Source organism: Phyllostomus hastatus, unplaced genomic scaffold (genome assembly GCF_019186645.2).
Source record: "Phyllostomus hastatus isolate PE091 unplaced genomic scaffold, TTU_PhHast_1.1 phas_scaffold_21, whole genome shotgun sequence".
Classification (NCBI taxonomy): domain Eukaryota; kingdom Metazoa; phylum Chordata; class Mammalia; order Chiroptera; family Phyllostomidae; genus Phyllostomus; species Phyllostomus hastatus.
This window is the reverse complement of record NW_025334017.1, coordinates 40,679,703-40,751,791: the sequence shown is the minus strand read 5'-3', so window position 1 is coordinate 40,751,791 and position 72,089 is coordinate 40,679,703.

Here is a 72,089-nt window from a genome sequence, read left to right as displayed (position 1 = left end):
TTGTTGTTCCAGAACTGTCTGGAGCCACTGCTGTGATAGACAGGTAGTGGAGGGAAAGGAGAGGCATGGGAAGTAAGAGTCCAGTGGGAGTGGACTTCTACATTTTCTTCAGAGAGGGGAAAACCCAGAGTCAATGAATAAGTGGGATGGTTTGGGAAAATTACTATACTCCTGTCTTTACTGCTAAATGACAGAGAAAGCTCTCACAGTACAATGACCTCCTGAAGCCTCAGACATAACATCTCGTTAGTACATGAGCTAGGAGCTTAGGTTTCTCATCCATAGTATAGGGATGGTAAAAACTGCCCCATAGAATTATGAGGTTTAAGTAGATTGTTCAGACAAAGAATTTAGCAGAGTTACTTGCTCTTGTGAATGCTTCCAGTGATCAATTCAATTTTTACAACAGCCCTGGGAGATATTGCAATGACTGGCCTCATTTTTCAGGTCTGGATATGGAGGCTTGCAGGTTAACTAACGTGGTCAAGATTACATGGTGTCTACAGAGCGGTTCCAGGATTCCTTCCAGACCACCCACCTCTAGCACCCATGTCTGTAATCATTATGATAAATGTCTCTTCATAAAGGTTGTGCTCTTCTTCCCCTATCACCCGAAGACAATTCACCTTTTGTCTTCATGGAAGGGATGTCTTGCCTTATCTGTGACGATAGGATTTTGTCTCGACCACTGCATCAAGACACCGAGACCACCAGGACTGGGGGCCAGTTCCCCTCCATAGGTCTGTTCACGACTATTGGCTGCTGCATAACTAAACCTGATATCCAATCTGGAATCAGTGTAGCTCCCGCTAAGATCATTTCAACACTTCATCTTTCTCTTTCCAGAACAACTTCTGTGCTTATCAGCTTTGTTTCCCTCTTTGGATCACAATGGTAGTTTCTATTTTGGAATTTTATTGTTTTTTTGCAGCTTGGAGAAATTATTATTCTTGTTCTGATCTGGCCTTGGCTTGGTTTCAAAGGCTCGAAAACCTCCAGTCAAGCTGGCTTCGTTCACCTTCTGGCGCTGGCACGTGTCCTTCCCAGAGAGGAAAACAGACTCTCTACACCCCTTAAAAAAAAAAGCAGATAAGAAGTGGGAAAGGGCTCCCCAGGCTACACAAGGAGTAAAGTTGGCTAGGAATAAAACAAATTTAAGATCTAATTCTTGTCTGGTAAAATTAGCTCAAGTGATTACCTTCAGGTTTCTTTTCATCTCCAAAATTAGAAGTGTTAATCATCGATGTTATTTTGTAAAACCGCTTTAGAGTTTACAATTAAGACAATACTTTTTGCTTCCACGGCACAGTTCATCAGGGAGTCTCGATGGCCCCTCCTCACTGCATCACTGCACAGCAGCCCCCCTCCACCCCAGCCAGCTGCCTGTGCAGGACCCAGGGAGAGTCCCCAGACTCCAGTACTTGTCCTAATAATAATATTTTCTAGGATGGCATAGATTAGTTTTAAAGACCTCATTTAATCCCCATCGTAACTTTGTGGCACAGTTATTCTCATTATGCAAAAATATCAAACTGAGGCTCAGAAAATCAAAGTCTGCTAGCTCAAGGGCCAAGCTAGTCGACAGCATGTCAGGTCCCTCTGGGAATGAAATTCTGATATTCCTCGTGCTGCCCCATGCTGCTGTTTTCCTGGCACTCTCGTGTGAAGGTTCTAATTAAAGTGAAATGCTAGAAAATATTTATCAAACATTTACTATGTGCCAGGCAGTCTGCTAAGAGCTGTAATTGATTTTAATCGCTAACTCTTGACAATAATGTATGAAATGTTTACTACGATTATTGCTGCTTTACAGATGAGGAAACAAGTTTTAAATAATTTCTGAAGATCTTGCAAGCACAATGTGGCCAATATTTTAGCATTTTCAGGAAATTTTTAAGTACCAGACATTCCTGTAGGCAGTGAGGATACTCCAATGAAGAAAACAAACCAAATACTTTCTGCCCTCGAAGAGTTTGTGAACGAGTAAACAGAAGCAAGCAAACAAAGTATAATACTTAGGACACCGTGGTTTTAAGGACTGTGGAGAAAAACCAAAGAGGGGAGAGGGGTCAGGGGTCAGTGAGCTACTTCTGAATTTTCCAATAACTGTGCATGCTACTTCTCCCTTCTGGAAGGTCAAGGCACTTAAGAGATGCTGAGAATGTTGTCCCTCTAATGTAAGAAGAATCGTGTTCAAGATGGAGTGAATGGCACGTTAGTAAGTTTTGCTTAGGAAAAGTCCAAATCTCTAGACAAGAGTGAAATTGTAGGAGATCTCACTGGGAATATGAGTTGGGACTAAGTCATGCATGGCTTGTAAAATCAGGCAAAAGGTTTTAGACTTTATCTGGCGAACAAGAGGTTTTCCATTGGAAACAATGAACTTGGAATTATTTTTCTGAATGACAAGGAGAAGGCCAAGGCCATGAGTGGAAGTTCAGAGCTTTGCAATGGTTCCTAAGTGATAATGCCTTTAAAATCCTGGTGGAACAAAAGCAGAGATCCACCCAGAAGAAAGTGTGGAAAGTACTTTGGCCACATTGTGTTTGCAAGATCTTCAGGGAAAAGAGAGTGAGAGCTAACACCGGTGAACAAGGGTAGATGCACCATGAAGTTAATGAACTCCAACTTCAGGGCCCCTCGCTGGCACAGCCCCCCTTCTGCAGCCCCCCACCCCAGTAGGGACCCTGCTGGTATCAGCAAGTGCTGCTAACTCAAAGGGCATTGAAGAGGAACCACTTCAAAAGAAAGTAGAAAATGCCATGAAAGAACTTTGATAGCTTTTCAAATTCAACAAAAATTCTGAAAGTTTACATGACTTTATCAATGAGTTGAGAAGCCAAAAAGACTTCAATAAACTATTGATAATCAAAATAAATTACTGTCAATAATGGTAAAAATAATAGGATAATAGAAATAAGATTAATTTTTTTTTCCTTTACATGGCTAAAAAATATAAGAAAAGTACCACAGGTATGTGTAGGAAAGTTAAAAACATAAAATTATATTTTCCTGCATTATGTGGTTATACCATTTACTGTGATTCTTTAAATTTGCTTTAATTGCTTTACTCATTCTAAATATTTACTCTTAAATCTAATTTGTATTCTTAATGTTTTATTTTAAAGAGTTATTAAAGCTTCAGACCCCATTAAACCTATATCTACTGTTACAGATAAATCACAACTCAAAAACCTAAGTAACTAGGAAGGTGGTCACAAAGACAGATTTGAGAGGGAAAACAATTAATGTTCCACATGTTGGTCATAGAAAGATGTGGGGTCCTGAGGAGGTGACCAGCAGGCCATTGAATATCAGCCTATCAGCTCAGAGGAGACAGTGAAAGAGATGATGAGAATATGCATTGTGGGTAAACCACATGGGACTTGGAGCTGAAACATCAGAAGTAGTTAAATTCTCAAAGATGAGGTCACAGAGAGAGACGGAAAAATGAACACAGACAGGAACCTTCCCAAAGATTTTATATGTACATAAAATCATACATACACACACACACACACACACACGTGTGTGTGTGTGTATATAATCACATATGGCTAGACCAAATATTTCCAAGAAACTCTTAGATAATATCTGAGCTAGACATAAATGAGATCTGGAAAATTTCGCCAAATTTATGCCCATATAATAAAAAATGAGGCATTTTAGGAGCATCTGGGTGATTTTTTAGCCTCAAGAACTGGTGTGTACCTTTGCCTATAATTTGGGTCAGAAAGCATTCAGAAGATGAATCCCACAACTTGACATAATGGAAATAACATAGAATTAGGAGCTACAGGGAAGGGGTCCCTGTTCTTTTTAATAATTCTGCTGCCAAGTGACAAAGACAATATATTGTGTTCGTCAAACTCATTTCTTTTTCCTCCTGGGCACATAGGGAAACTGCATTTCCCAGGTTCCCCTGTGGTGAGATGAGAGTTTGTGTCCAATTTTGGAATGTGGGTAGAAGTGATCTGGGCCAACCACTTCTAGCCTGGTCCTACCCAGAATTTTCCAAGTGACCTCTAAAGCTCTCTCTTTCCTGTCTGCAGACCTAATACAAAGGATCCTCTGCAGGACTCAGAGTCTATCTAATGGTTTCAACCATTAGATAGAAGTAACCTGGGTCCCTCAGTCTCCACTTGGAAGGAGACTGCCCAACATCCAATCAGACTATTGTGTGAGAAATAGACACAACTGTGTTGAAATAACTGAGTTTCTGAGATTGTTTATCACAGACATTAGACCATCCTGCCTAGTAGAACAAGTAGCTTACTTTTCTGAGTCTCAGCTTCCTCATCTGTATTGTATTTCAGAGAGTTGTCATAAGGATTGGAATATACACTATATACTTTGTTGACTCTCACTGTTTTTTTATCCCATGTTTCTATTCAGATTTAGTCAGGGCTGGCCCACTGAACACCGCCAGAGGGTACTATCCCATTCTATTCAATGAATATACATGTAGAGTCCAACAGTAACCATGCCTGCTGGAGGTGTAGCTTAGTGCAACCACTCGAGTTGGAATAAAAGTACATTTCCTTCCAAAGTGTCCATAACAAAATAACTCAGTATCCTCTTTTAAAAAAAGATTAAAGCAACAATGCTATTAAAAATAGAATAATTTATAGTTTTTCTATCATGGCTTTATAAACTCCTTGTACCATAAAAAGATGTAATCTTTCCTTTATATGGTTTGCATCTTTTCTTCTTCTCCTCTAACAGAAATGACATCCTTTAAGTATCCCAGCTGATATAAAGTAGGCAAAAAAAAAAAAAAACAACCACGCTACTGATCAATATTCAGCTTTGGCACTTACGTACATTTTATGTTGATTGGGACTTAAACCCCTACTAGCAACTCTTGCGGCCAAAATCACATTTTCTCTTCAGATGCCTGAGGTTGGAATTGAATGTGTACCAACTGGAACTGATTGCTTGAAACTTGAACAGTTCAGAGTTTAATTTCTCTAATTTGGGTAAATACTATCTCCCACCAGGCTGTCTGGGTTTTCAAGTGCTCAGAGTCACATGGGAGCCAGTATTTCAGGCGATGCATCAGGGGGCCATCGCTGTGATACTCCGGGAGACTGCAGTGAGCCCTCGGAGGGAATGCAAACCCCCAGGAACAAATTGGTAGAAGCAAGTGGAAAAGAATGTCTGTTGGGAGATGGTTCCTGCAGCCATTTACTTTCCATTTGTACGAACATCTGAACAGGAAAAAAAAAAAGGAAGAAAGAAAGAAAAATGGCAACATTACGAGATTCTGACATCTGGAAATTGTGAGCTGCACAGCTTTTACACTAATTTAATGCATATCCTCACATTACAGTTGTGTTTAACAGTTATCCGTGTGTCACTCAAAGAGATGCATTGTATGAAAAGAATGTTGGCAATGCAGGACCTCCTAGCTGGAGTGTGAGGTAATAATAAATGAAACATTTGTGCACAGTATCCACTTAGCATTTACTTATAGCCAGCTTCATGGAATGGTAGAATGGGGAAAGAGTCTGAAACCCAGCAAGTTCCAATTCTTTCACTTAAAAGAGGAAGACACTGCAATTCTGAGGTGGGAAGTGAGTGGGCAAGGTCGGGGAGAAGTAAGTAGAAATGGCAAAATCTGACCAGTCCAAGATGCATCCCCTGATACCACCCCATCTCTTCCTACAACGGCAAATCCTCCCCTCATTGGTGCATTTCCCTTTGTACCTGGACCGGGCAGAGGGTCATCTCAGGTCATCAGGCTCATTCATATTTCTTATCTGACCAGGTAAATGCCTGGCAGAAGGTGGTTTTTACTTCCCGGCACTCGATGCTGAAAAACGTATAGCACAGGATCATAGTTTTACATTTTTAAGACAATATTTACAATCCATGTGCTGTGAATTTTTTTTCTTCTAAATGTTTGTTTAACTAATGGGTGAATGGGGCCGGGGTGTAGGGGGCCGGTTGCTGTACTGGAAGCCAAGAGAACTGGTTCAGAGAATCAGCTACAGACTCACCAGGTGTCTGTGGGCAAGTTCCAACCACTCTGGGCCATCCTGTAAAATGAGAAGTTGATGTGAGCATTCTAAGGCCCTGCAAGTTTTAAAACTTCAAGTTAAAAAGATTACTTCCTACACTAATTCCATGGCACACTTTTCTAGAGTAAATGCAATAATTAAGGTGTCTCAGCGCTATGCTAAGAGTAGTAGAAAGGATGAAAGAAGCAAGACTTAGTTGTTGGAGTAAGTCGCAGCCCAATAGGACGAGACAGCACAAACTTGTAAAGAGAAGTGATACATGATTACATGCCTAGGAAAATGCCTTTGGAGCAATTTCCTTGGGTCTGGACTAACAGCCTAGCTAGACAGATTCCAATAAGAATTAAAAAGGAGAAATTAACTTCAATGAGTATTTATTACCTGTAAGGCACTATTTTAAGTGTAACACATGGAAGAACTCATTTAATCCTCATAATTGTATGAAATACATACAATTATCCTCATTGTGCATACAAAGAAACAATGGAAGACACAGGATAAAGAACTAGCTCCATGGAACCATAAACGACCCTGAATAACTGTTGCAATTTTGAGAAAGAAAAGCAAATTAGGAGGGATCACAATACCTGATACCAAACTGTATTACAAGGCCAAAACAGCCTCGTACTGGCATAAAAACCAGCACATGGACCAATGGAACAGAACAGAGAGCCCAGAAATAAACCCAAGCCTCTATAGTCAATTAATATTTGACAAAGGGGGCAGCAACATAAAATGGGGTAACAACAGCCTCTTCAACAAATGATGTTGGGAGAACTGGACAGCTAGGTGCAAAAAAATGAAACTCGAGCACCAACTTACACCACACACAAAAATAAATTCAAGGTGGATAAAAGATTTAAATATAAACTGTGACACCATTAAAGTCCTAGAGGAGAACATAGGCAGGAAAATCTCAGATATTTCATGCAGCAACATTTTTACTGATATGTCCCCCAGAGCAAGGGACATAAAAGAAAGAATAAACAAATGGGATCTCATCAAAATAAAAATCTTCTGCACAGCTAAAGAAAGCAGTATTAAAATAAAAAGGGAACCAACTTTATGGGAAAACATATTTGCCAATGATACCTTAGAGAAGGGTTTAATCTCCAAAATATATAAAGAACTTACACGACTCCACTCTAAGAAGACAAGCAGCCCAATTAAAAAATGGGCAAAGGACTTAAACAGACACTTCTCCAAGGAGGGCAGAGGATCCAGAGACACATCAAAAGATGTTCAATATCGCTAGCCATCAGAGAGATGCAAATTAAAACCACAATGAGATACCACTTCACACCAGTCAGAATGGCCATCCTAAACAAAGCAGCAAACAACAAGTGTTGGAGAGGTTGTGGAGAAAAGGGAACCCTGGTGCACTGCTGCTGGGACTGCAGACTGGTACAACCACTATGGAAAGCAGTATGGAACTTCCTCAGAAAACTGTAAATGGATCTGCCTTTTGAACCAGCAATCCCACTGCTGGGATTATATCCTAAGAATACTAAAACACCAATCCAAAAGAACCTATGCATCCCAATGTTCATAGCAGCACAATTTACAATAGCTAGATGCTGGAAGCAACCAAGATGCCCATAAGTAAATGAATGGATCAAAAAACTATGTACATTTACACAATGGAATTCTATGCAGCAGAAAGAAAGAAGGAGCTCCTACCCTTTGCAACAGCATGGATGGAGCTGGAAAGCATTATGCTAAGTGAAACAAGCCAGGCAGTGAAAGACAAATACCATATGATCTCACCTTTAACAGGAACCTAAATAACAAAACAAAGGAACAAGCAAAATATAACCAAAGACACCGAAATTGAGAACAGACTGACAGTGACCAGAGGGGAGAGGAGAGGGAATTTCAGGGGAAAAGGTGAAGGGTTTACAGGAACAAGAATAAAGGACACATGGACAAAAACTAGGGGTGGGTGGAAATGGGAGGAAGGTGGGGAGGGCTGGGTGGGTGGGCTGGGATGGGAGTAAAAGATAGAAAATTGTACTTGAACACCAATTAAAATAAAATTTTTTTAAAAAAAGAACAAACTCAGCCCTGGCTGGCGTAGCTCAGTGGATTGAGTGCAGGCTGCAAACCAAAGCATCGCAGGTTCCATTCCCAGTCAGGGCCCATGCCTGGGTTGCAGGCCATGACCTCCAACAACCGCACATTGATGTTTCTCTCTCTCTCTTTCTCCCTCCCTTCCCTCTCTGCAAATAAATAAATAAAATCTTTAAAAAATAAAAAGAACAGACTCCAGGTCACACAGCTGACTGAGCCAGGATTCAAATCCAGAGAACCTAGCTTAGGAGTCTAAGATTTTAATTTCTCTGCAAAGTTATGATGACAAGGAAGAGACAAGGAAGCGGGAGCAAGAGGCCTGGACAGCCGCCTGGACTGAAGCAGCACTGCAGGTAACAGCAGTAGTCATTGGGCCCTGGGCAGCTATTTTGTACCATGCACTGTGTCAACGGGTTTTACCTGAGCTACCTCATTTAATCCTCCCCTGATGATTCATTCAACAAACATTTGTTAGGCCGCACAATTCAGCAGCCACTTATGCAAGGAACTGTGAGGAAAGCGCTGAAATGATTCACATTTTATTGATGAGGGACCTTCAGACTTACGTAATTCATCCAAGGCCAAGGTCTGACCCCAAGGCCTGGGCCTCTGCTACAGGGTAAAGGCTTGTTGTCGTCATTCGGACTCTAGGAAATGACTTAAAGTATGGGCTACCTTTTAAATTAATTTGATACAAATGCCTCCTCTAATCAAACATTAAAAACAGCTTCTAACAGCTTCTAGTTTTGGTCTGTATGTGCGTGAAGAGATAAAGCCACTCAGATGGCAAAATTGCTGGAGATAGTGACAGAAGAGAAATGAGCCCGATCCTGCATCCCCTGGTGATCCAACTGCTGTGTTCTGGCCTTGTCGCACTGTCACTGCTGAGGTGAGGGACAGGAGAGGTGAGGGACAGGAAAGGTGAGGAGACGGGTGAATGGCAGCGCAAACAGGGGGAGCCACTCTGGGGTCAAGTGCAGAGAGTGCGTTGAAGGCCATGCGGTGAGTCATCAATGAGGAGTGACAGGCCAGGTGTCAGGCCTCAAGGAAATAAAGACCCTTGGGTCTTGATGAGGAGCTCAGCAGGAGTCAATCATTCCCCTTGATTTGTGACAGTCTGGAAAGTTCTACAGTTTGAGATCCAGCTCAGGCTCAGCTTCTGGAAGAAAAAGCCTTTTTTTTTTTTTTTTTGTACAATAGCAAGTCAGTGGGAAAAGCTGATCATTGGAACTGAGTTTAATTAATAAGGCCTTTGGAAGAAACGGCCATTCCTTTTATTGATCCGTATAGTTTTGCACTATTTTCATACACAGGATCTTAGACAACCCTATGGGGAAAAGTGGGCATATTTTTCTCTTGACCTACAAATGAGAGAACGGACACTCAGAAAGTTGTGGTGATTTACACAGGCTCACAGCATCAGGTCTGAAGCCAAACATAAAACTGTATCTTAGCAATTTCACTTCTTTATTATCTCTCCAAGGTGAGGCCTCCTGTCAGAGTAGAAGAGTTTCTAGTTAGTAATATTTGTATATGAAACCTCAGATGATGTTGAAATCTAAAATGCTTATCACCCCTGTGAACATCTGCTGGGTGTGGCCTCATGAGAGTGAGCCTCTCTCATTGGCTGTTGTTCAACTAGCCTTGAAGTGTAAGTTACCCTTCAGTTACTTACTGAAAAGTTATCAGATTTGTCTTAGAGAAAGGTCCCTTCACTGGCATGCTGGTAAATGACCAACGACTGGATCTTCAGGATTTAAAGAGAAAAAAAAAGAGGGAGCAATGTCCTGATCGGTGTGTGGTATTTTCTTCCCTTCATGGTGCACATACTCCCACGATGGCTGACCTCTAGCTCCAGATATGACCATCACTGTATGTGTGTGCCCACAGTCAGCGCTTGGAGACTGAGGCAAGCCAGTACCAGCACATGCCTGAATCCATCTGGCTTCTCACTGGAGAGCACATTGGAAGACAGTAGAGTCTCAGACCGATGGAATAAATTGTTCTTTGCTATAACTGACCTTTAACAATATGGTAGCTTGAGAAGAATCTCAGCTATTCCATTAACTCTGTCTGGTCTGCCTCGTGTGCTTTACCTACAAGAAAAGGTAAAGCAGTCCAGGTCCTAAGTGGGGTTGTTGGAAGGCAAGATCTTGATGACATCAGCAAGCACCAACCTCTGCTTCACCTATGTCTAATTGCTTCACCTATGTCAGTTAATGAAGCAAGCAGGGCCTGAGATGGGAACGAATGCTGAGTCTCTAGGCCTAGCCATTGCCCTCCCCGCCAAAATTTATTTTTCATGTTCTCTATAATTCCTTCTCCCTGGCTTTGGTAGGGGCAGCTAACAACTTGGAGTGGGGAAAATGAGTTGTAAGAAAAGGAGGAACACAAGAAAACAACCATTTTGTTGTCTCAAATGCCAGTGACCTAAGCTCTTAGCTTGCCCTGGGCAGCTCCTGAGCATGAATGGAAGGACATGGAGGAAATCGAGTTCAGCTGGGATAGTAAACAGATTTGTAAGTATAATGTAGCATCTTCAACACGGGTTCAGTGGCTTCCTCTTGCTTGCCATGCATAGTTAGAAAGGCCTCTATACACGCACATTTTTAGGAATTCCCCCAGGATGGTTTTATGAAATATTACTTTGTGGCATATGCTCACTTCCTGAGCACTCTTGAAAATGTCTGAAATAGAGGACAATTCCTCCTAAATTTCTGCTAAGTTGGATTACTTAACAGAAATGCTATGCAGTAGCAGTAGCAGGCATGTAAAAAGTTGTGTGCCTGTAGATATGGGAGGTCCCAGGGGGAGCCTCAGTGTGTAAACCCCTTTTGTCTCACAGCCACTGACCTTCATTCATTTAATAAAAGGAGGGTTGCAGCTTTGAAAACCCGCTGCTGTTTCCAAGTGTTCTCATTCCTCCCAACTTTTCCAGAACCCTGGAGCAGGTCTGAATTTTGAAATCCACCAGGAATTTCTCCTTAGATCAAGGCTTGGAACATAAAGAGATGCTCAATTAAAGTAATTTTGTTTCCCTTTCTAAGGCATTAAGAATTTGATGTTAACACTTAATGAAATAATTTGTGTTTTGTTTATAAAGGCATAGAGAGAGGGTCAGTGATAGACAGAAACCTGCTCTTAGTGGAATTTCAGGATGGTGTGAAAAGATCTCCCCTGTATTTGTCAAAATGCACCCTGAAGTGACAGGTGACTTGGGCCACAGGTGGGGCTGGCATTGTGTCCTGGGCTACCAGTGGAACAAGTGAGCTCATGCTGACTGACTGTTTTGCTTATCATTTTATTTACTTATTGACATGGATAGAGGGAATTCAAGTCCCACCCATCACACATTTCTAGCTTGGAGGTGCCAAGTATTCACTGATCCTTGTGCTACAGACTTTCCTTCACTCTATCGCTGAATTATCACAACAACCTTGCGAGAGATATGCAATGTGATCCCAGAATCACAAGGAGGGGGAGCCCAAAGAAGTTCAGTAACTTCCTAAAATCATGTGGCTAGTAATTCACAGTCAGATTTAATCAAGTGTTTTGTGCCCTGACTGGTGTAGCTCCATGGATTAAGTACAGGCTGTGAATCAAAGGGTCACCAGTACAATTCCAAGTCAGGGCATATGCCTGGGTTGCAGGCCAGGTCCCCAGTAGGGGGCACACAAGACGCAACCACACACTGATATTTCTCTCCCTCTCTTTCTCCTTCTTTTCCCCTCCCTCTAAAAAAATGAATAAATAAAATCTTTCTAAAAATTAGGTATTTTGCTTCCAAGTCTAATGTTCCCCCAGGAGACCCTAGGTATCTCCCTTACAAAACAAGTTTTATTACTTATAGTCATGTTTTCCATTCACCATCATCATCTCCATCATCACCATTATCTGCTTCTTCATCATCAACTATCATTCATCAAGTGCTTACTCTACACCGGGCAGTGCACTAAGCACATTGCATAAATAATTTCACTTTTCCTGTGGGAAAGCTAATTTTATCATCACCTCCATTTTGCAGATGAGAATATTATGTCTCTTTTCCTCCTGATTATGTAATTATAATTTTATTCTGACATAATATAGGACCCAAAGACAGACATTCCCAGTCTATTTCCACATCTTCATAATGTTGGCAGTCATACCATGTAGATGGTTAGGTATAGACTAAAGATTTCAAGACAAACTAAACAGATTTTAGGATTCCTTTCCCATGACTTTTGCATAAACAATTTATTAACTCTCAGTTCTTTCCTACTTTTAACCAAATTCTCTTCTGCTATTGAGTTGGCCAAAAAGTTCATTTAGTTTTTTTCATTAAAGTAAAAGACACATTTTTCATTTTCACCAATAACTTTATTGATTTGAATATTTTGAGTATGTCAGCTGTCTCCTGCATGGTAGAACATTACTTTTTCTCAATTAATGTCTTGATTTGATCACTATCAACTTCAACTGGTCTACCCAACCATGAAGCATCATCCAGAAAGAAATCTCCAGCAGGAAACTTCGCAAACCACTTTTGACACATTCAATCAGTCACAGCACCTTCTCCATCCACTGCACAAATATTTTTCCTTTTTGTGTGTTTCAGTTGTGTTTTTACCTTTCTTGAATTAGTAAATCATAACATGCCAAAAATGTTGCTTATTTTCCTCCATCTTCAATATTAAAATGGCTACGTAAAAATTCACTGATTCTGATATTTTAAAAAATTCATGCTGATATGACAGCTGTCATAATACAATCTAACAAAATTGTTTCAAATGATGTTAAAGACAACTAAATGCTATTCGAGCCATCTTACAGAAAAAAAATCCAACACACTTTTTGGCAACCCAATATAATAAAAGACCACTCCATTTTGTTTGGCCTCCAGAAGTGGCAGAATTTGTCATCCCCCCACCTTTCTTTAAATGGTCAAGTTCACACATGTTACTGAGAAACACCTTAGCTGTATAACACTTGACAATCATAATAGGTCCCACGTAATGTAAAAAGAAAAGGAAGTAAGTGCCTGGGTTTCTTAATTGGATTGAGAAGCTTTGGATAAAAACAGAGCATCTTTCTAGGGTCATTCTCTGGAAATCTGTTGTGTTGTTGCTGCACCAGTCAAAACCATGTGGTCATTTCTTTGCACCCCGTGGAAGCTGTGGGATTGCTGATCAGACAGTGATTCTGCTCTTGGCACACAATAGACTAGAAAAGAAAGTTTGCATCTTGGGCCCTCAGTTGGTGGGTCTTAATCAGGGCCCTTGCATTAAGGGAGAAGGAGCCAACTTCCTCACCAAATTACCGGTGTTCATGAGACCCTTGCAATCATCTCATAGCTTCTGAATGCAGAAGCTGGGCAGCATTAGAAATGGGTAACACCAAGATTGAAAGACTCAAGTCCCACTCTCCCGTTGCTCAAGTTCTAACAATCCAATTCAACTCAATTCAACAAACAGGTATTGGGTGCATATGCTGTGCCACTTAGCACGCTTGCTTCTGAGGGTAGAGAGATAAATAAGACTTAGCACCTGCTCTCAAGGAGATAATGCACCTGCATGTACATAAACAAAATTACAAGAGGGGAATGACAAATGCCAGGGCAAAGTTAGATACCATATGATAGTCATGTAGAAAGGGAGTGGTTAACTCCGAGTTTGGGCAGGAAGAGGAATTTGAAAGGGGATGGGGAGGATTCAACAGTCAGAGACAGGGAAAATGTTCTTCCAGGTGAAGAAAACAAAAAGAACTAAACTGTAGAGAAGGAATAGCCTGAGGCACAGTAGTTTGTGCGATTTGGCTGAGACATCCTGTACTGAAGGGTCAGAGTGGAAAAGCAAATACAGAGATAAATTAAATCTCCTTATTTTTTACTTGACTGCAGGGCTAAGAGTTTGGGTTTTATTCTATAGGCAATATAGAGGCTATTATAGCCAGCATATGAGATATATAAATATATTTCCAATACACTGTGTATCCCCAGGATATCTATCTACACCCAATGTAGGGAGTCACTAAAATGCAGGAGCAGAGATGTGGCTTCTCAACCTCTGCATATCCATGCCCAATACAATGAATCTTTGAGCTGCGCAGGATTTCAGATTCTTATATATCAGTGAGGCATTTTGTGGGCAAACAGTTGAAGGTTGGACTTGTGTGTTTTCTTTCTTCCTTAAGGGGTCATAAGAAAAAATTCACAGGGTAAAGGCAAGAATGCAAATCATTATCTCAAATAACCACCTATTGGAGTTGATGACAGAGAGATTAAATGAACGCAGTTTCTATCCTGAAAGGACTGTTTTCAGTGAAGAACACAGGTAGACAGATATTTACCACCATGGTTGATACAGCTATGATGGAATGATGGGAAATAATGCATATTTGCAAGGCACAGAGTATGAACCCAGTGGAAACAAGACCAGATTTTGCTTGAGGATGGTTCCACAGCTCATGCCATTTAACCTTGATCTTGACAAACTAATAACATCTAGAAAAGATGTCTGAGGCTGAAAGAGCAACTTGTATAAAGGCTGGCCTGATCTCCCTTCCCAGCAAGCACCTGCAGCGCATACCATACCACAGCGAAGGAATCACCCTTGAGCACACAGCATGCAGAAACATAGGTCTGCTCCACACTTACTAGCAGTCACATAGTTGGCAACTGGCTGAACCTCTCCCAGTCTCAATTCCCACTTTTGAGTTGTTCCTTCCTATTCAAAATGTCTTGCCCCCTAGCATTTTTTTAAATGGTGCATATAAAGTACTGAATGAAATACTGATACATAAGGAGAGTTGAATGTTACTTCTATTGGGATACATCTCCGAACATTTGTTCAGAAAAAGAGGTATTATCCGATGCCTTGTGTGTATAAGGCAATATGGCAGTAAAATACAAGGTACAAGAAATTGATTCTTAATTAACTTAAAGTCTAGGTGTGGAGATAATCCGCAAACATATGAATCATAGGAAGATTTAATCAGGCCAAAGTGAGGTAAGACTAATGTAAAAGATAACTTTCCAAGTGAATTAAACCGACAATTATGACTACAGGAAGGAAGTACTCTGTAAAGAGTGGAACAATTAAATAAGAGCTTAAATATTTAATAAATATATTTCCACTCTAAAAATTAAGTCATACTCTGCTGCAGAGTAGAGACTATTGCTAATAGGATGCTGGACCACCATCTTACCAGGAGTAGATGGGGGAGGGGTAGAGCCTACACTCTAGAATCAAAGCAAAGGAAGGAAACTGTGCTCAGCATTAATTCTTCTTGAAAATCTACTACGAATTTTGGGTACCAGTCCACGTACAATTTTCAATTCAATCATATCAAAAAAAAAACAGTTTTTTCTACAGTTTTTAAAAGATTGTTGTTTATTTGAGCAATGCAATACAGGGATTAGATTTGAACCAAAAAAATTACAAGTTGTGAGGCACCAGAACCATAACAACAAGCAGATGGAGGAAACCAAGTGGGCTTTACGATGTACGATAACCAAAGGAAAGAGCAGACTCTAAATTGCACAATTCGCACAAATCGCACAATCTAGAATAAGCTGTGAAGTCAAAGTGGTATTATTTGCCTTTTTTAAATGATTGGTTTCTTTCTGTTTTCACTTGAATAGATGCTGAGTGAATATTGCTGTATTCATGTAAGTTACACTGCACATACAAGATAATTCCACAGTGTCTCAATGTAGTGTTATAAAAAGACTACTACTTTGAGTTACAAAATGGGTGTATGAGTCTCCTATGAACAAGTCAATTATTTTGGACATATTGCCTAACCACTCTGACCTTCTGGCACCTCATCCCCAAATTAATGGAGTATGGTGAGTATCCAGTGATTCCTCCATATTATCAGAAATGCTTGTAGTCATCGAGTCTTTGGTTTGTGTGCCATATTTGACTGGTAATTATAATGGAAATTATGTGGACAATTTTCTTCCTGCCATATTTTAAGAATACTGAGGGCTCTGAACTTCAAGGCTTCAAATCCTCTGTCACTGACAAAGAGAAATTCTTGGAACCCTGAAGGACAGATATCAGATAACTGGCTCCCATAAACAAGCCAAAATGCAGCTATTCTAAGAGCACCAGTACACTCGCAGAGTTTGGTGGGCAATGGCTGCCACAAGTCCTAGCATTCAATAAATGCCCTCTAATAGGTCATAGATGGATGGTCTGGTACACAGGATTGAGAAAGCTCTCCGTCTAACTTCCTCTAACCTAGCAAAAGATTTAAAAACATTACACAAGCATTTAAGTCATGAACCAGAAAAGAAACAAAAGGGTGTTTGAGGAGAATGGAATGACAAATTTTAAGCTTCCCTTCAACCTGGTTAAACGAGGTACCCCTGATCATGGCGACAATGAACCTGTTTCTGCTGCCTCTGTTTTCAGCTGCCATCACCTGGCTATCTGAAGCAAAGATAACTGAGGAAGGATAAAGGCAGGAAAAAGGATTTGGTTGGCTTTAGATAAAGGGTCTGTCAGGACCCCATCTCTAGGGCAGGGACATCACAATGGGTGTTTTTGGACAAGCCAGACATGATGTCATTTAGTGACGCTGAGCTAGGGACCTCTCTTGACATAGTTCACAGAGTTAATTCTGTTGGTAGCAGCACTGTTGCTGAAGAAAAGGGGGAGTCAGCATCGATTTTGGATACTACGGTAAAGTGTCTCCCAAATACGACAACATTGGTTGGTCAACACTATGTCCCCCATCAAAATGCCAGAAACACTGCTTCAGAAAAGCATGCCAAACAGACTACATTCCCCCTACATGCCTGTTTGAACTGAAGCCATAGGGGAGCTGTTTCAAGGACAGTTCATGCCACCTGCACCATCTTTTCATCCCACGCCCCTGTCCCCTCCCTACCCCACTTCCATCGCGTTCTCGGCCCCTGGGATGCAACCACGTTACAAAATGAATACAATCATACCTTGTCTTACTGCACTTTGCTTTATTGTGCTTCACAGGTACTGCATTTATTTATTTATTTATTTTTTTACAAATTGAAGGTTTGGGGCAACCCTACATTGAGCAAGTTTATTGGCACCATTTTTCCAGCAGACTCAGATTATGGTCAGCATCTTCTAGAAATAAAGTATTTTTAATTAAGGTGTGCACATTGTTTTTTCTTACACATAATGCTATTTCACACTTAATGGACTAGAAGGGCAAACATAACTGCTCTATGCACTGGGAATCTAAAAAATTGTGTGACTCGCTCTACTGTGATATTAGCTTTACTGCAATAGTGTGGAGCTGAACCCAAAACATGTCTGAGGTGTGCCTGCAGTTTCTTTTCTCACAGAAAAAAACAAAATCATCCTATGGCACAGAAATCCACACAGCCTAGGTCATGCGTTGGTGAACATTTCTCTTAAGGGCCAGGTACTCAGTGTTTTAGACTTTGTGGGCCTTATATCATCTGTGACAACAACTTGTCTCTTTATCTTCCCCCTCTTCCTCTTCTTCCTCCTCCTTCAACCCTTTAGAAATGTAAGAAACATTCTTAGCTTGCAGGCTACAGAAACACAGAACTAGCTGGATTTGGCTTTTGCACAACTGTTTACCAGCACCTAACCCAGGTAGCAAAATATTAAAGAGCAATAGTGGCAATAGAGAATTACAGAATTTTAGTTAGAATATAAGAATTTATCATTCTCACTGTAACTATAAAAACAAGTTACAAAAACTACAAAATCAGAGCTGTTACAATCAGAGTACTTATTCAAAATCCTAGGATGATGAAACCAAATAAAGTAAATGTGAGATGGTAACGAGTCTTCCTGGAAGTGAAGCGTGTCACTGGTGCTTTCATCTATGATGCCTGGGAAGAGGACCGAGAATTCACCATTGATGAGTAAGGAGAAAACAGCTAAAATTTTAATGAAGTTATAATAGCAGAGTGAGCTGATGTAAATATTTGGAAGCACAAGGAGCCTCAGCCACAGAACGAGTCTGCACATACTACCCATATTCAGGGTGAGAAGTGAGAAACCCTCTGAGTCACTGCAAGCCCACGCCAGATATGAGGAAGAGGTTCAGGGCAGAAGGTGCTGAGGCCGGAGATGAGGCAAGAGATAGAGATTTCCTTCCAAGCCTTCGTGACATGATAAGTGATCTAAAAGCTGCACAAAGCAGCAGGGAGAGAGTCATCTTCCCCAAAACAGAGATTCATCTTTGAAAGAAAAGAGAACCCCCCCACACCCCCAAATCTGGCAGACTGTAATGCAGAGAGATAGTCCCCATAGTTTGAATAGCTGGTAGGTGAGCTGTAAACCACAGAGAGCTTTCCCGACCCTCCCTGGTGCTCAGATCCTTAGCCAGCTGATGAGACGTTCCCAATCCTGGTCTCCAATCATTAGAAGTCATTGGTGTTCTAAGTCTAAGTAAGTCAAACATAAAGCCCAGACCCAGCTCAACTACAAGTAGATTGACTCAGGTTTCCACATGAGGCGCCTTAGAGAAGGAGGTGCGTGACTTTTTCTGGGGAAAAAGAAACATTATTTAATTCTATGTCTACCATTATTTACACATAATATCTTATATAAAATAGCAAGAGACATGTGCAGTTTCAAGAAAATGTGAAGTCAGGGTAATAAAGAGTCAAGATAAAAAGGAAGCAGGTCAAAGATGGCACGGATAGTGGATGTATCAGATAGAGACTTACATATCGTAAAGGAAACTCCACGTATCTAGTGGAGAGCTGAACACAGGCTTAAGAATGACGATCGTCAGACTAGGAAAATGGGAACAACAAAAATTAAAATAAGTATGTAATATGATATTCTAGATAAAAATTTTATTTAATGGGGATTATTGGCAGGTAGGATTAGCAAAGGGAAAAAAATCAATGACCCTAAAAGCAGATCTATTGAAATGGTCTAAACTGAAACAAAAAGAGCAAAGAAGTAGAAAAAATTAGAGAGGTTGGTATGTCATTGGTTGGTTGTGGAACAAGATGAAAAGGTCTAACCTACGCATAATTGGAGTTGCAGGAGAGGAGAAAGAAAACAGGACAGAAAAGTATTTGATGAGATTATAGACAATAATTTTCAAAAACTGATGGACTATATCAACTCATAGTTCCAAGAACCTCAATAAATCTGAAGCAGGACATAAATTAAAAAAACACAGCTAGACACTCCATATTCAAAATGATAAAAACCAAAGATAAAGTCTGAAAAGTAGCAAAAGGAAAAAAAAGAGACACTATATATTGGTATACAAAGATAAGATTGATTGCTGAGTGGAGGTATGAAAATTCATTTATTCCAGAACAATTTGTTAAATTCCTAATCCCATATAATTTACTTGAATATATTTTCTATCAATTACTGAAACAGGAGGGCTGTAATTTCCAAATCTGACTGTGGATTTCTTTATTTCTGTTTTTAGTTCTATTAGTTTCAGCTTCATGTATTTCAAAGCTCTGATTTTAGGAGCATATATATTTAGAATTGTTTTATTTTCTTAGTGGATTGAACCTTTATCATTTTGAAATGTCTGTCTTTACACCTGGTAATGTTTTCTGTTTTGAAATCTCCTTTGTCTGATGTTAACATGGCCACTCCAGCTTTCTGTTGATTACTTTAAAGATAGGAATATATTTTAAAGTTAGTCTTCCAATTATTCTGTGCAGTAGGCCAAAGGTCTTTATTTTTAGTCAGCATCAGGCATTTAGAAAATAGATCCATTTTCACTTCTTCCAAAAGTATTATGAACTATGAACTTACATGAGAAAATTCCAAATGATGATAAGGCAGCCATGTCTCCTCCCATCCTTCTGTACATATGATTACATTTAATTCTAATAATAAATATAAATTAGGTGCTATTATCTTTATAGATGAGGGCATTTGGGCTTAGAGAAGGTAAATTAATTTGTAGTCCATCCATTTTCTCTCTTTTTGATACCATGACTTCCTAGGACTGCCTGCTCTGATTCTCAAATTCGTTTATCATGTTTTGAATCCATGACTTTCCCATTCTGTCTAGATTTTACCAAAGCTAGGAAAGACATCCTGGACCACCTAGGGCTCACATTCCAGCAAGAAAGGTTTCAGTAAGATCCAGGCAACTGGCCAAAGGACATTGCTAAGAGAACACCTCTCCCTTCTCTGCACTTTTATTTGAATTTTCACAGGGATCTGTCTGTGCCTGGGTCATGAAAATGGAACGCTGTAAATGGGAAACTTTCATTCCAGGCCAGGAGAAAGGTGTGCTAAAGATCAAACACGCACATACACACCCCTCAGGTGCAAAAAGAACAAAGGAGCAAAAATGCCTTCCATGCCAAAGAGGAAAGACAGTGTACTGAAGAGATACCTTTCAAATCTAGAAAGGAAAAAAAAATTACTTAAGCTTGAGACCATGAAGATAGATAGTCCTGAGTATAAACCAGGATTGAAATGGGGAAGACAATGTTAGAGGTTCAAAGGCAATGAGTAGAATTTCATAAAATATAACAGAATATTAAGCTCTATAGTAATTCAGTGGCATTATTTGGCCATTCATTCATTTAACAGTCATTTGCTGAATAATTTACTACATGCAGGCATGATGCACATATTTCTGAGTTGTCTAACATTGTTCCCATCACAAAAACGACCACCAAGTAATTCTGAAAAGAGGTCACTACTGATATGACAACCTGGGTCACTGCTATATTGATTGATGGAAGCTAAGCCCTATTGAGGCTGCTTAGGTCCAAGGCTGAGCACCTGGAAGCTAATTTTATAACCTAATCACTTTGTCTCCCTGCTCACCCATGTGGCCCCTAGAGACACAAACCCCTTTTGTGAACACTGTGAAACACTGCCCAGATCCCCCTTCGGCTGTGCAGCTAGCTGACATCCTTCTCTCTCATTCCCCTTTAATGGTGCCTCTGCTGAAACGAGCTGCCCTGCCAGGGAGCCTGTGCTGCGTGGAGTAGCCTCCATCAACGACTGCTTGATGCCTAAGAATAAAGGCCTGTCCCTCTTGGTCCAATTCAGGACAACTCAGAAGGGCCATCCCATCTGCAGCTTCCCTCCAGGCTGAGCTGAGGATTCTGCTGAGGCTGCATCGCAACATGATGACATCTCCCACTTCCTTGCCTGCCCTTCCACGTGTATTGATTCTAAACACACACTGTATGAAATCATCTGCAGGATAATGTCCACGTCAAATTGTTTTCTGGAAACCTGACCTGTCACACATTTTCTACTTGGTGTTATCACCTCTAGAACCCAGACTGTCCTTCTTCTTCCTTGTTCTTCTTTCCCTGAGTTGCCTTAGTCATTGAAGTGTTTTTGCCTGGTTATTTCAGATGGTCTGTTCTGTTCTCTACTTCTTCCTTCCTACCATCTCCACCACAGGCTCACATCCCCTCATTTCTGCTCAGAAGTTCACCTCTTTTTAATTTTACCTATAAAGCCAGGTAGAAAATCATTACACACATCAAGACTTATAAGAATCTACCATGGGCAGCAATTATTTGGATATAGACAGCTACCCCAGAAAGTGTGTTCTCTTTCTCACACTTTCTCCTTAATATGATAGTGTCCAGCACATTGGGGTCACTTCTATGTGTCAAACTCAGCTTAATATTTCCCATATATTGAGTCATTAAATCCTCATAATAGCCTACGATGTGCAATAATTATTTTCATCAGTTTAAGGATGTAAAAACTGAGGTGCAGAGAGTAAATAACTTGCCCAGGATTATCCAATGACTACTTGGCCAAATCCAGACACCTTTTACATCAGAGCCTGCACTATTAACTAACGTGCTAGAAGGCTTAGAGGCAGAGCCGTGTGATTTTTCACCTAGCATATAAGGTCTTGACTCAACACTAGATTATAAAGTCTTCAAAAGTCATCCCACATCTTTCTTCTCTTCAAGTGCCAACAGTATAGACCATAGGGCTGGGTCCTGGGAGGCTCTTAATAAAACTTGCTGAGTGATGTGCTCCACCCACCTTGTTAATGCTCACTTCACAGCCTTTTCATAGTGGTGTGACATTCCTTCTCTTCATTAAATGCTGCTGAGATTAGGTTTTCACCCCCTTGCCACCACCTCTGTTTCCTGGAGTTTTCCAGTATTACGTGAATATTTAGAAAATGCAGGTGTATCTTTTAGTTATTCATTGACTTATTTAAATGTGCCCACCAAGTGCCACATAGCTAAAAAACAGCATAAAATAAGTCTAAGTCTCTGTCTCAAAGGAGACCATAGAGCCTGATGGGAGAGAAAACATGTAAGCCAAATATAACATGTAACGAGTTTGGGACAGAACTTCCACCAGCTCCCACCCTACATCCACCCACCCATCAGCATCTGTATTCAGTGATGAACATCCACCTTCCCTGTTACTATGAGTGAACAGGATGTGCCCCAGGCCACGGCCAACCCTTCACCTTGTGTACCTCATCAGTTCTCCACCTACCCAAGGGTCTCCCTCCAGAATTCAACACTCCCTCTTCACATAATCAAATTTTTCTTTCTGTTGGATTATTCCCTCCAACATGTAGTTATGTTATTCTACCTTCCAAATTAGAAAAAAAATAACAAACTCATACACACAACAAAAACTCTCTTAAATGCACCCTTTCTCTCCAATCATCCCTTATTTCTCAGTTTCATTAGGCTTTTGCTCCATTGAAACCACCTTATTGAAGTTATCGGTGAGGTCCATCTTGCCAATTTCAATTCTCATCTAACTTGATGTGTTAACATGTTTCCTACAAGATCCCAAGGCAGATGACTCTACAGATGTTCTGCTCTAGCTGCCAGAGTATTTCCTTTAAAAAACTGAAACCATCTACTTGGAGTCTGTACTCATTGGTCCTGGCTCTGACAGTAGGGGCATCGCTGAATCAATCTACTCTCTCTTTCAAAGGCAGACTTTCCAGTATCTGAAGTCTACTCCATGTCGCTGCGGTGACATCATTAATGGCTAAACATCACAGGAACTTGATGTGTTTCTGGAAATTAATAGTCAACTATCATCTGAATGCAAGGAGGAAAAGGTTGGTTAAAAAACTATTTATTTATTTATTTATTTATTTATTTATTTATTTATTTAAATAACAGATGTTTCTTGACTGTTGTCCATGTGTCAGGCCCAATGCTATGCACTGGGGTTATAGCAGTGAACAAGACAACCATACTATACTACGTACCTTCAGGGAGCTCAGAGAGTAAATTCCATTGAAAAGGGATAACATTCTAGGTTGTTCTGGTGTTTTATAAACATTAACTTTACATTTGGTGGGGTCATGTAATGAATTACGACCTAACACAATTTTTCACCTTCAAAATACCTTTTCCCTGCCTTCCCTCATTTCCAAGCTGGAGAAAGATGACAGAAAATAATCCATAAGGAACAATGAGTCAAGTAGATTTTTTTAGTCCATAGCAAAAGCAATAGTCTTGAAAAATGAACTGCAGCCAGGTATTGGGGAAATGTCTCAAAATATAAGTTTTAAGTAATAAGAGAAAAATCTGTACGACTCAACATGGAATTGATATAAGGAACCTAAAATGGGAAGCAGAACAGTGGATCGTTAGGGAAATTCTAACGCCATCCACTGACCTGTCATCCAAGTCTGCAAAATAGTTTTGTATTATTTCTACGAGGCTCAGAGACTAATTATGTTCTTACCTCTCCTATTCCCAGGTAAGGACATTGGGATCTTTGACACTAATGGCACATAGAGTTTCACAGCTGCCACCAAGCAGTATTGAGGGAACACTTGTCCCCATATGCACAGTACCCCTTCTTCTCCTTCTTTTCTCTCACCAGTCTGATTATTATTACTTAAGACCCTGTAGCAATTACAAACTACGTTTGAGAAAACAGTATACCCTGGATTTCAATTCTACTTCAATCACACTTTAGCTCTGTGACCTTTAGCAGGTAACTTACTTGCTCTGTGCCTAAATTTCCCCATGTGTGGTAAGTGTATCTACTTCACAAAGTTGTTGAAAATATTGAATAATATATGAATTTAGGGGACTTAGCTCACTGCCTCCACTATAGTAGTCAATCAATTTTATGTATTAGTAGAAGTAGCTTCACTTGTTTATGGACTATTTTTTAGTTTAGTCCAATAAGAGATCTGATTATCATTCACAGCCCTAAGAGAATTGATGGGAAAACTCTAAGCAAGGAAGGACTGAGCTAAAATAGCTCATTTTCCTCTGGAAAGCTAATTGCTTCTGTTAGGTTTTCTACTCATCGACTTGCCTTTGCTTTGTTATTGTGAAAGCCCCATAAAGGACACCTGAGAAAATCCCATCCCATGCCAAAGCCTCCAGACTGATTTTGTGTCTCCTGTCTTGTCCCTGTCTCATTCCTCTATGCAGCCACAATAGTGGCCCATCTGTAATAGCACCAGGTCATGTCCCCATGTAAAATCCTTCAATTACTTTCCACTACATCCCCCAGGCAAAGGTCCAAGCTCCTTAGCAAGGTGAATACAACCTTCTATTATCTGACCCTCTTCCCTTTCAGTATAATCCCTGCTCTCCAATCTGTGCCTATATTTCCTTGCATAGAAAATCTTGGTTTCTGTCCTTGTACTTGTGTTCATGCTGCTTTTTCCACCAGGAAAGCCCTTCCTCCTTTCTATGATTAGCTAACTCATCCATTTTTTTAAAGACCACAGATAAATGCCACCTGTTACATAAACCCTTAATAAACAACCCCCCAGGTTGGGCTGTGTTCCTCCCTGCTGTGTTCCCTTCACTCACATTCCCACAAAATTTACCCTAATTATGGTTATAGTTTTACCAGATTGTAAGCTCCTGGAAAGCTGGGGCATGTCTTATTTTAAAGACACATCCAGTGTCATACATAATAATTTACACATAAGTAGTTATTGAATAATAAGTTTTAAAGGACTGGGCCATGCATCAGATAACCTAGCATTTGGTTCCACCTCTTCCATTAATTAGTCACATTATTTTAGTTAAAAAAGTTAAAATTATTAGAGGTTATTCCCTCCAGTCTAACATGGGAATAATTCCCTTAACTCCCCACCACCTATCTGCTTTCCTCAAGAGTTACTGCGGGAAAAAAGTAAAACAAATTAAATAACCCATGCTATTTTAAATAATTACAAGATGATATGCAAACACAAAATATCTCTAGAGCAAATATTTAATTTGGTCGAAACCATTTTAGATCACCATAAAAATATGTCATAGATGTAATTCAATCCTTACTCCTTTCAACTGGAATTAGGAATAACAACAAAATCAATCACAAAACTTGGAGCTTCTCAGAGTTTGCAAAAACTCAAGGAAGTGAACTGTAAACTTAGAAGGTTCTTAAAAATTATCCATCCCTGTTTCTCAAGGGGATGATTCAGACATTCAGAGATATTGTGAGACTGGCTAAGGGTTACTCCACTGAACTGGGCCTTAAGGCTCCCTGTCTGGTTCTCTCTGCGATAGACCAAGTTAACTCTAGATGAGAGGTCTATTAATTCATGAGGGAACAAAATCCAATACAGAATTACTTGAATGTTTTAGGTCTTGGAAACTCTGCAGTCTTTTATAATGCCATAATCTAAATCAACTAACTTATAAATGACTCACAAATACTCTATTAAGAACTGATACAACTGAGATAAGTTCCCAAAGATTCCTTTTTAGAGGGCATAAGGTTTGGGACAAATTTACCTCCTGAGCAAATGGTTGTCACATCTTGTAGAGCTACTAAGGGTGATTGGAGAACAGAGTACATTTTTCTGTGACAACTGCCTTTACCATGGCCCTCAGTCCCTACCCACTGCCCAGCCTATTCACCACCTTCTCACAGAACAGCCAGATCTCCCCAGTAGAAGGAGTCCTGTGCTCAGCCCAGTCGGTCCCGAGTGCCTTCTGAAATAGAAATTCCCAGCGAATGGGGTCGATTTAGCGTGTGCAAGGAGGTAGGAAGCTGAGGTCGAACATCTGCTCTTGGTTAAAACTTTCTGGCTTCCAGGAGTTGTTTGTGTGCTGAGCCCCTGTGGAAGCCAAAGTGATTTTTGACCATTCATTAAGCAGATTGTGGTTGGCAAGGTTCAATCATTTATTTTACCCAAGTGCAAGGTATTATTCTAGGTGCCAAGAATAAAGAGAGGATAAGACAAATGAGGTTCTGATTCATGCCTGGCTTGTTTGTAACGAGTTGTTCATTTGTTTATCTGCAGTGGGTCTGATTTTAGAGATCTGAATTTTGATTCAAATTTTGCCATTAACTATTGAAAGCCTCAATGTAACTCTCAGCTCCAGTTTATACCTCTATAGAATAATATAATAATAACTGTAGTCTCCATTTACGGGGTATCTGCGGAGATCAAATAAGATCCTTAGCGTTTCAGTTTTCTGAAACACATGAAGAGTTATAAAATAGTATGTAAAAGCCTTATTATATATATTTTCCACAGTCTAGCTTCAATTATTTTTTCCAGATGTATTGATTCTTGCCTTCCCACAGCCATAGCCACCTTTGCTCTCCCCCATTATGCCATGCATATTCTTACCTTTCATTCTTCGCTTCTGCTCTTTTCCCTTCCTAAAATGCCTTCCTATTATTTCTAATGCTATGTTTCAGAGGTAGGAAAACCTCAGTTCCCATGGAGGCTAAGCAGGTAACAAAAATTTAGCAAAGACTGCTTCATATTAATGAATAGGGATTTATAGGAATGGTAATTAAAAAATGCTCATTTTCTATACTTGATATCCACTGCTTATTAATTACTTCTAAGTGAAAATCAGGCTCAGTAGGACTGTGAATATTGATACAGTTGATGGTATCTCCTAGGTCCCTTCGCTGTTGATATTCATTCTTTCTTTTTCCTCTTTTTGTTCCTTAGACTGGACAATCTCAATGGACCTATCTTCAAGTTCCCTGATTCTTTCTATGATCATTTCAAATTCATTGTTGGGCTTCCATCATACATTTTAAAAGATTTTATTTATTTTTAGGTAGAGGGGAAGGGAAGGAGAAAGAGAGGGAGAAAAACATCAATGTGTGGTTGCCTCTTGCATCCCCCCCCTATTGGGGACCTGGCAGGCAACCCAGGCATGTGCTCTGATTGGGAACTGAACTGGCAACCTTTTAGTTCAAGGCCAGTGCTCAGTCTACTGAGCTACACCAGCCAGGGATCTATCATAGATTTTAAATTTCAGTTACTATACTTTCCAACTCCAGAATTTCTATTTGATCCTTTTAAAGATTTGAAAATATACTATTTCTCTAACAATAATGACATAAAATTAAAATTCAATAACAGAAGGAAATTTGAGAAATTTATGAATATGTAAAAATTAAACAAGACACTTCTAAATAACCACTGGCCAAATAAATGCATAAATAAATAAATAATATTAGAAAGTACTTGAAAAAATAAAAAAAACAAAATATGCCAAAAATTATGTGATGGAGCTGAAACAACATTTTAAATCTATAGCTCTAAACATCTGTATTAAAAATCAGAAACAACAACCAAAAAACCCATCTCAAATATTCTAACATTACACTTAAGGAACAAGAAAAAGTTAAGACAAACTCTAAGCAAGAAGAAGGAAGAAAGACTAGATTGGGGATTGAAAATGAAATTGAAAATAGAAAAACAATAGGTAAAATCAGCAAAATAAAAAAAAACTTAGTTTTTTGAAAAAATTAACAAAATTGGCTATCCTTTAGCAAGACTGATCAAGAAAAAAGGGAAGAATCTAATTACTAAAATCATAAACAAAAGGACCCACTACAACTGATATTACATAAGGAAATTGATAAAAATATATAAAAATTTATACCAACAAATTAGATAAAACTGATACAAGGCAGACATTCTTCAAAAGACATAGCCTACCAAAATGAACTCAAGAAGAAATAGAAAATCCAAATAGCTCTGTAACAAATAAAGATATTGAGTTAGTAATCAAAAAATTTCCCACAAAGAAAAGCATATACCTTATGTCTTTATTTTTTTATCGTTGTTCAAGTACAGTTGTCTCCATTCCCTCCCCCACATCATGTCCCCTTCCCCACCCCTCCCCACCTCCCACCTTCCAACCTACCTCCCTTGGCTTTGTCCATGTGTCCTTTATACATGTTCCTTAATAGTCCTTTCCCTGTTTTCCCCCGTTATCTCTTTCCCTACTCCCCTCTGGTTACTGTCAGTTTGTTCTTTATTTCAATGTCTCTGTTATATTTTGCTGCTTATTTGTTTTGTTGATTAGGTTCCTCTTATAGGTGAGACCATATGGTATTTTTATTCCACCGCCTGGCTTATTTCACTTAGCATAATGCTCTCCAGCTCCATCCATGCTGTTGTGAAGGGTAGGAGCTCCTTCTTTCTTTCTGCTGCATAGTACCCCATTGTGTAAATGTACTATAGGCTTTTTTTATCCACTCATTTACTGATGGGCACTTAGGTTACTTCCAGCACTTACATATGTCTTTATAGATGAATTGTATCAAATGTTTAAAAAAAGAATTAATACATTTCTTTATAGGCTCCTCAAAAAATACAAGAGAAACAGTTTCCAATTCATAGATAAAAACACTCCAGGAAATGAACTCTAGACCAATATCCATTATGAATATAGATGCAAAAATCCTCAACAAAATACTAGGAAACCAAATCCAGAACACATACAAAAGAATTTTGCACCATGACGAAATAGAATTTACTCCACAAATGCAGTTGCTTTGACATATGCAAATCAATCTATGTCATTCACAATATTCACAGGATAAAGAAAAATAAATAATCATTTTAACAAACAGAAAACTCATGTGACAGAAACAACACTCTTCATGACAAAGCACTCAATAAACTAAGAATAGATCTTTCTCAGTCTGATAAAGGGCATCTATCAAAATCCCATGGCTATTGTGATACTTAATAGTGAAAGACTAAATGCTTTCCCCCTAATAACAGGAAAAAGAAAAGATTGTTCAGTCTTGTCACTTCTATTGAACATTGTACTGTACGTTCAAGCTAGGGCCATTAGGGTAGATAATAAAATAAAAGAAATCAAAATTGAAAAGAAAAAAATAAAACAATCTCCATTTGCAGATGGCATGATGTTTTATATTGAAAATCCTAAAGAAACGACAAAAACTATTAAAACTAGTAAATGAACTCAGCTAGGTTATAGGATATAAGATTAATATACAGAACCAATTTTTATACACTAGCAATAAACAATCCAAAAATTAAACTAATGAACAGTTCAATTTACAGTAGCATCCAAAAGACAAAACACTTTGAGAATCAATTTCACAACAAAAGTAAAATATTTGAACACCTAAAACATCATTAATACATTTAAAAAGACATAAATAAATGAACAATAGCCCATGTTTATGGATTAGAAACAATATGGCTCTGATGGCAGTATATGCTGAGTTGATCTACCGATTCAACATAATCCAAATCCCAGCTATGTTATTTGAAAAATTTGACTACTATTCCTACAATTCATATAAAATTGCCAGAAGCCCTAAAGAAAATAATATTTAAAAAAACAAAGTTGGAGGACACACATTTTAAAAAATTTTTAAGCCCATTAGAAAGCTACAATAATCAAAAACAGTGTGATATTGGCAAAAGGATAAACATTTATACTAATGGAATAAAACTGAGCATCTAGGAACAGATATTTATATTTATGGTCAATGGATGTGCAACAAGAGTCAAAACAATTTAATGAGGAAATAATAATCTTTTCAAAAAATGGAGAAGGGAAAGCTGAATATCCATATCCAAAGGAATGAACTTGGACTCCTACCTCACCCCGTAAACAATTAACTTAAAGTGTCCATAGACCTAAATATAACAGCTAAAACTATAAAAACTCCTGAAAATAAACATAGGAATAAGTGTTTATTACCATGGATTAGGCAATAGCCTCTTATATATTAACACCACAGCACAATAAACAAAAGAAAAAATAAATTGGATACAATTCAAATGTAAAGTACCATATTTTACCATTTACAATGTGCACTTACCCCCCAAATTTTTTTAGGGAAAAATAAGGATGTGCATTATACATGGATAGTACTAATTCTTATCTATATAAATGTTTTTAATTATTTTATTTATGCTTATACATTAAAAGTATAATTCTAGAAGCAATAACAATATCTGTATGCAAAATAATACCCTGGAATACAATAATCAGTTTTGTTTCTAAATATAAATAAACAAAAAATTGAATTAAAAAATTAAAGCAAAAGACTTTTTTCCTGAAAGTTTGGGCCAAAAATGTGGTATGCATTATACGTGGGAGTACCTTATACATGACAAAATACTGTATTTGTACTTCAAAAGATATCATCAAGAAAGTGAGAAGACAACCCAAGGATTGAGGAAAAAAATATTTGCAAATCATGTATCTGACAAGTGACTTATATCCCAACTACAACTCAAGAATAGAAAGACAACCTGAGTAAAAATGGGCAATGTATCTGAATAGACATTTCCCCAAGGAATATATGCAAGTGGCCAATAAGCACATGGGCAGATGTCCAACATCATTAGTTATTAGGGAAATAAAAATCAAAACCACAATGAGAGGCCAACGACTTCCTATCCATTAGGATGCCTATAATAAGATCGATAGTAACAAATGGTAGTAGAAGGTGAATAATTTGGAATCCTCATACATTGCTGCTGAAAATGTAACATAGTGCAGCTTTTTCATAAGACAGTTTGGCAATTCCTCATGTATATAACTGAGGGAATTAAAATCACATGTTGACATAAGAACTTGCACAGTGATGTTCACTGTGGCCTTATTAATAACAGCACAAACCTGGAAGCAACCCAAATATCCATTAGCTGATGAATGAATAAACAAAATACGTCACATCCATACAGTGGAATGTCACCTTGCTATAAAAGGGGGAAACAGCTGAACATGCTACAACAGTGGTGAACTTTGAAACACTGTTAAGTAAAACAAGCCAGACAAAAGGGGTCACAGAGTGTAGGATTCCATTTATATAAAATGTCCAGAATAGAAAAATCTGTAGACACAGACAGCAGATTAGTGTTTGCCAGAAACTGGTGCAAAGGGACAATGGGGGAGTGACCGCTAAAAGGTACAGGGTTTTATCTGAGATGATGGAAGTGTTTGGAATTAGGTACTGGTAAGAGTTGCACATGCTGTGGAGACACCATAAACCACTTGATGTAACCTTTTACAGGGGTGAAAGGGATTTAACATGCTATTTTGAACTGTGTCTCTGTTAAACTGATTTTCTTAAAATATATTTCATTGATTATGCTATTATAGTTGTCTCATTTCCCTCCCTTCATTCCCTCCACCCTGCGCACCCTCTCCCATCCACATTCCACCCCACTTTAGTTCATGTCCATGTGTCATAAGTTCTTTAGCTTCTACATTTCCCACACTATTCTTGCCCTCCCCCTGTCTATGTTATTCATCATAATCACAAGGCCCAATGCAGTGTTTGCGGCACATCGACAATTCTTGTTGATCTGATTTTGTAGCATTTTGGAAGGTTGTGTAAGTTAAGTGCCTGGGAGTTAGACCACCTCAGGAGTATCAGGTTGGGTGGTTTAAAATACAAATATCGATTTCTAGTTCCTCTTTCACAGTGGATAGTGGAGAATGGTTGACAATTGAAAAAATTCCAAAAAGAGTTTAATACTTCAGGACAAGGGTCCAGAACCTCTTCTGGGCATTTAATTCCTTACCAGCAACTTAGTGAATTTCAAAGTTATATCATAGCTCTAAATTAGCCAATGGAAAGAAATGAAAAAATAGGAGGCCTGTCATGGCCTTCACTCATTTTAAAAACAGTGTGACCACAGTATCCTTCTTCATGAGTCATTCTGCACAAAGGTGGGAACCTCATGCCCTATACAATAATGCTACAAATGTACTCTTATGTTTCCAAATGGACGCCAATTAGGATGAATCTGGCTTTCTACAAAGAATAAAGAAATACTTGAAAGGAGAGAGAAAGAGGAGGGTGGATAGTTACGAGCGGAGATACATTCAAGACAATAACTCAGTCCTGCCTCCTGCATGCAACAGCTGTGCCCAACATGCATAAGCCAGACTCTCACCGTGTGTCCCGAAAGAATGAAAATGTTGAGTCAATTAAGCATTCATTCAAGGAATCCATGAAAATTCTAACTCTGAGTCTTCTGTTTTGTCTTCTGTAAAAGACAATCTTTTACATGGAAGAATCTCCGTTTTGAAAGGGATTTTAAAAGTGATCAGATTTAATTTCTCATTTGCATTAGGGCCCCACTTTCCCTATCCCCAGGAAGTGGAAATCTACTTACTAGATTGTACTTCTTGATGCTGAATTTATTAACTCTCATGATGATCCATCTTTAAAGATCTGACTATTCATTCAGTATTAAATTAGCTAATATTTACTGAAGTCCCCCTTCAAGCTACCAGGCATTACGGGTGCAGCTGTAAATAAACTGGATAAAGATCCTGACTTTACTCGATGTTCATTCTAGTGGAGTAAGGGGGAAAGACGGGCATAAATAATTGAACAAAATATATGTTGGTTAATGGCAAAGCTACAGGGAAACTAGAGTAAAAGGAATGGAAAATGCCGGGGGCAGATGCTGTTTTAAACACAGTGGTTAGCACAGGGCCCTGACAAGAAGACATTTGGGCAAAGACACTCTAAATACTGTATATCAACCAAATCCAAGTGCTGCCACCAATTCACCATGGGGCCTTTGAAAAAACGTCCCCTCTCTAAGATTTGTTTTGCTTTGCTTTTGTGTATAAAATAATTAAATTATAGGTTCCCTTCCAGCTCTGATGCACTATGATTCAAGCAAGGGAAATGACCATTACTCAAGGACGAGTGAAATACGAGTAAACAGTGTAGCTATATACGATGTAGGGAAAACTGCTGATCAGTTTCCTGGTCTGTAACAAAATCTTCTCCTCCACTCAATGTCAGAGTAACTCAAGGTCAGAGTTTCTCTCCCCTCTATTTCTTCCTCACCAAGAACATTTCTCTATACAGCTTGCACTCAACAGATGCTTCTGTTTTGGTCCATTTTTGTCCTTTTTCCCAAGGATTCAAGGGGCTTAATTTCAAGTTGAGGAATTGGGAGTCATCATAGCATGGCTAAATTTCACTGAGAATGAACATAGCTTGGGAGGGTCTATCGTATAGTCTGGTAGTTCTCAAATTTGGCTATATATTGAAATCATTTAGGAAGCCTTTAAAAATCCCAGTGTCCAAGCTCTGACCCAGAAGAATTCATCAGAATCTTCCCAAGTTTATTTAATGCTCTGCAGGTGAATACAAGGTGCAGCTGCAGTTGCAAACCTTAGCTTAGGTAAAAGAAAAAAAGAAAACCTTGGTCTTGACAGTATGCACATCTAGGCTTGACATCCGATTTCAGCACTTGCTGGATGATGTATGCCCTTAAGAAAATGTTTTAAATTGATTCTCATTTTCCTTATTTGTACAACTGAAAAGGATTTAACAACACATAAATGCCTAAATAAGTAGGCAAGTCATAACTGATATACTCTCACTAAGATTTAAGTTCTTATCTACCCAAGTCCTAGCTTTACAGAATTCTACCCTAGCTCTGTGCAGATAAATGTATAAGGCAGGTTCTTGGGAGCTCATAATTTTTATACAAAGCCCCAAAAGGGAAAGACTTGGAGAAGATTAAAGACAATGTAAACAGATGCCACTAGCCATCTATCAATGAGAAAGCACATCACGATAGCCTGGATATGGTCAGAATTTTCAGAGATGGATGTCTTGGTTATCTACTGCTGTGTTATAAATTATTGCCCGCCCCCTGGCAAAATAATGGCTCAAAGTGACAGTGTTCATTAACTCAGTCTGTAAGCCAAGAATCTGGGACAGATTGGCTGGGTCCTCTAGCGCTGGGTCTCTCACAAGGCTGCAGTCAAACTCCAGGCTCAACTGGAAAGGATTTGCCTCTTAGCTCATTCAGAGTCTTATTGGCAAGATTCAGGTCCTCAAGGCTGTTGGGCTGAGGCCTCAGCTCCTCGTAATTTGTTGGTTCGAAACCTCCCTTGGTTCCTTGCCATGTGGGCCTCTCCACAGAACATCTTACAACATGGCAGCGAGTGAGCAAGAGGGCAGAAGAGAGGGCCAGGGGATGAGAAAGTCCTGGAAAAGCAGACATCATAGCCTTTTGGACACCTACTCAACAGAAGTGACATCCCATCACTTCTGCCAGATTCTATTCATTCGAAGTAAATCTGAGACCCAGCCCACACTCAGACTAGGAGGGTTACCCAAACACATGAACCAGGAGGTAGGGATCATTCAGAGTCATAACAGCAACTGTCTACCCACAGTGGATGCCTGCAAGTTTTGCTTATTTAAATCAAAATGCAACTACTGGCTCTCGAAGGAGAGATTGTCAACAGAAGTGTCAGTATTACTTCTCATTTCCATTTCCAAGAACAGAACCCCATCCTCCCACCCCCCCCCCCCCATGATTGCTCTGGGGAATTCCATTTATTTTGTCCCTACTATGTGCACAAAACAGTTCTAAGGGCCAAGGGGTAATTTTGGAATGAATGAAACAGTAGCTGCCTCCTTAAAGAAAAGCTCAGGAGTAAAGGAGGAAAACAAAATAGTAAATTTTATTACAGAGAAATCATGTGCTATGGTATTATGGGTTAGGAAAAAATTCATGACTATTTGGGAAGGGAATACAATTTGAGCTGCACCTTAATAATATGAAGGACTTGACGAATGTGTATTTGAGAAGAGCAACCGGCGTGGAGTCAGCTCGAACAAAGACACAACAGCAGGAAAATTAAGAGAACATTCCAGGACTTGTGAGGATAAAGTATCGGATCCAACGTACTGAATAGAGAAATAAAACTGAATCTAGTTAACTAGAGACCAAGTATTGTAGAATTGAGTGGAGGGCCCGCTGAACATTTGAGAACCAGGCATTGATGTAATCAAGCCCACGTTTAGGACAATCAGAAAGGTAGCAGGTGAACAAGAGATTGGAATAAGGGCATCTGGGGTGCTAGTGGAGGGGGTGATGCTTGAATCAGGGGGACCAATTAGAGGACCTTTGAAATTGTACAGCCATTAAGTGAAGGGGTCTTTTCATGGGCAGGGGAGGTGGGAGTGGAAAGGGCAGGGAGGGTTTGAGGGGCCACTGTGGACAAAGCACCAACAGGATTTAGGAAGACCTTTGAGAAAAGTTTCAAGAAGAAAAATTGAGGACATTTCTTGATTCAGATTTTTGAATCACCAATCAAACACTCCAAATTTTCATACCTAGGTGACTAGATTTATAGCAACATAAGGGGAGCATTTAGAAATCTAAAATAAGGCGAAGAATGTATTATTTGATCCATTCACTCCTTTAACATGGTTCTCTTAGGAGAAACAAGCTCCTCTTTGTCAGGGGAAATAGAGTTGAAATGTTACAGTGGATTGTGTCTGCTGTTGTTTGTTTGGAGAGATAACAAACATAGGGCAGATTCTAAACCACCTGGGAGGGTCATGAAACAGCCAGAAATCAAACTGAGCTCTGCTTGATCCATTCCCCTACTTTTGGAGCTTTGAATCTTTGAGGTCCTTGATGGTCACACTGAGCAGATTATATTACACCCTGTAAACAAGGAGTAGCTAAGGCAATTTTTTCTTCCTCATCTTTTTTTTTTTTCCTTTGTGTTTCACTTTGTGAGAGCTTTTATTTTGAGTTACGAATTTGGAGCTCATGGGCAGGACGGCTCCACTAAGGGATTTAACATAGCATGTCTAAGGAGTAAGAATTAACACAAAGATTGCAGGAGAAAGGAATGTCTACTTTCATCCAAGGGCATTTGAAGAAGCCAGGGTGGAATTTAGGTCTGGCTCTCGGGAAAGAGCATATGTCTTTACTGTACTGCGAAGTCATCATGCAGAGAGGAAAAGAATACTTGGCTGGTGATTCAAAAACCGACACCAGGAAATATCTCCATGGAGAAGCAGAAAGTACAGGGGATAAGAGTGGGATGACTGAGTAATTTAATTCTAGAAATGATGAGCTGGTACCAAGTACACAGTTTTCTCAGTGCCCAATGTTCAGGCAACGTGGTGACCTGGTCAGCTGTGCGTAGACCATGGAATGACCACAGAGGGAAATACCTGCCTCTTAATAATCCCATATCAATAGGAGACCAAATTTTGTTCAATCTATCAGGAAAGTTTTACTGCCCAATCTCTCTTCTTTGTATCTACTTGACTTTATTTCAGTTCAACATGTTTCCCTTTCTGCCTTAGGTTTCCCCTGGAAGATGAACCATAGGATTTAAAGGCAAATAGTGTATTTCAAAAGTGATGCCATCAAGCATTGGTAAGGGATACAGATGTAAGAAAGGGAAGGGGAGTAACCCAATAAGGGTGTAATTATGAGCTGGTTACTGCCGTAGGCAATCAGGGCTCAACAACACTGAGGACCTCTGGGAGATCATGTGGAAGAAGCTTCAACATTATTCCACTCGAGGGGTGAGGAATTGAAAGTATTTATCCTCTTAAGTTTCAGGAAGGGTTTTCAGGAACAACTATAAAGGACACATGGACAAAACCGAGGCGGGGTGGAAGCAAGGCAGGGAGGTGGGGATGGCTGGGGTGAGAGGTGGGATCGTGGGGGGTAAATGCGGACAACTGGAATTAATAACAATAAAATAATTTTTAAAAAAAGTTTCTGTTGATCATCTGTTACTCTTGGAGGCTGTCGACTTCCCAGTTCTTCTGACCAGTCCCTTGCAGAGACCGAGTTCCCAGGGGACAAGCCAAAGGAGGGGAGTGCCGCACGCTGGCAGCTACAAGCTCTCAGCAGGCATGGGACTAGCTGGTACGAGAGGACACGGCAGAGCACCCACAGCCGCAGTTATACCTGGCCCAAAGGCCTCCTCACCAGGCTAGGCCTAACCTGTTCCTCTTTCATGACGCATTTATTAAGCACGTGCCATAGTACAGCCACTGGGATATAACCCTGAACAAGGCAAACACGTTCCTTAGCCTTATGGTTCTTACACTCATGTCGAGAAGACATATAATTAAGCCAGCGATTTTAACCAAAATTTGTATCTAAAAGTCTCCAAACATACAGAGAAGTTCAGAGAAGTTTGTAATGAACATCCAATTACCCATCATTCAGCTGGATAGCAATCACTAGCATGTTGTCATTTTGGCTTCATCTTGTCTTGTGGCTTTTGCTAAATTATTTTAATGTAAATTATAGACATTGTTACATTGACCTCTGTGTACTTTAGTGTGCATCTCTCTAAAACAAAAGAGAACACTTCCCTGTATAACAAAATACATAACAGTATCACACCTAACAACCAAATCAACAATTTCTAGTATTGAACACCGGATGTGTAATAGCCAATTGACACGCAATTCAATGCACTCAGAGAATGTGCAGACTGGTCCTCTCTCCAGCCCAACACTCTAGTTTTACGTCCTGGAACTTGCAGCGTGGATGTGGTGATGGAGCATTTGTCTGAAATGGGAGTCCAAAGGCCTGGTTTTAAGATCTGCCACTAACTTGGTGACTCATCAGTTTTTTCAGAGATCAAACTGGCTCAACTAAAGGATAGAAGTTACTGGCTCAGATAACTGAAAAGTCCAGTTACAAGAAGAAGAAGAAGAATATTTACAAACAGCTCTGTAGCACTTACGATATGCCAAGCCCTGCTCTACACACGCACGTGTGCGCGCGCGCACACACACACACACACACACGGAATCATTCATTTCTCACAGCAACCTTACTAAGCAGGTTTCCATTCCTTATCTGCATTTTACAGATGAGATGACTGGAAGATACACAGGTCGAGTGACTTGCTAAAGGAGGTAACACAGCTTGTTAGTGACCGACTCAGCCTAGGGCAGTCTGGTCCCAACACCTTGCTGAAGACATGGCTGGGTCTGTGGGCCCCAATTCTGTCTGCGGGACCCAGTCTTCCTCTTATTCCATGCTCTCCCACTTATTCTTCGGCTTCGTTTTCAAGCAGAGCTTTTTCTCATGATTGGAGCAGGGCTTTCATTTACACTACTTTACACTACCTTTAACTGCCAATCACCCCAGTAGAAACTATGTCTCTTTTCCCAACAACTCTCAATGCAAAGGTTTCTGATTGATTTTGATTGTCTCCAGTTAGCCTGGATTGAGTTATGACCCACCCCTCAACAGAAAAAGTAAGTCTGTGAAACCAACGCTCCCTCCCAGAGCTGGGACTATGGTCAGCCCCTCTTAAATGGATGGGGGATGAGAGAAGAAGGGGCTTCTCCAAAGGCGACCAGAGCACCATTGCTGGAAGAATGGAAGTGAATGCCGAGGGACAAAGTTTGCTCACAAACAACTCCGCATCGCCACAAGAGCTTGCTGTACAAAGTCTCGGTTTATTTTTCGGATGCAATGTGGAGGTAGAGGGACACCATGACCTCTAGAGAAGCCATTTCTTGTCATCTAAATTTTCACCCATTTAAAAAATGACAGCTGAGAGATGAGAAGACATTTGCTCAAAAGACAGAGAAAGTACGTGGCGGAACATGGGTAAATGCCTGAGATTCATCACTCCCAGTCCAGGGCCCTTTCCTTTCGGTTCCATAGCTGCTGTAAGGTGGAGAGCCCTAAAAAAAACTGCAAAAAAGTATAATTGCTGGCATTGGTCCCTAGCTTGGAGGATCTGCGGCTTTGCAAAAGAGGAAAGGATTATGAGACAGGTATTGACCTCATCTGGAAGATAAATATTAGACCGACAATTTTTAATAAAGCCCCCAAACATACAAAAATAATTTTTCAGAGGATCCTCCAAGATTAACCTGAGTTTCCACAGGAATGCAAGGCGGATATTGCCAGGTAATACTTGTCTGATGTCATCAAAGCAGCTAATGGCACAGACAGCTCCACCTGGCATGGCATCAAAGCTGATGACAAGCCGGTGAGAGAAAGTCCACCTGAGCTCAGAGCGTCTGGATCTGTACAAACTCGTGTCGCTCGGCGAGTCTGTCACTTTGAAGTGCACCTTCCCAGGTAATCAACTCAGAGACCACCTCTCCTCGTGGACTTGGGAATAGAAGTAATGCTGTAAACGTTAAACAAAAGTAAGCAATGGGATATTTGTTTCATCCCAGTCTCTGGCTGGAGGACTTTCGTAAAATGCAGGATGGGAATATTGAAGCAGGAACATTAGTGAACTCTGCATGGTGCTTACACTCTCGTTATTTAAGAAGCAGGAACTCACTGGAGCCACAAGACAAAGGCCTTATGTGTTCTCTTTTCCTACCTACTCTCTTGGCCCTTGGATGGCCCATGTCTTGTTAGATTAACTCCAATCACAAAGGAAGCCAGTTTGACTGGTACTTTATTATTGTGAATCGCTCTTAAAATCAAACCTCCATGTGTTACTAGATAGAGGCTGCTACTGAGACCTCCCCACCCAGTCTAATATTGGCCATCCCTGTACCACATGTAGATGAGAGGTTCTTTCTACAGAAGAATATGATGAGCAGGGAAGTCCAAGTGGAAGGAGATGTGAGAAAGATAAGACTTCATGATAGCTTGGTCTGGTACACCTGTTTCTCTGCAGCCACAAGCCAAAGCCCATTTCCAGTATTTTCTTTTTATGATCACTTTGAAAAGACGAAAATGAATATTTGCACAAATGCTTGTGATCCTATGAAAGCAAAACCTTTGTAAACTTCTGTTCTCACTGTGATGCATAAATGTTCCTTTTGCCCCTCCAGATTGATACCGTTTTGGTGTAAAAAGGTTTCTTCTCCCCTCCCCTGTTCCTTACACAGAACATTTGAAAGCATAATGTTCACCAAGTCCCACACCCCGTTTGCAGTCGGCCCCATGCCCTCTCCCCCTCACTAAAGCACCACACTCTAGGGTAGAAAGGAAAAGAGAGACCTAACACTTACTAAGCACCTACTTAGTACCAGAAACTGTGCTATTAGGTAATATATTTTCCATCTCCATATATTCTCACAACCATCACAAAGTAGGTATTATGATTCTTGTTAGATGGATAAGGAAATGAAGCCTCAAAGAGTTAGTCCACTTTTGTCAGATCACATAGCTCAGCCCTGGGGTTCAAGGCCAGTCTGTAAGACTCACCACCCATGTCCCATCCGTACATGATCCACATCTTTCGCATCTCTTCCCAGGGCCCTACACAGTATTAGCAACATGGTTGTTGAGACCAATCATGCATCAACATCGGCTTCTCATGATCATCTTTTAAAAAAGGTTCTATGATCAAATAAGTTGGATGTTTCTGCATATACTATTTCTCCCATAAAATTCATAATACCATTGGTATATAAAAGAGCATAAAGTGTCCTAAATAGTCTAGCTTAATTTGGCCCATATTGTCTAAGTTAATTTGATCACAGAACGCTTTTTTCAGATAACATCCATTAATGTCTCATGAACACAGAATTCCATGAGACACTCTGGGGAATACCATCTCATATCACATTATCTTCCCCTCATTTTATGAATGATAATACGGGCTAAGAAATGAAATTGTCATTCATGAGTGACAAGACTCACTGAGAAGAAAGAAATGATTCCTGCTAGTACTCACAGCTAATGACTGATGGAGCCCGGCCAGAGGTCAGAGCTCCTGGATGCTAATGGTTATGTTAATGAAGCCTTGGCATAAAACAGCCGTACATCTTTGCTCCTGTTTCCTGTTCTCCTACTCTGAGATGTCGTTAATGAGTTCTCTCTTCATAGCAAAATCTTATCACCTACCAAGGAAATATTTCCTGAAACTGATCACTAATTCCCTCTCTCTCTCTCTCTCTCTTTCTCTCAGCACTTAGAAAACACAAAAGGAAAAATAATGCCATTCCCCGATTTGGTGCTGAGGGCTGCTATCTCTAATAAAATAGGGCACCTCTTCATGTTGAGCATGGGTATGATTCAACATCAATTTCTTAACACAAATTCATAATTCTTAAAGTAGTCTCTACCACATTGCGCTGACACACACACAAAATTCTTATTTGCCAAATTTAGAGCGCAATTTTGTCTGTGTTGTCTTTCTCCTTCCCCATTCTTTTATTTTGTTCATAAAGTTGCCAGATACAGACCATGTTTCTTGTCCTTAAATTTCTCAGAGTATTAACACATGAGAAAATGCCACATAAAACTGTGGGTTCAAATCGTGACATTTCAGCACTTCAGCAGACAAAGACAGAGAACACCAAACTTTAAATCTAGATTAAAAAAAAAACAAAAAACCAAACCCTGACAGAATGGGAGTCACAGAGCTGAATGTACAGAAAACATGCACAGTAGCACCAAGCTACAGTTTGGGGTGCTCTGAGTACCAAAGTCTTGGGGAACTTGGAAATACAATTGTTTCACATCTGTTTTCTCAGCAAGTGAGTAATTCACGGTACAATGAGCCAAGTCCTTGAAACCTTTCAACCTCCTCTGAGACCATGAGGAACCTCTGGCATTTAGTATTGTACTGGTGGACGTTTTCTTCAACTTGGGACCATGAGACAAGTAAATTTCTGGGGTCCTTTCATTCCTCTCAAGAAAGCGTGGGATGTGCTTTCTTTTCCTCCTCCAGGGGTCTCCAACCCGCGGCCCACAGGCCACATGCGGCTCAGGATGGCTATGCTTGTGGCCCAACATAAAATCGTAAATTTTCTTAAAACATTATAGATTTTTTTGCGATCACATGTCACAGTGTTTTTAATGTGTAGACCAAGACAACACTCCTTCTTCCAGTGTAGCCCAGAGATGCCAAAAGTTTGGACACCTTGGGATTTCACCCGGGCTCAGGGCTTTACATGCATCAACACACCCATGACCTTAGAATCATAGGTCTAGTCCTAATCTACTCCACAAGTCTCGATTCACGGATCCAACCATCCATCAGCATTTCCACTAAGATAATGATGGGCTCCTAAAACTTTCCATGTTTAAATGGAACCCTGAACTCCGCATGCCCAAACGTGCTTCTCAGCCCGTGTTCTCCATTTTGGCCAATAGCACCACATGGCATGTTGTTGTTTGATTCCAAAAAATTTTGCTTTGATGCTTCTTGGTCACACCCCATATCTAATCTGTCAGCATACTTGTTTAGTTCATCCTTCAAAATATATCTTTAACTGAACCAAACCTCATCACCTCCACGGCTACCACTTATAATTTAATTTCTCACCTGAGCTATCTCCTAGCTGATGTTTCTGCTGCCACTCTTGGTCTGTTGTTCCTCAGAGAAACTACAGTAACTAACTTTGATGAAGTCTCCCATCCACTTGGAATACAATGGACTCATATTAACAGATACCTTGGGGTTTAAATGAAATATTAGATGACTCTTTATTCAACCTCAAGCTACAAGGTACCAGGCAACAGAAGGCCAAGTCACTCCCAAGCTTTCCCTTTGTCTTGGGACATGCTTCTTTCCCTTTGAGAGGTTGCCAGTTAGTAGGTGTTACCTTCCAGAAAGCTGTGACTCAGTCACTCGGAGCTGATGATATGACTCCCATTGTGTTTAAAACTGACCACCTTCAACCCTGAGTGGTGTGGCTCAGTTGGTTGGGCACCTTCCGACAAACTGAAAAGTCGTTGGTTTAATTCCCAGTCAGGGTACGTGCCTGGGTGGCAAGTTCTGCCCTTGGTCAGGACGGGTACAGAAGGCAACCAATCAGTGTTTCCCTTTCATATTGATGATCCTCTCCCGCTCTTTCTCCCTCCCTTTCCCTCTCTTTCTCCTTCCTTTCCCTCTCTTTCTCCCTCCCTTTCCCTCTCTCTAAAATAAAAATAATAATAATAAAAATAAACTATCAACAGGGAATTGATCAAAATGGCCCCTTGAAAGTCCTAGGAAGTCAGGTCATGTGCAGAAGGCACTAGACCAATGATATTCCATGTAGTTGAATTCATTCTTTTTCCAGAACAACTATTTTGCAATGGTTCTTATCAACTACTTGTTCAAAGCCTTCCAGCAGTTTCCAGTCTTTTTCATTGAAGTTCCTGGTCTAGATCAAGGTTGGTCAAGTTAAAAGCTAAAGGGAAAGGTGAGCAAGGTAAGTTGGAGGGTGAGTCGGATATAAAAAAACCATCAGCCTGGTGCATACATTATGACCCCATTTTGGCAGATGCATGGGGAGAGAAAAACAAGGCAATGTAATGGCACAAGGGGCAAGAGGCCCTTGGCCCCGATGCTGGAGACACGGAAGGACTGAGGCCAGATGAGGAGCGAGGTACAAGCCTCCTACAGGAGGCAGTGGCTACTGAACTTCATCTAAGAGTTACCAGAGGGCCTTGTCAGCCCACCATGGCCATGCCTTTCACTTTTTCAACGTAATCCAAAAAGTCAGATTTTTAAAATGTGAAGTCTGAAAATTAGTAACTGTTGGTTCATATCGGCTAAAAACATCATGAAAATCAAGCAAAGCATACACATCAGAAGATTTCACTCAGAGGTCTCCGGTTTGCTCCCACTACCTTTGCTCCCGTCTCAGAAGGTCATTCTAACTCAAACTCTATTATGTTACCTTGTGGAGGGGGGGCGGGAATTTTAAAGAGGAAATCCCTGGAATTATAAAGAATGGTTGTTGGAAGGATGAGTCCAGAAGGCTGGAATCCGGTGCCTTTCATTTTAATATGAAAGGCAGAAACTCACTCTAAGAATGTTTAAAAGCTAAACTGGTTACTTAACCATTTGAATTAGCCAGCACACCAAGGCAAGGTTACAACACGCACAGGGCTTTCTTGTGAGTTTATTTATTTATTTTTTTAAGGGGACAGGATGCAAGGCCTACATTTCCCTTAAACAGGGCACCACCCGCGACATTGTTTATACTTTCCCCTGGGCAGCGCTTCCAGACACACTTTAAAGGAAAGCGATAAGAGGAAAGGAAAAGGGAAGTCACTCATAGAAGGGCAGGGGGGACACGGAGCGTCTGCTCCAGAAGGTGTGGACAGAGCTCTGCAGCTGCCCTCCTTTCTCATTTGGTTATTTTTATTTAGTTATTTACTTATGTTTACAGAGCAATAAACTTCACCCTGCATCTGGAGTGTGCTTCCTCGGAAGTGCAGGAGCGCCATAAATCTTCTCCATCAAGGATCATGCTATCAATGGGGCGAAGAAGCAAATGATGTTTCCCTTAGGCCCGCAGCTTCCGGTCTGCTCGGTTATCAGCAAGGGGAAGGAAGTTGGAGTGGCAGGATATGGGCAGGTTAGAAATAGTTTATGGGATGCGAAGAAACAATGCCCAGCTCTCCTGGAAGGCCAGTCTTCTTTGGACTCGTCCAAGTTCAGACAAGGGGTCTGTTGAAGCTGGAGCCGTGGGAGGGAAGTCAGCCTATTTTCAGAACAGATCTTTTGTTGTCTAGCCTCTCACGTCCAGCGTGGAGGGCAGCAGGGGAATGAACATACACGTTGAAGTTGGACAGATGTGAGTTAGAATCCTGGATCCTCCAGCTGTCAGCGCTCCAGTTCAGAGAAAGTTTCTTTATTTCTTATATAGTCCACATTCATTCTCTCATATGCAAAATGATGGGATGAATATTTGTCAAACGTGTTTTTGCAAACTTAAATACCTTAATGAGTATAAAGTGGAAAGTACATTGCCTTGTTATAAATATTCAGTAAACTTAAGATTTTTTTTTTTCTAGGAGAGCAAAAAAATGGATCTTAGATACAGCTGCCTGGATAGGAAGTTTTTTTGAGAGGTGCTGGGCAATATACTTAGTAACAGTATCTTTAACCCCAGGCCTCCATGATTAAAGACTCAATACTTTGTCAAATTTTGTATTGGAAAAGCTTAGAATTGGAACAGTCACAAAATAGCATCTACTGTAAAGGTTTTAGCTTGCTCCAGTCTCCTTCCAACTGATCTGTGAAGATGAGGTAATTATTCATGTTATCTCCATCTTCCAGATGGGAAAACTAAGGCTCAGGGACCTGAAATAATGCATCCAAGATCACATAGCTATTAAGGGGTTAATGCAGGCTTAGAAACAATATTGGTTTAAATACAGAGTTGGAAAATACGACTGCCATGCAAACCAAGGAGAAGTAGGATCTCCCTTTATTTGACCAAAAAAAAAGGCTGAAAGTACTCAGGTATGCCTCCCCCACATGGCATATGGAGACACCACTCGGCACGCTGTGAGGGTGCCCTGTGGCAGCTTCCTCAATGATGCGCTAGGTCAAAGTGCCCACCCAGCGGCTGAACCTGGAGTCTGAGTCCCCAGGGACTGGCTGCCTTTCCAGTTTCTCTGAGAATTAAACCTTTGAGTCCAATTGGCTGGGAAAATGGCGTTCTTATCCCACTTTCCCAGCAGCCTTCTCAGCCTTGAATCATCACCCTTCTCCCAAAATATTTCTTTTCAGATCTAGGGAATGATGCTTACATTCCTCTTAGGATCCAGCCTAAACACGAGCTCTCTCATGAAACTTCTGCACATCTCACCATTCCTAGTGCAATTAGTTATCAAAACAAACAGAAGAAGTTGAGACCCAGACAGACCTGCATTCGAATCTAGACCCTGCCAGTTGCTAGCCGTGCGATGTCGGGTAAGCTGCTGAGCTCAGCCCGCCTCCATATCCTTGTCTCTGAAGTTCTCTAGCCAACCTCAATGGGTTGAGGCAAAAATGAAATCATCATAGGTTTCACGATTCTAACATAGTGACTGACACACACACAGTGAATGTTACCTAGCTGAATCTCAAAATCATTAAGTGAAAGAAACCAGGCCCCCAAAGAGTATATGATTCAATTTATATGAAATTCTAGAGCCCTGGCTGGCATAGCTCAGAGGATTGAGCATGGGCTGTGAACCAAAGTGTCACAGGTTCGATTCCCAGTCAGGGCACATGCCTAGGTTGCAGGCCATGGCCCCCAGCAACCGCACATTGATGTCTCTCTCTCTCCCCTTCCCTTCCCTCTCTAAAAATAAAATAAATAAAATCTTTTTAAAAAGTTAAAGTTTAAAAAAATTCTAGGAAATGCAACTCAATCTCTAGTGAATGGATGCATGCTGTTTGTGGCTTGGGGATGGGACGTGGAGGATGCAGGGAAGGAGGCACTTCAAGGGTCATTAGAAAACCCTCCAGACGATGGATAAGTCCATTATCCTGATGTCTGTGATAGTTTTAGAGGTGTGTACTAACATGAAGACTTACAAAATGTTCTAATTTAACCACACACAAGTACGTGTACATATAAGCTGACAATATTAAGTGGTAAAGCCAAGATTTTAACCAAGTCTGACTCCAAAACCCACAGGTTTTCCTGTCTTCTTTATTTCATGTTTGGACTCACTTGAACCAGACCTTGAAGTCTCAGTGAAGATCCAGCACGCGGGAGGGAGGATGAAGTAGTGGAAAAGGAGCTAGACTGGGGAGGAATAAAACCAGGGAAGGCTGACTCACAGACACACAGCAGCAGTGAGGGAGAGACAATGAGAGCCCTGAAAACTAACTTATCATTGAGTTCCAAGCACCTCGCAAAGCTTCCCTGAGTGGCTGAGGTCTCAGCTCCCATCCTTCTTCTGGGGTGGGAGGGGGGGCAGCAGGGTACAGGAGAGGCTCCCTAAACACCGACACACAAAGCGACACCATCACCCATGACCTCCGTGGTGAGGGCACTATTAAAGACCCTATTTTGCTCCCTCCACAGTACCTAAGTCCACCTAAAAGTGCCTTGTTTCTTTCCAAGTTGACAATTCATTTTCCGTCTCGCCCTGCCTCTCTCACTACTGTTTTCCGGGGCGTGCGCCCTGCCAGCCACACTGCAGGCGCCTGCCGAATAAATGCGTGTTGAATGAATGAGTCAATGAATTCATCCCTTTCTATTTTAGGCTGTGAGTTTAGTTTGGGGCTTGACAGTCTCCCCAAATACTGTTTGCCAACAACTTTTTCCCTTAATTTCTAATCCCATGTCTGTTAACAAGGAAATTCAATCCAGATGTGTCTGAATCACCCTCCCTGGACGCACCAGAACTTGGTGTTGTAAGAGCTGGGTTGTGGAGCTTTCCTTTAGTATACCAGTGGCGAAGAGGGAAACAAGCAGCCCCCAGAGAGAAAGGATTAAAGAGAGGAAAAAGGGAGCGTTAGCGTTTCTAAGTTGTATCTCTAGTTGGAATTTTGACAGGAATTGGTGGGAGTGGAGGAGGCATCTAGCAACCTCTGCCCTTAGTTTTCTCCGCCAAGGCAGCAACTTCCTGCAGCTTGTCCCCCTCAGAAATCTCATGTTCTCCAGTAGATAGTGAAACCTACCTCCACTGGGTAATTGCCACCTCCCATCCTCATTATTAACTTTGTTTGATGCATTGTTTTGGGGGGCAGAAGTCTGGTGGGGATGTTAAGACGCAGTTGTGGTCCAGTAACATCTTTCACGGCCAGATCTAGAAACAGAGCAAGTCTATTTGGAAACTGCCCACTCAGTTTTTTGTGTGTTTGGTTTTGCTTTGGGGTGTGTGTGTGTTGTAGTTATAGGCTTGAGGAATGAATTGAGCTTTCAAATAAGACAGATGTGTGTTTCAATTCTATTTCTATTATTTACTGATTTACTGGTAGTGTCCCCTTTGGGCATTACATAATTTTCTGTGTTTTTTTTATATTTAAAACTTGAGTTAAAATAGTATTGAGTTGTTATGATGATGAAATTAGATACATTTGTAAAGGGCCTATCAAAATATCTAGCACATATTAGAAATATTAGAAGACAGAAAATAAAAATAAGAAGAAGAAAGGAGGGAAATGGAAGGTAGGAAGGAAGGAAGGAAGGAAGGAAGGAAAAACAGGCAGTGATAAGCTACTAAATGTTTAACAATTTAAAAACTGGTTCTGTGGTATCAATTAATCTGTCAATCCTGGATTTGTAGTGTTTGCCAATTTCCGTGGTATAAATATATCCACCATATATTTATACTATAAGCTTCCAATGTGAGGTCAACCAGCTCACCAAATTTCTAAACAATGTGATAACTCCTCCAGCTGTGCAGGGCAGCACCTGTACACACCCGGAGAAGAGCTACAAAGGCCGCGGTTGTTGAGAAAGTGAACACTGGTCAGTCAGCCTATGAGTTGTTGGATTCAAAATATAGTTTCAATTCAAATTAAGTCCACAAATATGAATTACCACCTTTGTAAAAATGTTGCTGTACTTAAAGCTGTGATGTGAGAAGAGCTTTAAAAAACTGTGTCTGTTTATTTTACTCTTTGGGTCTGGTATCCGGGGTTCCAGGATGTACAGGGAAACGCCGGAGACTCAGAGAAACAGTCAGGCTGACCTCACTAGCAGGCCCCCTTTGCAGAGTCCAACTAGTGATCTGCAGACCTATTTTTAAACTCCTTCTGAGCTGCTTGAGTGAATTCCATGCTAAAAATATTTTGAGTTCTTTTTTTTTTTAACAACTTTTAGCAATTAGAGCCTAGTGGGGTTTTTTTTTAGTTTTTATTTATTTTTAGAGAGAGAAGGGAGGGAGAGAGAGAGAGACAGAGAGAGAGAGACAGAGAGAGAGAGACAGAGAGAGAGACAGAGAGAGAGAGAGAGAGAAACATCAATGTGCGGTTGCTGGGGGTTATGGCCTGCAACCCAGGAATGTACCCTGGCTGGGAATCGAACCTGCGACACTTCGGTTCGCAGCCTGCGCTCAATCCACTGAGCTACGCCAGCCAGGGCTGAATATTTTGAGTTCTTAAGCCATTTCTCCAGGATAAAATGCAAATACTGTCTTAGTAGAAGATTGCATTTTGACCATTATCATCCATGAATACCTCAGTGTTTGATTTGCTTATTTTACAATGAACTCTTCAGCAAAAATCTGAGGGAAAGAGGAGTAAGGCAGGTAAGTTTTAAGAAGGGGTCTGAAGGGTACAACTTATCATAGATCCAAGGTCACCGGAAGGAAGCTCGGCCTGAGAGAAGTGTGGTCGTGGGGGATCCTGAGCCACCAGGAAGTAATGAGAAGACCTTGGTGAAGTGCGTAAGGGGGAATTTGAGAACGGATCCTACATGACACCCTGAGTTTTACTTATGTTTCTACATTTTTTACTTAAAAATAAAGGAGCCTATATCCTTACTATTTGTGTGATATTAGGCAAACCATTTACCTATTCTGATTCTGAAAAGTCACCCAGAAAAAAGTGAGCTCTGTATCAGCAAATTCTCGTGAGTTTCCAATGAGGTAACATCCGCATTTGGGGCAAAGAGAGGTATTGGCTCAATGACTGTTTGTTTTCTAGATTTCTTCCTCATTCATAATTTTCCTCTGTAAGGAGCAAATGGAAAGACATGTACATGTTTCATAATAAACATAGTGAGACCGGTAAACTGTGTGTGTATATCTGGGTTAGTGAGTTGCAATATGGACATCTGAGTTCAACTCAGTAGGCAGAGGGATGCTTCCTTTACAGCCACATGGTTTTATTTAACTTCTTTTAAGGTACCAGGCTAGACTAGGAAACTCCTGACTCTGCCTTGAGAGCTGGTTTCAGATGCTGAGTCTTTAATGAGGCTCTGTCTAATTCTCCAGCAGAAACCAGCCCCCTCCACTGTTTTCAGCTTTATTTATCTCTGCTCTAAGCCAAGTGCCGCCTTGCAGCATAGCTCTCCTGCTGGGCCTGCGCTTGTGAGTTTGATTGTTTTTTGCTTGGAAGGAACACAGGCCACCTCAAAATACCTCAGGTTATAAAAAGTTGTAAGAAAACGTGCGGCTATCAGAAACGTGGGGATGTCAGCCCAGTTTCTCAGGAACCAGAGGTGACCTCGCAATCTGTTCTCCAGGAAGAACAGAGATGGGCACGCACATCTAGGACTCTGAATGGCGGAACACCTTCAGGAACAGGAAGGCCAGTTGGGTCCCAGCAAGCACCTTTCACGCAAACAGCGTGCGCATGTGGGCAGCCATGCGTGGCCCAGCAGGCACCTGTGCTTCTCCTGAAACGGGGTTGGCTGTGCAGCATCTGAGCCCGAGCTCTCTCCACTGACTCTCCCAGTTCCGCTGCCCTGTGTTTCCTTCCCTGCTGACTGCTCATCTCTAATAGAGGGAACTCTGACTGCCAAGGTGGTCACCAGTGTACCCCCAGGCCGGCCCTTCCAAGCCACCTCCTGTCTACTGGCCAATCACCTGTCCTTGAGCATCCTTGAAGCATCTGCTCCAAGCACGTCAACCTTGGCCAACGTGCTGGGCTCACACTTGGCACTGGGGAGATTTCTTATGGGAGTGGGCCCCGGCAGGGCAGGTATTGGGTCTGAAGCCAGCACCTCCACTGACATATCTTATCTCCACTACCTTGGAATTCCTTTTATGAGATAAGCTATCTCTTGTACTTGGCTGCATCCCCAGCAGCAGCTAATAGGTACGGCAGGAACACCTTTAAAATCCAATCTTACTGATTTCTCACTAGATTGGTTTTAGCTTCTCATTAATTCCGACTCCACTTTAATAAGGGTGTATTTGTGCATGTGATGTGTGTGTGTGCAAGTGCTACAGACAGCACGAAACAACATTCGAAAGGTGTTACAGCCTCTACAGAGAATAAAATGGCAAGCACAGGGTCTGATACCATTTAAAAATAAATTTTAATAAGATGCCTGAGGGCCACTCATGGAGGGAAAATTTGAAGCAGACATATCATAGCTTCATTTAATTTTTTTTCTTACACGGCTGTGAAGTATACTAACGACCATGGCCCAGTTTCCATACTTAAAATGATATTCAGTCGGAGCCCATGCTCTTGACAAACAAAACATACAGGCGTTTATAGTATTCATGCTTCCTTCTCTCAGTCTACTTCTTGAAGAATTACCTTCAGTGTGGTCAGAAGCATTAGAAAATAAAATAAGATTCCTGATAAGGAAAGATTGGAATATCCCAAAGCCTTGTTGGCTTGAGTTCTCAGCTGTTGCCTGTCATACCTCCCCAGTGTGGCAAACCGGAAAAAGCACCAAGAATCACATTGTACTGACTTTCCCTGTTCTCGTTATACTTCATCATAGCATTGATCTGTGCATCTTAAATGGCACTAATCTGTTTCATTCATCTTAATATCCCCGTCATAACGCTGGCTGCACAGCAGGGTTCGGTAAGTCTTTTCTAAATCAATAACTCTCCAAATGCACAAGTGTATGAACAAATGAATGCTAGTGCTCTGTCCCCATTGTTATCATGGTTCATCTCACCCCTGGCCTTGAACGTGGATCGCACCCTTCCTTACCTCCATCCATTCACACTAGGGTTGCCAAGTATAGCCAAGACAGGGGACACTAGTTAAAATGGAAAACACAGTAGGGTAAGAATGTCCCGTGAGAATTCATTGTTTATCTGCAATTCGAATGTAACTCTGAGTCCTGTATTCGACCTGGCAACCCTAACACAGGCCACCGGCCCCAGTCACTGACGCCTGTTTCTGCGCCACTGCGGCCCTGGCCGTCTCAATGCTCATCTCGCTAGGCTGGGCTGGAAGGTCAGCCAGGACGGCTCTAGCCTTAATGAAAGGACATTTGGACCTTCTGCCCCACCTCCAATGGTCAAGGTCTCCAAGAGCTTCCTAAAGAAAACAAGGGCTGCGGTGAGGAGGGAGGCATCCATCTGAACACTTGCCTCTTTTGTCTAAGACAAAGAAAAGAGCTATTCAGAAACCAAATTGATTAAAATTGAGGGAAATTGCCGGACCATTGATAATTGCAGCTAAAGGGCAGTGGTCACTCGGACTGATTGTCACTTCACAGAGAGCGGCCGCACCAACGGCCAATCAAGGGCATTAGCGAGAGGCAACCTTTTAGTGACCCACGATTCCCCCCTCGGGAAGCATTTCACACAAGCCTTTAAAGCCAGGCCAAAGCATTTTCCGCACCATATTTACCTTTAATTCCCAAACCCAGGGGGACTGAAAATCGTTCAGACTCTAAATGTCTTTCACATGCCGAAGAGATGAATGCAACGGGCCTCCGCCGGAGTCTGTCTCCGTTCACCAGCCTTTGAACTCTCACAAGCGGGGAGACCCCGTGGCCCCCACACATTGCAGGGACTCTGGTTACCCACCTTCCTGCACCCCCCTCCCCGTTCAGAAAAGCTGCTTCTGTTCAGCGCCACAAAAACCTGAGCACTCGTCTGGAGTGTATTTTTCTTCTCTTACCTCCTCTCCCAGTGGCGCTTTGACAAAGACAAATCTCTCCCCGGTTTTGAAAGGAGTCTATATTTATAAGTTTGGTGGAAGAATTCTGACCTGGGACCCGGGAGACGGGGAGTGGTCCCAGCTCAGACACACAGACACGATGAACAGTTTCTGGCAAGTTGTAGAACTTTTCTAGGCCTCAGCTTCCTCATTGAGAAAATGACAGTGTTGGACACAGTCCACAGTCAAAACAGTGCCAATCACTGCAGTACCTGGGAACTCCAAAGAAAAAACACCACACTTTATATAGACATGTAACATTTGCAAATAATAGACTTGAAATAATATATAATAAATGCTTTCTTCTTTGGAATTGCCTACATATATATAATTTGAACTAATAAACCTAAAATAATGTATAAAATATTTTCTTCTTTGGAATTGCAACATATAATTTTAAATATTAGGCTTAAAATAATAAATAATTTTTTTCTTTGGAACTGGCATATATGTAAATGTTTAAATAACAGACTTAAAATAAGGTATGATATATAATATGTTGTGTGTGTGTGTTACAATATTCACATATTTCCTCTATAACTATGCATGGAAATAGAAGGAGGTGTCGATACAGATACGGCAATTCCACAGACAGTAGTAGGCACATTTGTGTGTTTGAGATCAGTCACCTACAGTGCAAATAAACTCTCTGGTGACTCTGCAGATTAAACAGGGATCTGGACATCACGGCAGAAACAGGTTCCAGGCTTCTCCTGGTTACCAGGTCACACTGGGACACTGAGTGTTTTTTCTCTCCTATGTATTCCCAGGAGCCTGGGGGCTGTATGTGGAGGAGCAAGTGAGGCAGGGCCTCCAGGGGCGCTGAAGAGGTCGAAGCGGTCTGCCTGATGCAGGAAGGGAAGCGAAGGCACCCTCTGTCTCCCAACCAGGAAGCCCCACACGCTTCCCCAGAGCAGAAGGAAGGGTGAATACCCAGTTGCCTCTGGGCAGGGACAGCCTCAGGTGAGCTCAGTGCTTCCCGTCGGTCACCCCATCACCCCTGCCCTGGCCTGTGGCAGAGGATGCTCTGGTAGGAGAGCTGCCTTATGACTGACATTAGGCCTGAAGATCAGGTCTGCAGGTGGCCTCCCTGTGCTAACTGCAGTCTCCCACCACTTAGGAATCCACATCACTACCCTCTACAAGCATCCCCTCCCAAGAAAAGGAGGCGAGGTAGCTGTCTGGAACCTGGATTCTGGCTCCAGAGGAGCTGAAAAACGACTTATGTGACCTTGAGATCTTCCCTGCACCTGACCGTGCCTCCCATGCCTCACCTGAGAGTGAGGAGGTCGGCTGATATTGACAAGGTCCATTCTAGCTGTGGAAGAATGCAAACATTTTTTAAACTTCTGTGGCCACGGTTTAGATAACCTAGTAAAAAGGTATGTAAATATCATTACTTAGTAGTTTCTAGCAACAAAAAAGGCACAAACTGAATATACAAAATTATATGAAAATAAGGAAATGTCTGCATATTGTGGCACATCCATGTGAGGAAGATTATCCAGCCATTCGGAAGGTCGAGTGTGATCTCTATATATTACTCTCAAAAGACTGCCCATGGTAAGTTGGAAAAGTGAGACGTTTACAGAGACTTTAAGCAAGTCAAAGAAATGTGTATGTATGAATTTGACGCTTTTAACAAAAAGCACCAAAAGTGTATGTCTATTATTTTTCATAGGAACATTGATATGGATGAAAAGATTCACATTGTGCTGCTAACACTGGTTTCCTAGGGACATGGGACGGGGTGAAGGAATACTATTAGCTCTGCTTTTCCTATCTTCAAACTGCTTCACTGGTTGTAGTGAAGACAAGTTTCTTCTGTAATTTTTAAAAGAGAAATTAAGTAAATGAATTAAATAACAAGAACACTGAGGATCTCAACCACAGCTCCTCTCCTGAGAAAGGCACAGAGGGCACAGCGTAGAAGTTAAAGATCCAGGCTACAACACCAGCTACTGGAAACCGTTCCCACAAAAGTAGGTTGCTCTTTCTTTGGGGGTATATTTTCCATTCCCATGGCTGCTGCCCTGGGGGTTCACCACCTCCTGCCAGTGTTGGTACATCAGCCTCTTAACTTGACTTTGTGCTTTCAGTCCCATCCGTGCATTCTTCACATTGCTGCCAATGAAATACTCCTACATCTGGTCACGTCACACTGTTTCTTAAAAATACTCAATGACTTCTCACTGGTTAAACCATGCCGTCTACACTATTTACCACAGCAAACTAGGCTCTCCACAGTCAAGTTCTAAAGTTTTTTTCAGTTTTACCTACCAACATTTGCGTTTCATATTCTATGCTCTAGACACATTGGATGGCTCACCATTTGTTTTTTTAAAACATCCTCTGACTTTTCATGGCTCAGTGTTATTTCATATGCTATTTTCCTCAATCTGAATTCAGTATTTCTTATGCATGTCTGGTGAGCTCCTGCGTATCCTTCAAGACCCAATCTAAATATCCTCACACAGCCCTAGACAGCGACCCCCTGCACAGAGCCTGTGCACGCTGCCACAGCCATTTTTTCATCGGTCACTAAAAACAACTCCAGGATAATATGATACATGATATATTGGAAACATTTGTCTTGTACATGTATGTGTGTATGTGTGTGTGTATGTGCACAGGGTCTGGCCCAAATAATGCCCCTTTTTATTATAAAATCTTTTACTACAAAATCAGAAACATGTAATTCTGTAACATAACAAGATCACACTCAAGCACACCATATGACATTTTAGGTAAAATGTTCAAATTGCTGTCCATCTCATGTGAGACACTCATGGACCCTATCAACCACATTAAAGCAAGTCTTACTTTTGCCAGACCCTATGTGTGTGTCCATACATATATACATATATATGTATACACACACATATATGTATACACACATATACATATACACACACACACACATATTTGGTGTATATATACACCAAAAATCGAGGATTGCTGTACAATAGACTTGAACAGAACCTCAGTGACACAGCACCTGCAAGGAATACAACTGCACCTGTGTTCGAATCATATGGACAGAGATCCACATGGTTTGTATCGTCAGCTTTGAAATGTGTTTCAGCTTAATTGTACCATTCAGCCTAAGAGACTTTTTATGTCATAAGTGACTCTGAGCCAGTAAATAGCATTGTACACTGACTGTAAAAAAAGAACAACCAGACCTAGAGATCAACAGACACAACTTCCTCACTTCACGCCGCAGAAGACTGAAGAGTAATATAGTTGAATAAGATCCTACCATGTTGGACACACACTTAATATGATGACAGAGCTGAAACTTGAACGTGAAACCTCTGATGCACCGTCCAGAAAGTGTCCAGCTGCACAATATCACAGTGCAAGATCGACATGACTCTTCAGTCCATTGGCTGTGTATTTTGCCTAGCAAACTTAGCACAACTCATGTTTATTCAAGGTCTATATTTTTTAGTAAGCATAAGCTAGTTGTCATCTCACTCATAGACCTTACCTCATCTCTCCAACTTGAGAAAAAGGGATCAAAAACTAGGCGGTTCTCGCTCCTGTACTGGGTCATCTCTGCCCACAGGCGTTCCAGGGCAGCTACCTGCAGGACTATCTGACACAGGGAACACAGTGACATGTAGGGATGTGTATAGCATGGCCACTCCCTGTTCAACTTCTAGCCATTCTCGTTAGCCTTTGGGCCCATGAAGGCGTCATGATTCCTGTATTTGGCATCCCCACGCAGCCAGCTCAGGGGTTTGGTAAATACAAGATGGCTAGTAGATTTTTGATGAAACAGTGAAATGAGGAGGAACTCATACCTCAGAATGGTGGTCTGTTAGCCAGGTTAAGGGCACGCATTCGATTTCTCCTCCTAAACACTCCTGGAGTGCTTTGTTCGCATCGTCCTCACGACACTTGCCTCAGCCCACGTGTGCCCACAAAGGTCCTCAACCAGCATATACACTCCTTGATGGCAGACTCCTTGCTTCTTTTTTTTTCTTAAGTTTCCCTCAGAACACATATGCCCCCACCAATCATCCGAGCCTAATGCCTGTAATGCCTGTCACATTGAAGGAGCTCATTATATGTTTACTGAATGAAAATGAATCTATAATCAAGGGATTGGCTAGGATGATCTCTCTCTCAAGGAGAAGTTCAATCCCAGTGATCATGATTCCAGAGTGTTGATGAAGGTGTCTGCCAAAATGTCTCAGTTTGGTCCCGGATCTTGTTTCATAAGCCATTGGGATTCACGCAGTACCTGGTGAGAGAATGCCCCAGGAAAATTCATACTCACTCAGCTGCACTGTTCCTTGGAATGCCATGCTCGGAAATGAATGCTCCCTTTGCTAATGTATTCAGGAGTGGCATGTACTATACCCAGATGCCAACAAGGGGATTTGCAACATTGTCTATTTTATATTTCTCTCATTTTATTTACTTTATTTTTACTTTGTTCCTAAAGAGTGGTAAACCTTGTCATTCTTGAATCCAACCAAATACATCTCAAGTTGCACTAAGTAAGTAGAGGCCAAACTATATTCCCATATCAAAGGACTAAATAAAAAATCCTTATGTTCTTGAGAATTCATCTCATATGAACCGTACTTCCTACAGATTATGCCAGGATGACCCGAGAACAGAGCACAGGACTTAAATTGTATCGCTGTATGGAAAAGTCAGAAAGTACTGAGTCTTTATGGTGAAATGCTAGAAGGAGTCAGGATGCCCAGAAAACTAAATTATGCCAGTGTAAAACATTCTGTGTTATTTATAAGTGGGAGTTGTCAGGTCAGCTCAATCAATTATTCACCGTTCGTTCAATTTGGCTTTGTATAAATCTCCACTTGATTGTGAAGCCACACACAGGCAGTGATAAGGACTGAGTGTCAAACATTAAACTGAGGACAGCTGCAAAACTGACAAATTCTGCCTCCTCAGTTGGCTTCCTTCCTCTGCGTCTTCCCTGTGCCCAACACACATCATGTTGTCTGATTTTCACATGTACAATATGTCATGGACAGAAGCTCTAGCCCGTCACCCAAAGAGCATGAGTTGTGCGACATCTTTGCTTTATGATTCTGAAACCCAGAATTCCAGCCAGTACCTATCACCTGGGTGGCTCGTGAGGGTTTAACAAAAGCACAAATAACGACGGCAAGGAGAGCGAGATCAGCCATCCTTTCCATATTCCCTGTTACGTGGCAGCATTTGTGCAAAGCACTTTAGAGATGTGATTTTATTTAGTCCTGCCAACACCCTTTGAAAATGTTATTTCTATTACTTTCCAGTTGAAGAAGCTGAGATTTGAGATGTTAAGACACTTGTCCAAGGTCACAAGGTTATAATTTGCAGAGCCACGATTCTAGCACCCCAGAGGTATTGGGCAAATGCTCATTTTGATCCCATCTCTTTCTTCTCTCGATTTCCCTCCTTGAGAATGGGCAATCAGGTCGTTTTCTCTCTCGCTGCCATTGCTGGGGGCTCTGATTTCAGCAACATCTCTGCCCCAAAGCCCTTTCAGGGTGGCCCTTTATTAACAGTATGATCCATTTATAAGCATATTTCTGAAATCTGCCCTTGGGATCAATAATCTTTTTAGCAATCAACTATAGCAAATTCTCTGCAGGGAGCCCTGAGGAAGACAATCAGGCCAGAGGAAGCACTTGCATAATTAAAAAGGACAAGCCCCACTTACAAGGTGAAAAGAAAGAGAGAACAAGACATAGAAATTGATGGAAAATTCAATCCCAAAGACCCAATCTCAGATCAAATGAATTGTTTTGTCGCTCTGAACACTTAGCGGAGTCACTTTAATTGCTGGAACTCGCTGAGGTACTCTGTGGATGATTTATATGGGCACGGGGCTGGCCCAGCAGACTTGAGTCTCTAAAGGAAAGGAGGTTGATGACATTGGTCAGGGTGGGCACCTCTCACAGCGGTATTAGAACCACCGGTGTGGGCAGTCCCAAGGATGTGGCTCTTGCCTCTCATATTTGCTGTATATAGAAGTTTCTCTGCATATCTACTTCTGGCTTTAAAAGCAAGCTTCCCTGCAGGACATTTTTAAAGTACAGGCCCTGAGAGCCAAATCTCCTAGGTTCAAATTGCACCTCCTCTGCCTACTAACCATGTGGCCTGGAGAAAGTCAAATCGGCTCTCTAAGCCTCAATTTTTCCTGTTCCGAAATACTGACCGACTTTCATCAATACTGACAAAGCAACGAGTCAGAGTAGAATTGCATCAGCTTTGCTGCCAACAGGCAAGAACCATTGCTGGTGTATATATGTCACTGCATCTTTATACTTACCATGAACAACTGTATTTGTAATATGCATTTAGAAATTTGGTTCATAATCAGAGGAGATTCCACATTGGGGTCTCTGAGTTATTTTAGAAAAGTATAAACCCTGAGGAGGGGGTTTTGGGAACCCCCGATGTACAGCCAGTTGGTCAGATTTCAGGGGAAGACGTAGGCTTGTGATTGGCATACGAGGAGAGGGCAGTATTATGGGAGTGAGCCCTTAGCCTGTGGGGTCTGCACTGGCTCCAGGTAGACAGTGTCAAGTTGAACAAACTGTAGGACACCCAGTTGGTGTACAGAGATGGAGAATGTGTTGCTGGTGTGAGAAAAAAGCCCACATATTTCGTGTCAGAAGTAAAAAGTAAAAATTTCCTTTAGCACCTTAATTATTGTTTCCTACATTAAGATCCTGTGTAATATTTTATTTGTTTGGGGGAGCCTATTGATTAAAAACATAGGATTGAGAGAAGGACTAATTCACCCCTGGAGTGAGCGAAGTAGCTTGACTGAGATCACTCCGCACAGGGCAGGAGCCAGCACCCTCTCCAACGCCTGTATCCGGGGCTATCTATCGTCGTGGCCCCCAAGTCCCGGCCCTGACACGTTGACTGCTGCAGCCCAGCGCTGAGGTCACGTTCTTGTGTGGCTCTGGCTCTTTAACGCGGTCTGGCGGGGTCTGTGAAAGCCCCTGTGGAAGTTCAGGGGGTCACAGATGGGTTGTAAGGAAATGGCCGGGATGCCTGTCTCACAGCCTCAGGTCGGATGATACTGAGTTGGTGGACCGAGGGGAGCAGGGGCGGAGGAAACACAAAAAGCTTGGCATTGTTCCCTTAGCCCCTTCGCTTCCTCAGCTGACTCATTTGGGCAACAACACACAGGAAAAAAGCACAGAACTCCGGAGCCTTATTAGAATGATAAAGTGGTCTTTAGGGCATCCTAGGAAGTCAGTGACGGAGTTGTGAGACTTGATAATGAAAGACCAGGACGTTTTATTATTTTGCAACATTTCTGAAGAACAGCCTTTTAAACAAGATTTTAAAATGTAGACTTCAGAAAATTTTAATAAAAGGTTGATTGGAAAATAATATGGCAGTTCCTCAAAAAATCAAATATGTAATTACCACTAAGAATTCCACTTCCGGATATACGCCTAAAATAATTAAAAGCAGGATCTTGAGCAGATATGTACACATCCATATTCATAATAGCATTATTCACAATGTCCAAAAGGTGTAAGCAATCCATGAATACGTAAACAGATTGTGGTAGATCCATACCGCAGAATATCATTCCGCCTTAAAAAGGAGTGGCAATCTGACACATGCCACAGCAGGGACGAGCCTTGGAGACGTGATGCAAAGGGAAATAAGCCAAACACGAAAGCGCAAGTGCTGTATGGTTTCACTTATAGGAGAGCCATCCACAGTAGTCAAATCCGGAGGCGGAAAGTAGAGTGACAGTTGCCAGGGGCTCAGCGGGGAGGGACGGATGAATCGTTGGTGTTTAATGGGGACACAGTTTCAGCTGCAGATGGATGCTGGTGATGGTTACACAGTATTGGGAATGCACTTACTGCCACCGAACTGTACAAAACGTTAAAACTCTCCAAAGTGGTTAAAATGATCCATTTTATGCTGTGCGTATTTTACCACAATGAAAAAAGATGCATGCTAGGCAGTGTTTCTAGGTGCATGTGTGTGTATTGTGTTTCACAAAGAAGAAAAATGCGAGGTGCTACACTCTGTGTGCCGTGGCCTTTCACTCCACTCTGACGTCTTCCGATTAGCACTGTATTACCAGCAGTACAGTAAACAGGATGCCCAATGTGGCCGGAACTGGATTTCTGGAGAAGGATGCTGGATTTAATCTTTTTAGGAAAAATCGCATAGCTGTGATTTATTATTAGCAGCTTAATGTGAGTTATTTTAAAGAGACAGCGCTCTTCTCAGCTGCCACCTGGAGGGAAGAAGTGGCTCAGACCTCAGGAATGGTCACTTGTGAGCACACAGGAGACGCGGCCCCTTCCGGCCACTCTACGCAACAGCTCGCCCAGCGCATTGTTTCGGGGATATCCTTATCTTTTTATGGAAAGCTTAGGAGAGAAACAAGGGCCCCTTCCTCCCGAGGTTGTGGAAAGGGTAAACATAAAATCAATGTGTGTGAAAGTGCTCGGCCAACACCCAGCCCACAGCAGGCAGAACATTCTAGAACTTATGCTAAAAATGCCTACTACACTCCAGGCATGTTCAGATTAACTCACAATTCGTAATTGAGCATTTATTATGCGCCTGGCTCTTCGCAAGTCAACGATGGTAAGACAATGAATAAAATAAGATCTCTGCTTTCACGGTGCTTACAGTTTACAAGGGGGACAGAAAACAGACAAACAACCGCACACCGCCAGTGGAGGTAAATTTGAGAAGAAAGCTAAAGAAGCAAAGGAGGAGGGGAAATGAGTGATGGGAGGGTGCTCTTTCATCCAGGGTACCCTGGGAAGGCTCTTTAAATCAGAAAACATTTGAACAGAGACCCAAAGAGCAGGCAGAGAGCCCTGTGTATGGACAGATGAGTGGCGTGTGGTCTGGGCAATGGGAATAGCAAGCAAATTCCCTGAGGTGGAGACGTGTTTAGAAAGTTCCTGAAATTGCATGGAAGACAGTGTAGCTGGAAAAGAGTAGAAAGGAGTGAGGACACGTTGGATTTGGGGCACAGGAGGGAGGAGTCAGGCGTGAGAGTTGTTGACATTACAGCCTGGACAATGGTGGAGTGAAGCTGCCCTTTGCTGGGCTGTGAAAGGCTTGTAGGAGGAAGAACTTGGAGGGGAAATCAAGAGTTTGCATTTTCACATGCTACATTTGAGATCATATAAGCATCCAAGTGGAGACACCAGGTGGACAGGTGAGTTTGGCGTTCTTAGGAAAGATCAGAACTGGACACATAAACGGGGAAGTCAGTGGTGGAGGGAGGTGGAAAGCAATGGGTTTGGATGAATCAGGACAGACGAGAGATCAGAGAGATTAACCACACAGTGTGGTGTACCCTGAACAGGACCGTAGGTTAAGGCCTTGGGGCAGGTTAGCCTCAGGGTAAATCCTGCCATGGCTGTTACTACGTGAGGATTTCTAAACAAGTTACTCTCCTTAGGCCTCAATCTACTCAACTGCACCCAACTCATGAAGTTGTTGTGGGGATCATGATATCCAATATCTACTAAGCTCTCAGGAAATTGTACGTCATTCCCTTGCTTAAAACCTGTAGAAACTGCACTTTGCTATCAAAACAAAATCTACAACCCCTGGCATGGCCTCCAAGGCATTTGCTCCAAACTTTCTTCTCCCTTCTCCTGGCTCTTCCTCATCCCTTAAATTTCATGTTAAATGTACCTTCCTGGGCCAGTGGTTCCCTGGACAAGCTGACGGCATCACTACACTTAGCAATCCCCTCTTGCCCACCTGCACTCAAGGTGAAAATTGGACCCGTGCACTGCCATTGGCAAATACTATAGTGAAGTCTATTCTGCTTACTGTCAGATGGAGAAGTGGAAGGAAATCGATGTTTTCAAAGTTCTTATTTGATTTCAGGCGGTATATTGTGCACTTTCTATATAGTTAATCCATTAAGCTTCCAAATGCTTATTGAGGTAAATGGTACTATCTTTCTTTGAGGGACAGAGAACTGAGGACCAAAGATGTTCATCTTTGTCCAAGGACACAAAGCTAGCAGGTGAGGAAGCTGTGTTTTCAAGCCAAATCTGTGTGTCCCCCCCACCCCCAACCGATGATCACTCCTCCATACCTTGCAGCACTGGAAGATACATTCTGCTTGTGCAAAACCTCTGACCTGAATGCTGGGCCTGAGAATCAGAGCTATGACTAGGGGCCTGTAATTATACATTGCTATAACATGGCCCATAAAAAGTGATTATAAAGACAGCTGCGAAAGGCCCTAGTCCCTTCTACTTCCGTTTCCTTGGCACCTTTACTGAGCAAGGAAGGCCCTTGGGATAGATTTTCTTTTATGATCCTGTAGGTGGCGCCACACAGAAGCAGGTAGTAACAGATGACTGCCCTAACAACTCTCAGAGGTGGGAGCCACCCTCCAGCCTCTAGGGAGAAATAAGTAAGGGTGCCACAGGTTTGTCACAGGTATTAAAAGAAAATCGGTGCCTAAACACAAAAACAGAAAGAGTAAAAGAGTCCCTGTACCATTTCCGTGGGTTTGGCACCGGAAAGTAGAAGGCGCTAAGACTTGGCGTCAGCACAGCCACACTCTGAGCCTCTGTCACTCACCGGTTGTGCGACCGCAGGAGAGCAGCCATCTTCCTCCCCTGAGTCTCACTTCAGTCAAACACCAACTTCACAAAGAGGCGGTGGGGCTGCACTAGGAAATTGCAAAGTGACAGGGCTCCGGCTCTAACTGTCATCTTGTTCAAGTGGCCCCGCGTGATGCAAAGTGGATGCTGAATAAATTTAAAAGATTGAAATACAGGCCTGGAGAGGAGTTCTGCATCGCACGTATCAGACCATCATCATATCAGGAGGCAAGTACTCGAGTGCAACCCGAAAGAGTTGTTTTGATCTTTGACAAGGTATAATTTCCATAAGCCTCAGCGGCCTCATTTATAAAATAATGTGGCTGGTGTTTCATCGGTCCTTCCTTGTGCCATGAGCTCTACAGAAGAGACCACTTGAGATTTCCTTCTACATTTGAAATGGATGGTTCTTTTTTTTCCCCCATGGTAAAAAGCATTTATTTTCATCTAATTCCTAGAGCAGGTATTTATCATTATTTCTCATGACCCAAATGGGTCAAAATGTTTATGATACTATTTAGCTATTAAATCTAGTTGTATTTATTGTCTACCTTTGTTCAAATATACCACCTAGAAAAATAACACCCGGGAGACTGGTTAGTTTCTTCCTAGCACTAGTCAGATAAACACCGCTAGGTAGAGATGTCGTAGATCCAAGAGTTTCTCTAGGTCTTTGTGTTGGAATCTACTTTAACACTAATGTAAAAGTAACAACATATATGTATCAGAATAGGTCAGTTCTAGTGTCCACCAACGATTTCCATCTTCTGAGCTTCTAGAAGGGGAAATGTGCTTCATTCTCTTTGTTCTGATTCATCAAGGTATATCAGTGTTTACAAAATTGTATCTTTAGAGAATAGGTGTCTCCATACCTCCTAATCATAAAAATCCATTCATTTAGTCACCCTACATGTTGCCCTATATTATGTCTCAAATACCAATTCATGATAACCTGAGGTCCCTGAAGAGAGAATGCACTTGATGATATTACTCATATAATTAACTAACATCAGGTATCAGGAAGTACTCAGTGAACAGTAGGTTCTCATTAAATGCATACTATGAGAACATACTATATGCCAGGTATTTCCTCCTGCCTAACTCCTTAATTCTCTTAAGTATTTATTGAGTTCCTGCTATATATCAGGCAATGTGCATAACGGGGCTAAAAACATCCACCACTGTGGCCTTGAGCTTATAATCTACTGCGGGGATGCACACATTGAATAATCAGTAATTATTCATAACATCGTTGCTGTAAAAGAAAAGAACAGAAAGCCGTGGCAGAGAATAACAGGGAAGGGACCACATAGGATGAGTGACAGAGAAGATGTTTCTGAGGAGATGGTAACAAAGCTGAGACCTCAACAATAGGAAGTGGACAAGTATGAATGTTCTCCACGAGGAGAACATTCCAGGTGGAAACAAGAACATATACAAAACCCATGAGGCAGAAAAGAGCTGGGAGCATTTTGGAGACGTTAACATCTGCATGGCTAAAAGGCAAGAAACAAGCCATAGAAGGCTGCAAGACATGCTTGGAGAGGTAGGCAAGGGCCAGACCATAGAGTGACTTAATCCATAACAAGGAGGTTATTATAAACACAAGAACCTTCTGAATGCTTTTCAGCAGAGGAGTGAAATAATATAAGTTTTAAAATGTCCAGTCAATGTTGTGGCAGAAAGACTGTGTGAGCTGGTTTCAGTACGTGCAGAAGACCAATTGGGAGGATGTCTTCTATGTTCTTATTTTTTTGTTTGTGTGTGTTTTTTGGTGACTCATCATCGGGCCCCAGCAAGAAATAGCACTTTCAAACAGGACAATTTGGGAGTTCAATACAGGAAAGAGGTGGAGGTGGGGTAGGTGGGGAAGCCACAGGAGGGCAGTGCAGTTTCTTGAGGACAAGGAACAGCAGCAGCCGTCACTATACCTGACACACGGGGGCCGGTAAAAGGAGAGCTAGCTGGGACATGGAGACAGAGGCTCTCCAATGAGGACCCCAGCAAGTCTGTGGCAATCCTGGAAGGAGGGGGCCCATGGAACACACCCCCCGACCTCACCCTTCTCCTCCATCCAGTTTCATGCTGGTACTTTTCATTGACTGAATCCCACCATACTCCCAATGTCAAGGGAGCTTGTTGATGTAGTTTGGACAGATCAGCCTGCTGAGGAATAGAGCAGAATAGAATGGAAGGGAGGAGAACAGGTTGGGAAGGGAAAATGGAAAATATGTTACCCAGGTGATAGTGGAGATAAAGGTAAATAAAGGCCCTGGCTGGTGTGGCTCAGTAGATTGAGTGCCAGCCTGCGAACCAAAGGGTCCCTGGTTCGATTCCCAGTCAGGGCACATGCCTGGGTTGCAGGCCAGGTCCCCAGTAGGGGTGCATGAGAGGCAGCCACACACTGCTGTTTCTCTCCCTCTCTTCTCCCTCCCTTCCCCTCTGACTAAAAATAAATAAATGCGGTTTTTTTTATTTTAAATGCTAAGAAAATTACATTTCTAAAAAAAAAGGCAAATAAAGAATTCAAAATGTTCTTCATAGATTCTTGACAGAATTCCCATGAGATGTAGATGTGGTTTATATGGGGAGTAGAGGAGACGGAGGGGATAACTATGAACCTTAGGCTTCTACTCAGAGTATTGGGGTTTATTATGATGCTGTTTACTAAGACATGGTAGACTTGGGGCAGAATGGATTCTTGAGCAGAAGCTCCAAGTTAATAGGCATGCAAAGTGTAAGATGTCTAAGAAGCAACCAGGTGGCAACATCAACTGGGCAGGTAGATGAACAAGCTCATATCTCAAAAGACACATCTAGGTTGGAGAGAGAAATTCAAGAGTTGTCAGCATACACAGCCGTTTAACGAGATGATAATACCATGATCTAGAAAGAGACTATAAAGAGGAGAGAGGAGATGACCTATTTGCATGCTCCGAGATCAGGTAGGGGAGGAGAAACCAGCACAGAAGATGGAGCAGAGGGAGCCTGAGTGGCAGAAAGAAAACCAGGAATGAATGAGGTCACAGAGTACGTTTCAAATAGGAGGGCGGGTCAATTGTGGTGACTATACAGTGAACGTGATAGCACTTCAAGACCAGCCTCTGTATGGGGAGCAGGCAGAAATCAGATTAGAAGTAGATTTTTCATAATATGCCTGTAATATAGGTTTCATTAATTATCTTATTTTAACAAATGAAAAAATAATGCTAAGATGACCTAAGCACCTCTTTCATTTAGTTACTAAAGATTTGATCTGAACACAGATTTTTTGATTCCCCAAACCCATTATGTTTCCCATTCTGCTGAGTAATTCTCTGCCTCTAGGAGTCATGCTACACAGGGAAAAGTCTGGAAGGCATTGTCAAGTTAGCATCTAAACCCAGTTTTCTGCCAGATCTGACCTTCTCTCAGCTCTGACTCCTGAAGGCAAAAGATGAGAAAAGGCTTCCCCTCCAAAGGGGTAAAAAATAACATAAAATAAATGGCAAGATATTAATCTTGAGACCATTTACAAAGGTGTTAAGTGCCCTCGTTGGCATTAAGAGCAATGAGCTTCAAATATCACTTGTACAGCAAGCTGCTTAGCTCTGCAGATAACAAGTCACAGCAGGCCTTCTTGGGTTGCAAATGCAGTCCCTCTGTTTGCCAATTAACTCTTTCCCACATTGCTTTTTATATAACCAGCCAAGAAGCTTTGCTGAGACAGCATGATCTGCTAGAAAACAGTGCTGGCCCAGGGGTTGGAAGAGATGATGCATTAGGAACCATGTGGTGGTGGCAACCAACTGTAGCAGGAGCAGTAACAGAGCAGCCATGGGGAAGCCGAAGCCTTTGAGGACCCTCTATTTTTCTGAAATACATTCCCATGTTTTCTGAGCATCATATCAGCCAGTTTCATAGTCGAGGCATTGTTCTTTCACCTCCAGACATTTCAGTGCGTCCAAGTTGTTTGGAGCTTGCTGTGGTCTTTCCAAGGGCACTGCCAGTCGCTGGTAAATCATTCGTTTAACCCAGACTGGATTTCTCCAGGAGCAGGTGGCTTCGTGTCCTAGAGAGAACTATCTCGCCCACTGGAACGATGACTTCCAGCAGGGGAAGTATAGGGATCTCATGGATGATCTTTGTTTGCTTGACCTTCTAGCAATGTTGGACATAACTCACCACCCACTTTCACGAAACATGGTTTTTTGTGTGTCTTCCTGATACTACAACTTCCTGGAGCTCCTCCTACCTCAGTGATTATTCTCTCTCAGGTTCTTGTGTTGACTTTCTTCAACCTACAACTGTTGAAACGTCCTGGGGCCTTTCTTAAAGTCTCTTTACTTTTCCACTTATGTTCTCTCTGAGGAGGGTGCTGATGTAACTGATCATCTAAAACAGGACCATCTTGAGAGAGTTCAGATGCAAAACCAGACAATAAATACTATGGGACCACAGAAGTGTTTCTAGGTGACCATGTCCTGTACACGGTGAAGGTTCTTAAAACTCTCTGCAGACTCTGGTCTCACATACTCAGCAGTCAACCTGGCATTCCTACTTGGATTCAAATAAGCATCTCAATTATAACATAGACAAAACAGAATCCTTGAGTTTATTCCTACAAACCTTTGTCATCTTCCCCATTCTAGCAAACGGCTCCATCATTCATTCACCAGGTGTTATCTGTGGTTTCTCTTTCCCCTGTCTCCATATCCAATGCATCAGCAAGTCCTACTGACCCCACTACTACCTTGGACAAAGCCACCATCACCTTGCTGCTGGACACTGAGATACACCTTAACTGGTCTTCCTTGATTATCAGCTCTCTAGAAGTGATTCCCCACACTCTGAATACATGCTCCTAACTCTGATGTACAAGATTCTGCACATGTTGGCCCTCTCCCACTTCCTCTTCCACCCCTCCTTCTCATCTACCCTGGTCCTGCCTCACTGGCATTCTCTGGGCCACGCAGTACCCCTCTTCCTACCTGGCAATCTCTGATCCTCCATGCCTAGCTTCTTCTAGACATCCAGAGTCCTGCTTAAATGATACCCCCTTAGAGAGTCTTTTTCAGCTGTGGTTCTACTCTGAACTATGAAGCACAACAAGTGATTTTAGTACCCACCCCCTCCCCTCAATTTTCTTAAGGATCATATATTACTAGTATTCTTGTAAATGCATAGAAGAAAAGTGAGTTAATTACATCCAATGTATGCCTCAGGGCCATTAGACTTAATTCTCTAGGGTGCCCCTGTTGAAAAAAGGGTGTATTTGGCACTCTTCTTCTAAAAGTGCTTATTATGAGCTGGTATTTTTCCTCATTTATTTACTTATTTATTCCCAATCTCTTCTCCTAAACAGTAAACTCCTTAAGAGTAGCAGCTATGTCCATTTTCTTTGCTGGTGCACAGTATACATTCAGTACTTGTTGGAGGGAAATAATGGAGGTATAAGGCATGAAGACAGAGAATGTAGGAAGACGAGGACTTCTCCCAAACCCTTTCTAAGGCTGACCTTCCCTCCAATTTTATTATTTTGTATTCTGCCATGTTATGTATGTCTTTGATAGTCCTCATCATAACCTGTATTATTTCATTGTTATATGGGCTTATCGTCGCTCTCCTCTCCCTAGAACATGAGACACCTTACCTGACTTGGCTGTTCTGTGTCATGTCTCACCCAAGGCCTGACATAGAACACTTTTATTGCCCAAATAAATGGTGGGGAAAAGGGCAAGTCACTGCCTAAAGAGACTCTGGTCCAGGTTGAGCTTAGATCAACCTTGCCATGGACCGTTGAGCTTGTCACTAAGCCTATTTATGTGTCAGATATCCCCATCTGCAAAATGAATACCCATTACGATTAGACCCACCTTACACATCAGAAGGAATAGATCATTTACACATAATTCTTATGTGCTGTCTTAGTCTGAGTCCCCCAGATGCAGTCTCTGAGACAAGGATTCCAGCCCAACAATTCATTTGACAATGACAAGGACACTGGCGAGGAGCAGGAAAATGGAGACAGCCACTGGTGTGGGCAACTGAGCTCAATCCCAGCGAGCACACTGGGAGGCCATGTAGAGCATGCGCCTCGGGTTGATCCCACCAAAGGGAAAGGGAACTGGGACATTTGCACTCCTGTCAATCCTTGATGGAGGGCAGTTCCTAGGGGGCACTACTTCCTGGCACTTCAGGCTGTGGTGAGGGTGGTGAGCTGGAAAGCCTTAGGTGGAGAAATGCCAGGACTACAGCTGGAAGTCGGGCTGGTCTGCATTGTAGTGGTGAGGGCAATGGGATATGGAGGGGGTATGGGGAGGGCAGCTTCCAGAAGCTTCTTCTCCAACTGTCTACTGTATGCCTGCAATAGCCCACTGTCCAGGATAGTACCTAGAGTTAGTAGGTACTTGCTTTTGTTCATGAATTCTCTGGATTGCTATACAAACTGTGGATAGTTTTACATTTTGGGGGCAAGGATGCTAAACTTCAATCAGACATCCTAAAGGATCTGGGGCCCCAAAGAGTTAGGAACTACTGGTATAGAAATCTGTCTGACTCAAGGCTTGCCCCTTTTCTATTCATCCATTCAAAAATATTGGGGCGTGAACCTCAGAGTGAGCATGAAGGCTGCACCACGCATGCGCTCACAGCAGTCTCCGGGGAAGGATGCTGATTCTCCCCACCCGTGAGAGTAGGGCTTGTCATCCCAAACTGAGCCAAGTTTACCCAGCTCTCCAAGGGGGGGAGGCACCACCCTAGCCCACATCATCCCGCCTGTTAAATGGAGGTAATAATCTCTACCTTATAAGGCTGTTGGAAGAATTATACGCCGCCATACCTGTAACAGCTTTAAGATCTAACCACAGCTTCTAGAGCGCAAGTGCAGGGACCACACTCTTGGTCTCCATTTGGACACCCAGAACTGCTGGACACATGAGTACATGGTGGGCCGATTTAAGTAGAGGGGAGACCAGTGACAGGGTGAGCAGAGAGGCCACTGAAGCCCAATGGCACACAGAGAGTGCACGTACTGTGTTTAGCAGACTAGTGTCATCGGGCCTGGACTCTCCACGTGTGTGTAAGACCCTGTGATGATGACACAGCCGGCAGGTCAGAAATAAACAGCCACTTCAGGTGCATTCCCAACGACTTCCTTGAGGCGGGGGGCAGGGCTTTGATGGAAACCGGTCTCCTGGAATCGACTGCAGGAAGCCAAGTCAGCATGCTCCCCTGAACAGGTTTCAATCTCAGTCACATTGTTTTTAAAAAATGGCTTGGCTGGTACATTTGTGCACAGTCTGTATGTCAGGCAAAGAGCCACACAGAGGAAGTAAATGGAATCACAGTCTCGTAGCTGTGTGGGCTACAAGTATTTTCAAACAATTGCTTAAAAGGACGGCTATAGCCTAGAAAAGAATCTGGCCCAGGTACAAATTCCAGCCTACTTAGTACATGTGAAGCAGTAGATCAGATTGTCCTAAGCCCCATTGTTCTCACCCAGAAACTGAATCCAGGATGAGAAGATTAGCAACAGCAGTGCATATGTGTGCACGTGTGTATGTGCCTGTGTGTGTTCAGAGAGCAAAACTGGTAGCTGTTATAAGTACCCAGCCCAGCCCTTGCTTTGATATTTTACAGATGAATTAGATGAGGAAAGGAAGAATGTAGCTAATGGTCTCAGTCATGCCTGTAAGTAAGCAAAACAGAGCTGAGTTCTGCAAACCAGCACAGGCCAAATCCGGTCTGCCTGTCTGTTTTGGTAAATGACATTCTATTAGATGACAGACACACCCAAGCATTTCTGTAGTGTCTATGGCTGCTTTTGTGCTGCACCAACAGGGCTGAGGAGTTGTGACAGACACCAGATGGTCCAGAAGCCCACAAAGTTTACTCTCTGACCTTTTACGGAAAACGTTTGTTGACCCCGGAAAGAGAAGTGAAATTCACTGTACGAGCTTCTGTCTCCGCACCAAGCTTTCCTGCCCGCATCTTCCAAGGCCAAGAACTTCCTTTTCCAATACGGCGGGAAATAGTAACGGAATTGCCCTCGAAGGAGCCTCAGACTTTCAACACTTTTCCTGCCCACATTCTCCCTTCTCCATCCCCGTCCATCTCCTCACAGTGACCCCCTAGTCTCTGCTGTCCTCACAGTGACCCCCTAATCTCTGCTGTCCTCACAGTGACCCCCTAGTCTCTGCTGTCCGTTAGGGAGGTGGAGCACAGTGCAGGGCTGAGCAGCTCCAACCAGAACGTGACCCCCTGCAACCACGGTGCGGCACGAACCAACCCATTTTGTCCTCCTGATGTATCATTTTATAGAAATTTATGTAAAGTCTTGTGTTTTTATAAAAACAAATGAGGCATTTTTAAGATGAAGCATAGGGCTGCAAAAAAAACACAAAAAACAACAATTCCTAGTCTGCTGTTGGTCTTGCTAATGTCCTCTCCCGGAAAACGCACTTGCCCTCCTCTATGTCGGAGTGTTTAAAAGAGGAATTTGACAAGCGTTCTATGCTGGAGCCTGATGTTTCAGAGTCGGGCGACCGCATCTGCCTCTTTGGTCCATTGCCAACTGACTGTGTGACTTAAATTCTCCAAGTGCACTCACTGCTTCCCATTCTCCAGAGTAGGGGGTAAGAATGTCTCCCTGGGAAGGCCAGACTGAGAGGGGAAAAAAGGCAATTAGTACCCACGGCTCTCAAACCTGACTGCACACGAAAACTATGAGGAACTTTCTGGATGCCCCAGCCCCACCCTCAGACAAATTAAAACAAATAGGGAGCAGGGACTAGCACTGGCATCTTCCAGTTGCTCCAGGTGATTCTACTGTGAAGGATGGGTTACGAAAAGATTGATGGGCACTGAAGTGTTTGCATGATGCTGACTCAACAGGTCATCGGTGAACGGTAGCTTAAAGGGGGAGTGGGCATGTGGCGCTCACCTGGGCCTGCCTCCTCCTCCTCCTCTGCAAGCTCCAACTCACCCTGGCGTGGCAAACAGCCTGAGGTGAACGTGTCACCCCACCCATGTAATGTACTCACACTGCAGAGCCCAATGGCGCCCTTAAATCACATCATGGAGACAGCTTCTGCCTGCATCTGATGCCGGCCCAGGTCTAAGGCGGTTGCTGCTGTCACGGCATCTGGGGTTGAATACTAGTGCCCATCAGGTCACAGGAACCCATGTCCAGTAGAGGTCTGGGGAAATACATACTTT